At 43.1% G+C, this 72,089-nt stretch overlaps 1 protein-coding gene across 1 annotated transcript; it reads right to left on the bottom strand.

Moving 5' to 3' along the window:
• Positions 1 to 15,278: 15,278 nt before the first annotated feature.
• Positions 15,279 to 52,236, bottom strand: LOC134601646 (protein kinase C delta type-like). Its single transcript, XM_063446164.1, has 8 exons — positions 51,806 to 52,236; positions 17,915 to 18,073; positions 17,657 to 17,748; positions 16,996 to 17,058; positions 16,631 to 16,769; positions 15,980 to 16,162; positions 15,639 to 15,767; positions 15,279 to 15,422 (listed from the first exon to the last, which is right to left on the bottom strand). Exons 1-8 carry the CDS (start codon positions 51,932 to 51,934, stop codon positions 15,279 to 15,281), a joined length of 1,038 nt encoding a protein of 345 aa, XP_063302234.1. The 5' UTR covers positions 51,935 to 52,236.
• Positions 52,237 to 72,089: the final 19,853 nt, after the last annotated feature.

The raw sequence follows: 72,089 nt of genomic DNA, 5'->3' as shown, positions 1-72,089 counted from the left end.
TTCTCCAGTTTCTGGCTGTTAATGACAATGTACAATGTAATAGAGCAGCAGAAAATGCTAGCAGAATGCTTGGTTGCATAGGGAGAGGTATTAGCAGTAGGAAGAGGGAAATGCTCATGCCATTGTACAGAACAATGGTGAGACCTCACTTGGAGTACTGGATACAGTACTGGAGACCATATCTTCAGAAGGACATGGATACCTTAAAGAGAGTTCAAAGAAGGGCTACTAAACTGGTTCATGGATTGCAGGATAAAATTCACCAGGAAAGGTTAAAGGATCTTAACAGGTATAGAGACAGGGGAAATATGATAAAAGCATCTTAAATACATAAAGGGAAACAACACAGTAAAAGTGGAGACTATATTTAAAAGAAGGAAAACTACCATAACAAGAGGACATAGTCTCAAAAATAGAGGGACAAGGGTTTAAAAATAATATCAGGAAGCATTACATTACTGAGAGGGTAGTGGATGCATGGAATAGCCTTCCAACTGGAGTGGTAGAGGTTAACTCAGTAGAAGTGTTTAAGCATGCGTGGGATAGGCATAATGCTAAGCACTTGCTGCTAGTAACAGATCTAGAATTAATACACTATAATGCCCAAAGTCTCAATTCCTATGCATATGCAATAATAAAATATCTGGGCTTACAACAAAAATTATGTTAGTCAGTCTTTAAACTTGGCTTATTCATTTGTTAATAGTTATGCTTATAATGTTAACTGGTTCCTTTTCAATTAGATCAAAACATTTTGAAACCAATCCTTAATTGTATTACCATTTGTTCAAGAAATCTTTGTTTATTAGAAATTTATTTTAGTAAATGTTCTTTAAGATAACCCCTCTTCCAGCATGTTATCAATTTTGTATACAAAGTTAAAACACACTTGTTACTTATACGTGAATCGATAGACATATATATATTCTATCTACATATTAACCATTACTTGTCACAGACACTTTCCTGGTATAGGGAAACTAATAGTAGGATTATTTTAGTAATTGTAACTTTTTTGTTCATAATATATGGGAATTAAGGAAGACAGCATGTCTTAGGATAGGATGAGCGTGGTAGAAGTAGATCTCGTCAGCCTTGGATGGCCAGAATTGACACGATATATGGGCGGATATGACTTCACTAAGGGCAGAGTGAGGGCAGGAGGAGGTGTGGGTACTAAGGACAACCTTCTTTTGTTCTAGGGGCCATTTTATTTTAGGGCATTCAGCAGTAGCTTTGCACTAAATTATAGCTTAATAAAATAAATCAGAGAAGCAACATTCTGTTCAGCAAAATGAAATACCAAACTATGGATAGACTTGACGGATTAAATAAGACAGTTTAAAACATTATACATTTAACAGCCCGTGAAGCTTTGAAATAACATGGTGCAAGAAAAAAAAAACTCACGGGATGCAACTAACCTCCCCCATCATTCACCAGCTATTAATCACTTAACATGTCCAAATATATATAACGCTACGGAAGAAACTAATCTGAATCTGCAAGCACGCAACCCCCCCTCACGTCTCACAGAAAGCAAGAGAGAGAGAAAGGCGGGGGAAGTGGGAGAGAGAGAGACTGCCAGCAGAATCTCTTTAACCATGTCAATGCTGTACAGTAACAAGACAGAAGGATAGCCACGTTACAGTTATTGCAAAAGCAAAGAGACACAAAAACACAACATTTAGTAATACTCTCAGTGAAACTCAATACAAAACCCCCACCCTCTACCAGGGTAATGGCTAACACAAAATACAAAAACAATTATTATGATATACATATATTCTTAACCCTTTGTGATCTAGTTCTTCCTCAACCCAACCTTCCTGCTGAATAGCATTGCTACTCTGTACCAGTAAGCTTGCTTTCTTCTCTGTCAGCAATCTACGCCAGCTTTCTGGCTGCAATCTACCACATGAAGGCACAGCAATTTTACACACTTTAGCAATCTCTATCTTCAACTAGATCACACGCGCTAGCCAGCCCTTTATTGGGCTTTTCTAATCCCTGTTCCATTCCCCCCCCCCTATACAGGCGTCCCAGATATAGGGGAAAAAGGTTTTAAACAGAGTGTCTACAATGGTGGACTGCCACTCGAGAGGGGTGGGTCCCCCCAAGTGCGTCTTCCCAAAACGTAGACTAGTCACTAATTGGAGCGAGGTGAGAAGTGTGTGACCAATCACTTCTCTCACAATAGAAATAGGAGAGGATAGTGTATATAACTCAGGAAGTATAGAAAAGGTAAAAAAGTAAAGTGGAATTTTAGAGACAGACACAGGAGTTTGAATGACTCCCAATTAGACAAACAATACAACAATACAATTGAAATACAGTGCATGCATCACAGTTCAAATAAAATCAACAGTAATCCCTTTCCTTTACTCGTGTGACCAAAGTCACCTCCCTCAACCTCGTAGTGTCCCCGCTCGGAGAATGACTTCCTCAAGTCTCACTACCAGCGGCCAAGGATAACGACTGACACCGGCCCGAAATCCATATGCCTCCCTCGTTACAGCAGTCCACTAAAAGTGGCCACCTCTATCCTCACCCTCGTAGCGCCCCTATGAACCCACTCATAAGTCCCACTACCCCGTGGTGATGAAGACAGCAATGCCTGCCCGAATTCACGCACCACAAATAAAAATTGGAATGACTCCAGCTCAGCGCTCAAAGCTGGAGGGTACCACCTCTCTGCAAGCAGAGCTATGTGCACAATGAGGCTAGCTAGGCTATCAAAGTGACACCAGAAAGATCCCCAGGAAACTATGAGTCTACACAATCTCCACAGATCCAACACCCCTCTTTTTCCATACAGCCACAGCCACGAGGCTCCTAAAAGAGGTAAACAGGCAAAGAAGACCCCCAGGAAAACTTCCACAGGTCCACCCCCCTTTTTCCCTACAGCCACAGCCACGTGGCTCCTAAAAGGAGTAAACAGGCAACACAGGACTCCAGGCAAATCCCCCGGGTCCACCCCCCCCCCCCTTTATCCCAAAAGGGGTAACAGACAAACAGGCAAACAGAGGACCCCAGGCAAAACCCCCGCAGGTCCACCCCCCTTTATCCCAAAAGGGGTAAACAGACAAACACTCAAACAGAAGACCCAGGCAAATCCCCTCAGGTCCACCCCCCTTTATCCCAAAAGGGGTAAAAAGACAAACACTCAAACAGAAGACCCAGGCAAATCCCCTCAGGTCCACCCCCCGTTATCCCAAAAGGGGTAAAAAGACAAACACTCTACCCGGGCACTTAAGCTAAAATAGGCCAATACAAACACACCCAGGCAACAGATAGACTAAATGCAGGTAAAAAGTATTAACAGATAAGGTATAGGCTCTCTGGGCAAGATATTACCTGTCTTTGATGTCCTCTTGGCAGCAGTCACAGACACTTGAATAGATAAATCTCAAAGGGGAAAGAAACATACCGGGCTGCTGCAGTCAGTCTCCACCGTGTATTTAGAGGTGATTAATCTCCATCTTTCCCCTGGGATTCACCTACCCAGGTCTTCTTGGACGGCTGCCAGATAGGTCATAACCCAGGCCTCACGTTGGATGCGTCAAATTGATGTAGATTAATTTAGAAATAAACAAATATGTTTAAATGTCTATCTGTTCCTGTCCAAATCTGAGATGATTAAATTGCGTATACGCAGAAGTAAGTTCACACTTATATCAGATAATAACAAATAAACATCATTAATTGGATTAAATGTTAAGTGGCTATATCAGTGTCCACCCATCAATATTATTAATTGGCTCAGGGATTTGAGTGACTAGCTAGGTGTCCTCCCACCGGGAGGTGGTATTGTTCTGGACACGGGTGTGGACAGAAGGCTCAAGCGCCATCTTTCCCAGCATGAGGTTTACTCGGTGGAAAGGGGGGCTTGAGCGTCATTTTACACAGTCAGTGATGTCAAGTCTTGTGGTCAGGTGCAAGGTTCTCTTATGAATAGAACATTTCATTAGTACAGTGTTCTCATGGCCTTCAGATTATACTATGTTGCAAACTACAGGAGATTCAGCAATTCCTGGGTTAGTCATGTCTTTATAGAAAATACAGTCTCTGTTCATTGTAGTAAATGTTGCTGGGAAATTCTGTCATGTAATGTAGTTTAAAATGGATTAAAATGGAGGATCTGTCAGGTAATGAGGACAAAATGGAGGGTTTGTCACAGTGTGAGGTTAAAATGGAGTTAGTACAATAATTCAGTACAAGTTCAATAAAGATTTTTTTAATAATTCTACATCATCCCCCCCTGCTCCCTCTGAAGCCCCTACCCCCCCTGCTCCCTCTGAAGCCCCTACCCCCCCTGCTCCCTCTGAAGCCCCTACCCCCCCTGCTCCCTCTGAAGCCCCTACCCCCCCCCTGCTCCCTCTGAAGCCCCTACCCCCCCTGCTCCCTCTGAAGCCCCTACCCCCCCTGCTCCCTCTGAAGCCCCTACCCCCCCTGCTCCCTCTGAAGCCCCTACCCCCCCTGCTCCCTCTGAAGCCCCTACCCCCCCTGCTCCCTCTGAAGCCCCTACCCCCCCCCCCTGCTCCCTCTGAAGCCCCTACCCCCCCTGCTCCCTCTGAAGCCCCTACCCCCCTGCTCCCTCTGAAGCCCCTACCCCCCCTGCTCCCTCTGAAGCCCCTACCTCCGCTCCCTCTGAAGCCCCTACCCCCGCTCCCTCTGACGCCCCTACCCCCCGCTCCCTCTGAAGCCCCTACCCCCCCTGCTCCCTCTGAAGTCCCTATTCCCACTGCTCCCTCTGAAGCCCCTATTCCCACTGCTCCCTCTGCAGCCCCTATTCCCACTGCTCCCTCTGCAGCCCCTATTCCCACTTCTCCCTCTGCAGCCCCTACCCCCACTGTAACTACTTTCTTCCTAAACTTACAACTCCTATCATCCATACCCCCAGCTCCCTCTGCACACCCTACTCCCCTGTCCTCTCTGCAGCCCCTACCCCACTGCACCTTTTGCTGCCCCTAACCCATGTTCCCTTTGCAGCCCCTACCCCCCTGATCCCTCTGTAACTCCTTCCTTTACACTTACAACTCCTATCATGCCAAGGCACTTTACACTTACAACTCCTATCATCCCAACTCCCTCTGCAGCCCCTACCCCACTACACCTTCTGCATCCCCTAACCCATGCTCCCTCTGCAGCTCCAACACCCCACTCCCTCTGTAGTCCTTACCCCCCCCCCCCCACTCCCTCTGTAGCCCCTACCCACTGCAGAGATGCTACCCCTGCACCCTCTGCTGCCTCTCACCCTCTGCACCCTCTACTGCCCCTCACCCTCTGCACTCACTTTAGCCCCTACCCCCAGGCACCCACTACAACTCCTATATCCTATGCACCCACTACAGCCTCTATACCCTACCGTGTTTCTCCGAAAATAAGACCGGGTCTTATATTAATTTTAGTCACACAAAACACACTAGGGCTTATTTTCAGGGTAGGGCTTATTTATTTACGGTACCGGTATGTACATTGAACCCCCCCTTTAATTAATCCACCCCCCTTTAATTAATCCACCCCCTTTAATTAATCCACCCCCTCTAATGAATCCACCCCCCTTTAATAAATCCACCCCCTCTAATTAATCCACCCCCTCCTTTAATTAATCCACCCCCCCTCTTTAATAAATCCACCCCCTCTAATTAATCCACACCCCCTCTAATTAATACACCCCTCTAATTAATCCACACACCCCTCTAATTAATCCACCCTCCCTTTAATTAATTCACCCTCCCTTTAATTAATTCACCCTCCCTTTAATTAATCCACCCCCTCTAATTAATCCACCCCCCTTTAATAAATCCACCCCCTCCTTTAATTAAGCCACCCCCTCTAATTAATCCACACCCCCTCTAATTAATCCACCCCTCTAATTAATCCACCCCCCCCTCTAATTAATCCACCCCTCTAATTAGTCCACCCCCTCTAATTAATCCACCCCTCTAATTAATCCACCCCCCCTCTAATTAATCCACACCCCCTATAATTAATCCACCCCCCTAATTAATTCACCCTCCCTTTAATTAATTCACCCCCCCCTTTAATTAATTAAGTCCCAGACATAAAATACCGGTATCTACTCACAGTTCAAAGACCACTGGGTGCTTCACCGCCCAGAATGGATCCTTCCGCTGAAGATCCGTGAAGGCAGACTGACGGCGCTGCGCACGTCGTCATCACGCTGCGCACGTCGTCATCACGCTGCGCGATGCCGCGGCCCGCAGCGCTCCTCCCCCTCCTCATAGAAGAAGGAAGTCCCACCGGGCCGCAAAGGTAAAATGCCTAGGTCTTATTTTCGGGGTAGGGCTTATATTGCAGCCCACCCCGAAAATTCGGCTAGGGCTTATTTTCGGGGTAGGTCCTATTTTCGGGGAAACACGGTATGCACCAACTGCAGCCCCTACACTCCCTGCACTTACTACAGCTTATATTTCCCTTTGCAATCACAACAGCACCTATTATCCTACCCCCTGCTCCCTCTGCAGCTCCTACCCCCCTGCTCCCTCTGCAGCTCCTACCCCCCTGCTCCCTCTGGAGCCCCTATCCCCCTGCTCCCTCTGGGGCCCCTATCCCCCTGCTCCCTCTGGGGCCCCTATCCCCCTGCTCCCTCTGGGGCCCCTATCCCCCTGCTCCCTCTGGGGCCCCTATCCCCCTGCTCCCTCTGGGGCCCCTATCCCCCTGCTCCCTCTGGAGCCCCTATCCCCCTGCTCCCTCTGGAGCCCCTATCCCCCTGCTCCCTCTGGAGCCCCTATCCCCCTGCTCCCTCTGGAGTCCCTATCCCCCTGCTCCCTCTGGAGTCCCTATCCCCCTGCTCCCTCTGGAGCACCTACCCCCCTGCAGAGATCCTACCCTCTGCTACCCCTGCACCCTCTGCTGCCCCTCACCACCTGCACCCTCTGCTGCCCCTCACCCCCTGCATTCACTTTAGCCCCTACCCCCAGGCACCCACTACAGCCTCTATACCCTATGAACCAACTGCAGCCCCTACACTCCCTGCACTTACTACAGCTTATATTTCCCTTTACAATCACAACAGCACCTATTACCCTCTGCACCCACTATAGCCTCTCTTCCCCCCCTGTGCCCTCTGCAGTCCCTTCCCCCTGTACCCTCTGCAGCCTCTTCCCCCCGCATCCTCTACAGCCCCTTCCTACCAGCACCCTCTGCAGTCCCTACCCCATTGCACGCACAACCATAAAGGAACGCTATAGTTACCAGAACAACTACAGCTTAATGTAGTTATTCTGGTGAGTATAGTCTGCCCCTGCAGGGTTTTTGCTGTAAAGGCTGCCTTTTCAGAGAAAAAGCAATGTTATCTTGCTGCCTAGGAACATCTAGGTGCTTCCTGTGTCGGTGTTGCAAAATGTGCAGCACTGACATTCCGCATCTCCATGCTCCGTATGGAGACGCTGAACACTTGTCATAGAGAAGCACTGATTCAATGCATCACTATGAGGAGATGTTGATTGGCACAGCGTAGTGTTTTGCCGCACATGCACAATAGCCTCACAGTGCTTTCCCAGGGTAGAGCATTGGGCTGGCTGAGATCATCTGAAATTGTTGAACTGTGCCAAGGAGTTTGGTTGGTGATGGAAAAAAAGTGAGTAAATCCCGTTTTTAAGGGGGGCCAGAAACCTATAGCGTCAAGAATACACTTTTGTATTCCTGACACTATAGTGTTCCGTTAAAGGGACACTATAGTCACCCAGACCACTTCAGCTCAATGAAGTGGTCTGGGTGCCAGATCCCCCAGGTTTTAACCCTTCAGATGTAAACATAGCAGTTTCAGAGAAACTGCTATGATTACTTTGCAGGGTTAATCCAGCCTCTAGTGGCTTTCTTTGTGGCTTTCCTGACAGCCACTAGAGGCGTTTCTGCGGCGCTGCATGCGAAAATCGCATTCATCATGCAGAACGTCCATACGAAAGCTTTGAGAAATTATTTTCTATGGACTGTTTGAATGCATGCACGTTTCTTGCTGCGCATGCGCATTCCGCTCCACTTGGAAGCTGACGTCGGCGGGGGAGGGGAGGTCACCAGCACCGAGGGAGCCCAGCGCTGGATAGAGGTAAGTGGCTGAAGGAGTTAACCCCTTCAGCCCAGCGGGAAGGGGACCCTGAGGATGGAGGGTGGGGTGGACCTAAGGGTTATATAGTGTTAGGAAAACGAGTTTGTTTTCCTGACATTATAGTTATCCTTTAAGGTAGGCTGTAACATTTAACACTTGATGCATTGTAATTTAAGACCTCATACAAACTCATTGCCAAAATTCAGAAATACCCCTTTATACAAACTGCCATGCTACACAAACACATTAAAAAAATACTACCCTATTTATAAAACCCAAAAAATGAATTCACATATCCTGACACTACACACAAAGACATACATATATTCACTCACACTAGCGCTTACAGTTAATATACACATAGAAACATACATTCACTTTACGCGTACATATAATCAAATACACGGTACACCTACACCAGCATATATATCGGTCTGCTTGGGGCCCAGTTGCTAATTTTGCCCGGGGGCCCAGGCCACTGTCAGTCCGTCCCTGCAGATACTCCCTCCAGACACACTGTGTTACTGCAGATACTCCCTCCAGACACACTGTGTTACTGCAGATACTCCCTCCAGACCCCCTTTGTTACTGCAGATACTCCCCTCAGACACCCTGTGTTACTGCAGATAGTCTCCCCAGACACTCTGTGTTACAGCAGATACTCCCCCCAAACACAATGTGTTACAGCAGATACTCCCTCCAAACACTCTGTGTTACTGCAGATACCCCCTCCAAACACTCTGTGTTACTGCAGATACTCCCTCCAGACACCCTGTGTTACTGCAGATACTCCCTCCAGACACCCTGTGTTACTGCAGATACTCCCTCCAGACACTCTGTGTTACTGCAGATACTCCCTCCAGACACTCTGTGTTACTGCAGATACTCCCCCCAGACACTCTGTGTTACTGCAGATACTCCCCCCAGACACTCTGTGTTACTGCAGATACTCCCCCCAGACACTCTGTGTTACTGCAGATACTCCCCCCAGGCACTCTGTGTTACTGCAGATACTCCCTCCAGACACCCTGTGTTACTGCAGATACTCACTCCAGACACCCTGTGATACTGCAGATACTCCCCCCAGACACCCTGTGATACTGCAGATTCTCCCCCAGACACCCTGTGATACTGCAGATACTCCCCCCAGACACTCTGTGTTACTGCATATACTCCCTCCAGACACCCTGTGTTACTGCAGATACTCCCTCCAGACACCCTGTGTTACTGCAGATACTTCCTCCAGACACCCTGTGTTACTGCAGATACTCCCTCCAGACACCCTGTGTTACTGCAGATACTCCCTCCAGACACTCTGTGTTACTGCAGATACTCCCCCCAGACACTCTGTGTTACTGCAGATACTCCCTCCAGACACTCTGTGTTACTGCAGATACTCCCTCCAGACACTCTGTGTTACTGCAGATACTCCCCCCAGACACTCTGTGTTACTGCAGATACTAGTGTCGGGTCCTCAGTCAGTGACATAGTTTGCCCTAAGGCAGGCCTTAGGCTGCTTAATTAGAGAGCCGGACGTTTTTACAAAATGATTTAGGCGTGGACTGGGGGGCAATTGCCTCTCTACCCGCCTACCCCCAGTCTCAGCCCGCCCCTGATTGCAGCACTCCTGTTCTGGAAAAACGCAAACTCCCCTTGCTGCTAGAAGGCAATCTCTAGTTTGTTAGTTCAAAGTCTGAGATAACTTAGGTAAACATAGAAACATAAAATGTTACGGCAGATAAGAACCATTCGGCCCATCTAGTCTGCCAAATTTTCTTAATACTCTCATTAGTCCCTGGCCTTATCTTATAGCTAGGATATCCCCCGTATGCTTAAACTCCTTCACTGTGTTAACCTCTACCACTTCAGCTGGAAGGCTATTCCATGCTTCCACTACCCTTTCAGTAAAGTAATACTTCCGGATATTCTTTTTAAACCTTTGCCCCTCTAATTTAACACTATGTCATCTTATTGTGGTAGTTTTTCTTCTTTTAAATATAGCCTCCTCCTTTACGGTGTTCATTCTCATTATGTATTTAAATGTTTCTATCATATCCCCCCTGTCTCGTCTTTCCTCCAAGCTATACATGTTAAGATCCTTTGACCTTTCCTTGTAAGTTTTATCCTACAATCTATGAAACACTGTAGTAGCCCTTCTCTGAACTCTTTTAAACATCCAGTCAGGGCCGTCTTTAACACGGGGCAAACGGGGCAGCTGCCCTGGGCCCAATTACTCCTGGGGGCCCAAATCAGCTGCCCCATAGCCCCCCTGCCTGCAACCAGGACCTGATAGCCCACTGGCATCCTGAGAAATGTTCCAGTGGGCTGCAGCAGGTGAAGTGATCAGGGGCCCCTGGCCCTTTAAGTGTGTTCCACACCGGGCCCTGTCTTTCTGCCTGGTGGGAGGAAGTGATGTCAGATTACTTCCTCAAAAGTAACAGAGTGCCGCTGGGGAGGAGGAGGCACGAGGAGGAGGAGGAAGCACACACGCTGTGGAGGAGGATGAAGAGGAGGAGGCACACACCAAGGAGGAGGAGAGACTGACTGAGATAGATGGTTCCTCAGACTACCATCAACCTCAGCCATCCAGCTCCAACTGGACCCCAGGGAAGCCACCCTTCTGTAAAGGTAAGGAGACAGAAGGGTGGCTAAAGGTGGTGTAAAGGTGGTGGTGTTGGATTTCTCCTCTCCCCTCACTGCTCTTTTAAACCTCTTCCCACCCCCCCCCTTCCTTCTCTTTCCCGTCATTTGAAATACACTCAATTCGCCTTTTCAAACCCTTCTCTGCTAACATTGCTGTTATTTACCGTTCCCCTGGTTCCCCTCTTCTCTTCCTTGACCACTTTGCTGCCTGGCTACCCTATTTCCTCTCTTCTAACATTCCATCCCTAATTCTCGGAGACTTCAATATTCCTATAAACCCACCTTTGACCTCTGCAGCCACTAAACTACTTTCAATTACTTCCTCCCTCGGGCTATCGCAGTGGGCAAATTCTCCCACCCATGTAGCTGGCAATACCCTTGACCTAATCTTCACTTATGCATGTACAGTATCTAATATCTGCAACACTCCATATCCACTCTCTGATCACCACCTCTTATCATTTGCTCTCACGTACCCCCTCACCCAACAACCTCAGCCTAACCCCCCTCAACTCAGGAGGGACCTTAATTCTCTTGATCTCCAACAGTTGTCAGCTGACATTGATTCACAACTGCTGTCCATCCCTTCCCTGAGTCAGTGTGTGTATTTGACTGTGTGTGTGTCTGGCTGTGTTTTTGTCAGTGTGTGTATCTGTCTGTGTGTGTGTGTGTGTATCTGGCTGTGTGTGTGTGTGTGTGTGTCAGTATATGTATCTGACTGTATGTGTGTATCTGACTGTGTGTGTGTGTCAGGCTGTGTTTGTGTCAGTGTGAATCTGACTGTGTGTGTATCTGACTGTGTTTGTGTCAGTGCATGTGTACCTCTGTGTCAGTGTGTATGTGTGCATGTATACCTGGGTCTGTATATGTGTACTTGTGTGTCAGTTTGTACGTGTACCTGCATGTCCGTGTATGTGTACCTGTGTGTGTAAGTGTGTATCTATGCATGTGGCAATGCATACATCCCATCATTCCAGTGCCAACACTGCACACAAAAACATTACTACATTCCAACACTAACATTGCACTCAAATACACCACTGCATGTATATCTGTGATCCTGTGTGTATCTCAGAGTTTGTGTAAATGTGCATCTGTGGGTGTGGCAATGCATACAAACCAGCATTCCTATGCCAACACTGCACATAAATACATCCCTGCATGTGTACCTCTGTGTATGTGTACCTGTGTATCTGAGTGTGTACATATCTGTGTAAGTGTGTATCTCTGTATGTGAATGTGCCAGTGTTTTATATCTGTGTGTGTGTGTGTGTGTGTATATGTATGTGTCTGTGTGTATCAGAGTGTATGTGCTAGTGTGTGTGTGTGTGTGTGTGTGTATACGCCAGTGTGTTTGTGTCAGTGTGTGCATGTGTATCTGCGTGCTAATGTGTATGTATATCTGTGAATGTATAGAACATATGTGCATACATCCCAGCGATTAAACACAACATGCATACACAAACATTACATGCAAACATACCCCTGAATTCAAACTCAAAAAGTATATATATAAATACACCCCTTCAATCAAACACCAATACTACACCCTACATGCACACACATACTCTATACAAAACATGCTTACATTCAAATGCACAAAAACTGCTCTCAAATACAGCCCTGCTAGAATGTCCAAATTGTAGATCCCCAGCTGGCATAGCATTGTGGGAGTTGTACGACAGATGATGATCTCTTCTCTTGTGCTAGAGAGGAGGCCCAAAAACTTTCTTACACCAGAGCCCTCTCTACATTCGTTCTGCCACTGTGTTGGGGTAGAGGGCATGATTGCATGCCAGGGGGTGCAAGTATGGGGGGGAGGCAGGATCCAGGAGGCCCAAGCAAATGCTTGCCCAGGGTCCATTTCATGTTAAAGACGGCCCTGCATCCAGTTGCTGTTTAAACTTCTGTACAGACTCTGGTAAAACCACTTCTTCCGGCGGAGAATTCCACATCTTTATTGTTCTTACTGTAAAAAAAACCTTTCCACTGCCTTAGACTAAATCTCCTTTGCTCCAATCTTAATGCGTGACCTCATGTCCCATATATAGCCCTGTTTGTAAACAGATTTCCAGGCAATGGTTTGTATTGGCCCTGAATATATTTGTATAATGCTATCATATCCCCTCTGATGAAACATTTTTTTCAAATTAAACAGATTTAAATTTGTGTTAACCTTTTTCATGTGATGATCTCTTCTCTTTTAAATGTATGTTAAAACTGCTAAAAAAACATATGAAACACATACACACTGTGGAGGCTGACGCAATTCCCCTAGTGCCCAACAATGCAATCTGACTAAGTTTATAGTAAGTTTATAAATGTTTATTATTTATGTACTTTTCAAAGTTTAATTTTTTTTTTTTTTTTGCTTTATTTTGGTTTGTATATTTGTTTAAAACTGTTTAATAACTGTCATATTAACCAATTCTGTAAACTAAAGGAATTGGCACAAATTTGGTTAATGTGTTCTCTGACACCGTTTTTTCTGCTGCTCAAAAAGTATATTGTTGTATATCTGAGATCTCTCTTAAAGGGATAGTACAGGCAGCAAAACAACTTTCCTTTAATATATGTTTTGGGTATATAGATCATGCCCCTGCAGTCTAAGCTCAACAACAAGGAACATAGGCGACACTCCGAGGTCTGTGATGGTTTTCTTTATTGGAGGGTAATTCTCCTCGAAATAAAATGTGACGTTTCGGCTATGTAGCAATAAATAATTCATAGAGGTACACTACAATGGTTTTATCTGATTAAACAGCACCAAAGAACTGGTGTAAATTTGGCCTGGGAGAGAATTTTTTTTTATATTCAGTTATTTTGCCCATAAATAGGAAATGTACTGTTACTTAACTTTGCATACATGACATTTCACACGTTAGTGAATAACCTGGACGAGGGTGGCAGTTTCACATGGAGAAGAAGGTTTTGGAACTGGCTGGATTGTTTGTGACAATGTACCTGTTAGGATATGTTGGCTGGATCGTAACCCAGTAAAACGCTGTCGTTCTAATGCACTTTTTTTTTTCTAAATGGCTTTTAATTACAGAGAAAAATTGCTTATTTTAAAATAGATCTCCGCAGAGTAAGCAGAATATAGAGAAATTAGAACTACATATTTAACATTTCTCTCTTCTGTGAGAGAAATTGTCTTTGTATATATAAGAATATCACATATAAACAATTTAATTGCAATGGGATTTGATGATCTTTCAGATATACAGAAAGCATTTGTAACCATAAAGAAAAGAAAAAGTCAAGTATATATAATTTGTTATTCAGGGGAACCAATACGACGGTATATCAGTAAATGTATCCAGGACTTGTATAGGTCTGCCAGGGTTTCCTGGTTTATGAATTTTTGGTCAAATCTAAAAGATCTCCATGCACTTTTTTGGACACTACTGTGACTTTCTCCAATGGTACCTTCAACACATCTGTTTTATATGAGTACTTTGCTCCTTCACATCAAGCTAGTATATACTGTTTACACTACTATCACAATGTCTGTGTATTTATACCATTGTTTCTGGCAGTTACCTATCTCCCCACTCCTTAACTTGCTATCTCTTCATTTAGCTCTTGTTTTCTTTTCCCAATTCCCCCATCCCAATGCAGATTTAGGGCACCTTGGAATATATATATATATATTATTTTTTATTTCTTTTTTTGTTGCTTTAACCCTTTGCATTACAGCTATCTTAGTTTGCTTTTTTACTGTAGTTGCAAATGTTTTAGACTTGATAAAGGGAGAAACTCCAAAAAGCTTGTCATTACAAACTGCGATACGTCATTATTTTGTGTCTATATAACTGGACCAATACTGCATGTCAGATATTTTTTTTGTTGTTTTATGTATTCGGGCTGATGTGTACAATAGTCATTGCTGCTGACCAGGAGTAGTGGGAGTTTAAGTGCAGGGCTTAATTTTGTATGTTTGTATTTGCTTTTTTATTACACAGCCATGTTACAATACAGCCGTCCACCCCATGTATTCCCTATTAATGAGTGAGTGGGGGTTTAGAAAAATTCCCCTCTCTGTCTCATTAGAGATTTTGCCTTTAGCTCAAGGAAGAAAGGTGACTTCTTAGTGTAGAAGGTTTGCAATAATGTGGCAGGTGAGCTTACACTTTAATGACCATTGCAGTGATACTAAAAACCTCCAGTTTTTAAAATGTGCAGGTAACTTTTTTTTTTTCTAGGTATTGGGACTGATGCGTACTATGGTCCTTGCTGCTCCACAGGAGTAGTGGGAGTTTGAGCACAAAGCTTCATTTTATATATTAATGTATATATGAAAGAGTAAAACTGAAAACTGGTTTTCAATGTAAGAAGAGTTTATTAAAAAATGGACAGACTTCCATTAAATAGCTGGATTTGTAACAATGATTGCATTCTACAATTCTACAATTGATTGTATAGAAATATCGAATCTCCATCTTCATGTAGAAACGGAACGTATCGATAGCGATTAATTAAGATTGTGCTTACTATATATTCCGGGAGTACGTGTTCTGACTCCGACCCTCCTTCCCTACCCTGGTATTAAATATGGAGCCTAGCAATAGTCTCTCAATTTGGAGCTTGTGAAAGACAAGTTCGGTATAAACCAGCTATCTCCTGAAAAGGTGTGATACTTCATGGGCTCCATAAAAGAGAAATGCTTCTTCCGGACATTCCAAAGGGGGTTCTCAGCTGGCCCCTGTAAGCACAGAAACTTTATATTATTAACACATCAACGCATCTACCGTAGAGAGAAGAACTGAGGCAACCGATACCAACCAGCATTCCAAAAGATTTGCATATCAAATTAGAGCCAGTGAAAGGACATGATCAAACCTCTGAGCAATCAGTCAACTTATAGTGCTTCTGTCCCACGTGACTTTGATTAAACTGTAGTTGTCCTAAGTGTGCTTACCCTCTGTGGCTTGTATGGGGGTGGAATGGCCTTGGCTTCCAAATGCCTCCAATTTATAGCTCCAAAAAATGGGTGAAGCCTGATGTTGCTTCGTACTCCAAGCCTCAGTCTGGGGCTTTCCTCTAGAAGCTGCATTGTGATAAAGATAAAGGCAACAATTCTCACTGCTATGTGGACAACTTTCCAGCATCCTAAGTATGCATTTTAATGTTATCAAGAGTTTTCTGAAAAAGATGACCTGGCAGTGCTATAAGAACCCTAATACATAACTGCATTAGTTTGCCGCATATACCCAATACAACAGCTGTTGCAATCTGCTCAGACAGTTTTAAAAGACTCACTTTAGACATGACATCTTTGCTTTCTTTACTCAGGTGGGGAGAGAAGCGCAGCTGCTTGGAGCATGAGCACCTGTGCCCAGGTAATTTTATGTAAATGGGGAGATGTCCGGTCAACATTTGATGTAAGGTAACTCCCAGTGACCACCAGTCGGCTGACGCACCATATCTCCTCTCTGCAGCCACCTTTAAAAAAAATTAAATATATTAATGAAATATAAAATAGCTTCTCTTATTGTCTAATCAGTGCGATACATATGGGGTTTAATCACTGTATAAGGAATTGTGATAAACTACAAATAGAATGTGCAACTGTTAATATGATACGATGTATCTCGATACCATCTGGGCAACTTTCCAGCACTTCTGAAGGCTAGTTTTTCTTAGAACAGTAAGAATTGACTCTACTTACTAAATAGGACTTTTCCAATCGTTTCAATGGATGAATTGATCTGCAGTAAGCAGAGGAATTTCTTACTGTGCTATGAGAATCCAGCTGTAACGGCTGCTTCTTTTTTTTTTTTAACAAAACTCCACTGAAGAACTTCAGAATTAGTTTTATCTTTAAAAAATATAGTATAATTTTGAAAAAAAACAAAACAGCTTTCTACATCCTATAAAAATATGAGAAGTAAATACAGAAAAGATCCTAACCTCTGGTGCCATGTGGGTTGTAGTCCCAGTGCTACCCTGGGCCAGGACTCCTCCTGTGATGTTTTCTGCCACCAGTCCAAAATCACATATTCTGGCATGGCCCTCTTCATCAAGCATGATGTTATCCGGCTTAATATCCCTAAGGAAAAGGGCCCATCACTGTTTAATGTGTTGCTCATGTCAAATGTTTATAAAGTACAAAAACAAAGGGAGTAGATCATATGAAGACATACAGAAGATGCAGCCTGGGGGTTGAAGCAGTATAGCTCATTAAGAGAGAAAATATGCAACATTGGCATAAAATGTTGTTCAGATAGAACAAAGCAGACTAAAATAGAGAGAAGAAGAAAATCTAATGGACTAACCGGTGAACGATTCCTCGCTTATGTAAGAATTGAAGGCCGCATGTTATTTCTGCAGCATAAAACCTAATTTAAAAAAGTAGAAAGAGATGAACAGAGAATTGAACAGACTTATAAGAACACTGTTCTCTGTTTTGATTACTAATATAGATTAAACGTTTCTATAGTTTCAGTCATTTCCTAAGGATGTCACGCACATCTCATGATATATATCTCACCAATTATCTAAGTGTATGCTGATGGAGATTAAACATGTACTTGAACTTTGTACCAATCTGAAATGCGATGTATGTCATGATAAAACTTTAATAAAAATGAGACATGAAAAAAAAGAAAAACATGAGTTTGCTGTTTTTCACAAAACCATAAATTGTGGAGACGTGACATGAGAACTGCACATTTTAGGCCATATTAGCAGAGATGAAAAAATACCTAAGCAAGATTCAATACACGCTTTTGAGAATTTCTACATTTGGCATAAAACTCGGCAAATGCCAATTGGACGTAATTCTCAGTGTACTCAATAAGGCCCTGAGTGCTATAATTTGCTAAGGAATAAGGTGTCAATGAATGAATCTCTTAAAAAGAAAGAGGACTCGGTAACCCACATTGTACTTCCTTCAATAAATATCTCAAGACCAATATCCATCATTCCCTCACTCACATTGCCTCGTAGGTCGGGAGGGATCGCTTTATCGTAAGATACCAATCCAGGCTGCCACCAAACATGTAGGGCATGACAAAGAAGGTGTGCATCTGATACAGGAAACATAAAGTATTAAAGGCACATGTAGACTAACACCATAAAGTAGACAGATATGTGGTATGAACAAAATAGATTACAGCAGAGTTTCAAGGCAAACCTTTCAGCTGGTTAGAAGATTGGACAAAGTTGTGAATCTATTGACAAGAAATTCTTTACCTTAGTCTGAAAGGCGGCTAAACCCTCGCACAGGAAGGGGCAGTTTCTGGCAATCTCAAGGACACGTCGCTCCCGGAGTATGATGTCTGCCCTGATTGCATCTTTCCTCATTATCTTGACTGCCACAGGTTTTCTGCTCCTCCATGACGCCATCATTACCTACAGATAGAGAAGATATGATTCCAGTGTCAGACTAACTTAATCATCATTATCTGTCAAAAATTGCCATTGTATTGAAACAGATCAGCTTTCAGACACCATCATGCTACATAACACATAATGTGCTAAAGATAAACTCCAAAATGTACACATCTCTCATTGCCCATTTGCCTGAAAAAAATGTTGTGTTGCTTCTGCTCTTTCCACAACAATGCTGGTCCTACCATTGTTGTCTGTAGGAGCCAGGGGAGGGCTGGCAGCCTTAGGCCTAGGGGGGAAATCCAGTCAAGTGGCCCATTGCACCAATATGAGAGTAAAAACACCTTTCCCATGTGATTGAAAGGGGGGGAAGCAGTCACCTAAACACACACACACAGACACACTGTTACAGGCATACTGACACACACACAGACATACTGACACACACACACACACACAAACTTTACACTTTTAAAGCCAGTTTCCTACCTTTGCTGGTACCTTTCCTGGGGTCCAGTGTGCTGGCTAGGGTGCTTGGGAGCTGGGGTATGGCTCTGCTTGCTCTCGCTCTGCCTCTCTCCACGTGGCTAATTGTTTCTGTGGGAGAAAGTGACTCACGGTCTACATTTTCTTCCATGCTGCCGTAAAGGAGCCTGGTCGCGCTGTTAAAGATCCACAGCGCCCGAATGGGCCCCTGCTGAAACATGCTCACTTGGTGGCCCTAAGTGTATGGGCCACCCGGTGTGCCCTCTTAGTGTGTGGGCCCCGGCACAACCGCAATACCTGTACCGTGGGCCCATGGCAGGGAGCCAGGGGCATAACTAGGGACCTCTGGGCCCCTGTGCAAGTATTAAGGTACCATGTGCATATTCTCGCTCCTCGTCACTCCCCACTAATCAATACACAAGGTTGACATGTGTGTGTGTGGTTTCTTTGTGTGATTGTACTGTTGCTGAGTGAGTGTTGAATGTATGTGTGTAGTTGGATGAGTGTGATTGTGTGATTGTATTTGTGGCTGTTTGAGAGGGAGACAAAGAAAGAGAGAGGAAGTGCCAGAGAAGACAGACACACAGAGAGAAGGAGAGACAAAGCCAATAAGAGACAGAGCTACACATGTAAATAAATAGAGAGACAAAAAGGGGGGAGAGACAGAGTGACACAAGCAAAGGAGAGACTGAGACAGCTAAAAAACTAGAGAGACAGAGAGTGACACGAGGAGAGGAGAGACTGAGACAGCTAAAAAAAACTATACAGAGACAGAGAGTGACGCAAGGAAAGGAGAGCCAGAGACAGCTAGAAAACTAGAGAAAGACAGAGAGTGACACAAGGAAAGGAGAGACTGAGACAGCTAGAGAGAGACAGAGAATGACACAAGGAAACAAGAGATTGAGACAGCTAGAGAGAGACAGAGAGTAACACAAGGAAAGGAGAGCCAGAGACAGCTAGAAAACTAGAGAGACACAGAAAGGAGGTGAGACACACAGAAAGAAATAGAGTCAGGAAGAGACAGCCTCAGATGTGTGCAGGGAGATGTCAGGTAGAGTATTTCACTTACTGATCCTGTGTGCCACTGCTGCAAGCTGGGACAGAGATTTCTTGGGGGCCTTAGCTCTACTGGGTTTGCTCTGAGCCCCCCTGTGCAGTCTGGGTGCTGTGGGCATCCGGGGAACTGAGGGAGGGGCCGTGCAGGCTGGGTAGGAGGCAGCTCTGCCAGAACTCCGCCCAGGAAGAGGTGAGGGGAAGGCATTGAGTTCCGGCATGTGAGCTAGCTGTGCCTCCACGGCACACACAAACAAGGAAGATAGCTGTACCATCCACCTGCACCCCACTCTGCCCCTTACTGAGGTTACTGGTCGATCAGCCAATCAGTGAGGTAGGATAATTGCTATTTAGTATATTGCCGAATTAGCAGTATACTAAATAGCAGTTTTGCAAGGGGAGCCAGTCCTGCCAGCAGGGGTCTACAGAGCAGCTGGGCCGGTAGTTCAGCCATTGGGGGAACATTTCTTTTTTTTTTGGATGTGGGCGGCCCGGGATTTATGGCGGCCTGGGGGGCAATTGCCTCCCTGCCCCCCGGCCCAGCCCGCCCCTGGTAGGAGCAGTGGGCTATATCATGTATTAACTTTATATTGAAATCTGAGTGGCTTAACATGGCTGTAAATAATAAAACTGATATCTTTATAATTTAATCATACTTTATGTTTCCCATGTCTGTGTCCAGCAAGTGATTGTGAGAGTTTTTCTTACTTTTGGGGATATTCACCGAATTTTGTATATGACAGAATTCCGACAGCAATGGCAATTCTCATATTTACTAAAGTCAAATATAGTCAGAATTTGGACAACACGAGCAAATCTGCAGCAATCACCTGGATGCAGTCGATGTCCAGATTAAAATCAATGCTTTTGAATCTGGATCTTATACAAAATATTATGGGAATATGTTGGAGTTTTGGGGTGTTTCTGGACTTTGGGTAAAAATGTGTTTCTGCCTGCGGGTAATTGAGTTAGTCCATTGTCTTTGTTAATTGTATCAAAGGCAGAAGGGAGGGTTTGTGTACAGTAACTGGGAGTGTTCAAATGTAAAACTCTGTTTTTATTGGATTGTGCATTTCATGTCCTGTGCCCCACAAGGTCCACATGGGCGGTAACCTTGTGGGGAAAAACTGTATAAAAGAAGCAGCTGTACCATTAAAACTTCAGTTCTACTTGACCCTCAACTCGCAGCCTCGTCTCATGTTTGGGGGAGACAGCTATAATCACTACAGGGATTGCTATTGTCATGTCCTAACTGCCGGCATTACCGCTACCTTGACACTTCCGGGTAGACGGAGCTCGGCCACACCCCCTTCTCTGACGCGGTCTCCCCACGCTACATAGGGAGACTGTGCCAGATTCAAAACGCTGGATTATTGAACAGCTTTACCGCGAAACTCAAAACCGGCTATCAAGAATCTTCTACCCCTTATGAGTACCGAACCCGGACTGGAACCCGTTGACCCACTCTCTCCTCACCTCGACCACAGATTGTAAAAAGGACCTTCTCTGCTAAATCCTCTCTCCTCCTCGGAGAAGAACTTAGGCAACCCTGGACTTCCCCCATTGTAAAGCTAAGTAGTAATATCATCCGTAATTGGATTCTGCCTGCTTGCAAGTCTGTTTACTTCCTATAACTCCAAACTAACTATTACCTGCTGCAACTTACCACTCTTATTTTGCTCTGACTCCATGGACTAGCAATTTCCTTTCTGCTATACTGCATGCAAATCTGAAGCTGCTTATTCCAGTTAACAAACCTCCACTTAATTAAAGGTACAGTACCTGTACTATTCTCTAGTATCCTAGTCATTAAACTAAATCCTCAGTTATCTGCAGTTGTGTTCCATATAAATCTCAAGTAAGCATTACAGCTATGCTTTTCATACTCCCTTGAATAAGCACTAAACTCTTGTAAGAGCTTGTTCCTGCTTCACTCTCTGGGGAAAGAGAGGTTCACCCACTGGAACCTGGAGCCTTGTTGTAGGTCCAGGGTGGGTAGGAGACAGCGAGACCCCAACCAAGCTGCGGCGGTTCATGGGGTCAGCGGTGGTTATGGTGTCTGGTGCGGTGCTGATGGTCCTTGGAAAGCACTAGGAGCATCCATCTATGGTCCAACCCTCAGCCAGCCTGGGGCAACCGTGACATCACTTACAGAGAGACTGCCAGACAAGAGCTGTGGGGCGGAGCTCTGGAGGATCTACAGCATTGGCGAGGTGAGAATCTCCCCAGCAGGGAACAGCAACTACAGACAAGAGCGGCACTGCGGATGCCTCTCATGGAGTGGCTACATTTCCTTCACCACTATATCCAATAACACACAATCCACTCTTACCAATAGACACACCTCGACGGATGCCACAAGCAACCGAGACACCTTCATACCTCTCGCTAAGAGATATCACTCAAGAGGGTAAGATCAAGAATTTGAAGGATCTATTCCCAGAATCCCCCCATACTGGCACCCACCACCTGTTCTACAACCAAATATGCCACTTTGTCAGACATCTCTCTTTACTCCCCAGAGGAGCGAGAAATCTCACACCATATGAAAAATTATGTACAACTCACCCCCTAAAGAAAAAAACCCTATCAACAATGTATAAACTGCCCCAGTCACATCAAACTAATACAATCCCCACCTACATAGACAAATGGTCTGAAGAACTGCCAATCTCACTTTCCTCAGCACAATGGCAACAAATCATTAATAGGATACACTCTACATCTCCAAACCTAGCTACACAAGAAAGCAATTATAAAAGACTGTCCAGATGGCACTATACTCCAACTAAACTTAGCCATATACACAAGGATCTCGAAGACAATTGCTGGCGCTGTAAGACCCCCAAAGCTCACTCATCACATATGTGGTGGTCGTGCCCCATCATTTCTAAATTTTGGAAGCGCATCCACTCACTCACACAAACCATAACGGACGTACACTATCCATTTGCCCCAGAATACATGTTATTCCTTCTCCCCCTTCCAAACGACAAAAGGAACCAAAATCTTGCTTTACTCACACGCTTATTGATAGCAGCAAATCTCATAATCCCTATCCACTGGAAACAAGCTGAGACCCCAACCATCAGAGAGTGGATTCAAAAAGTAGAAAGTACTAGACAGATGGAGGAGATTTCCTCTGCTTACACCAAAAACATGGCAACACACACACAAATTTGGGAAAAATGGAAAATATTCTCAGCCGAAGGATTCCTTCACTGTTAGGGACATACCAAGAAAAACCTAACGATCACACCCTTTTGACAGGCACGATTTTCACAATCACCACGTTCCAACCTCAACTCGACATATACGAATTATCTTTCTATATTTTAAATATCAAATATCTATTCGCATACCAGATATAGCTTTTAAAATTTGGTAAAACAATAACCATATCTTAACAATATAACTCAACCTTGTAAATATTCTCTTCACGGTACACACAACCTGACAGTGTCAAATCCGAGTTTTCATATTAAATTTTATGTTTGTATGTAAGCATTTGTTGATACGATTTGTCAAACGCATATTCACATGTGGTTACAACTTGTAAAACAATTTCACATCTCTGACCTGTACTACCAAATGTATCTTTATGTCTTTATCTTTTTATCTATATTGTATTGCATACAAAACTTAATAAAATTATTTTAAAACCAAAAAAAAAAAAAGAAAAAAAAAAAAAAAAGAAATGTATCAGAAATTATCAGATATATAAGCAATGGAATCAAGTTCAATGGGAGATCAAATACCCCCTGTAATATATAAGCAGGGATAAAGAGTAAGCACACAAACATTTGCAGTGGCATGGCAAGGATGTGGAATTTGTACATTGTAATTGCTACCTGTGAAAATCTCTTCCTATGACATTATTTTGCAATATTCTCTGTGCTTTTCTAACATTTCCACCACATCACACCACGTGTGACTCACCTTCCCAAAAGCACCGCTTCCTAGTTCATAGAGGAACGTGAAGTCTAATGGGGTCAGTGAGCTCTGCTGACTCCATCTTGTTGACTTCTGAACCGTACTTTGCTCCCATCTTGCTCTCTTTCTCACTCCTTCTTTATATTCATTTTCCTCTTTCCGTTTTGCACATATATAAGCTTTCTCTTGCCTATTCTTTAATTGTTTTATTGATGATACATGTTTTGGTCTTTTTTCCTGCTCCTCACAGTCACTGCTAAATTGAATGCTCTGGTACACTGTTTCATAACCTCTTTTCATCCTCCTCTTTTTCTCCTGAGAAATAGGTGGATCACTTTCTCCTTCTTCATACTCCTTTTTCTTAGGTGAGAATATTTTACCCAAATATGACATAAGTATCACAAATGTTATAATCATGGTTTTTTTTTAAGTTAAATACACACAGTCTATAAAATACGACTCGCACGTAGCTAGGACTATAAAGATCTCAACTGCTTTGGAATGTTTCCATACACCAACTGCCTGGCTAACGCTAGCAACATATTGTGATGTCATGAATATACTTAACCAGGAGAGAAGAGTGAGATGCTAATAAACCTTCTAACTTAATATTAAACATAGTAAACTTCACCAAGTTCAAGCTTCTGTACATCACTGTTTATGTTATTCAACAAAAAAGTGGAAAACCCAATGCTAATCAATTGTACTGCAAAACTGGAAACACCATTTTTGATTCTAAATTTTGATCAAAGCTGTCTTTAGGCCTTCCTATACATAAAAGCACTATTTACTGGCATTTTCAGCCATTGAACATTGCCCTCTATGTATTATTTTCAATTATTCATATGTTATTCCAATTTAATGATATACTTATCTGAAACCATTCTCGTTTATCCCCTTAAGGACCAAACTTCATGTCACACATGTCATGTTTCCTTAAGGGGTTACATTTATTGTTCAGATTTATTATTACACATTGTACAGTGTTGCAGAATATGTTATTATTTTATCATTATTAATAACTATAACAGATATTGCCTCATATTGACCACATATTTTCAACCTCTCTAACAAGCCCTATTCAAAGGAACACTCTAGGTAGCAAAAATCACTACATCTTACTTTAGTAGTTTTGGTGCATATAACCTTTCACTGCAGTCTCACAAACGTAAACATTGTCATTTAAGTGAAATGGTAATATTTGAATTTGGCAGCCAGAGACTGAGATGATGCTGGATGAAATGTGGATCTACCTGCATTTTTATCTTTTACAGGGGGCCCAATAATCCTAAAAAAATAGGAACACTTTACCATTATAAATAAATATAGCCATAACATTACAGTGTTTCTTTAATGGAGGAATAATGACTATATGCATTGCTCAGCATTTGGATGGGGCAAATAAAACAGTCTCTAACAGCTTTAGTTGTTGTTATATAGGTGGGTATGTTATTTCTCACCATTTCAGACAAGACACATCAAACATACCAAAGGCAACTATTTTTACAACATCCAAATCTATACCCAACACAGTAGGTCCTGGATTTAGATTCTGGATCTGCTTGGACGGTTTTGATTTGCAACCTGATCCAGCACACCAGAGTAAAATAACAAAATATGCAGTTATATACTGTAAGGAAACCAAGTGTATTTAAACCTCAATCGGTAGTTTCCTCCCGGACCACCAGAGCCTAGTGAACATAGCCCTCCGTTCGGTAGTAATGGTAGACGAATCCCTGTGTAATTTAAATAGTGTCCCTGTATAATTCCCTCAGTAAGACACATGAACTCCCAAACAGCATACGTAGACAGAAGAAGGGTACAAAGATGAACTAAAGATTTATTGACAAGTTGAAAGGAAAACCAGGGAGTCAACTGACAATATTTGAAAAATCAGGCTCAAGGAGTCAACTGCCAACATGAAACAAGGGAATACAAACTGTCACCCCAACGCCAAACAGGGGAATTCCTTCACATATTCATTTATGTAAACAAAACAACTGTAATTGGGTTGTGTATTTGTGCCATAAACGTCACTTGTCTTGTGGAATATAGAGAATACATTTTCAACTTTTTTTTTTTTTTTATTTCTAACCACTGTTTATTTCAGTTTTAACAAAATTGTTAATTGAGTATCATTAACTCTGAGCTTACCAGATACAAAATTACATCCATATAATATACATACCTAGCATAAAACCTTGGTACAAGCTTATAAAATTAAATCAGCAAAAAAGAACAACACTTTCACTAACATTTAGGATTAAACCCACGGCTCTAATAGCCAACTTGAGACATACCAAGAGTAGTAAATAGCCAATAGCAGTAAGGTTCTAGATTTTTTTTTCAGTGTATAGAAGCTTTAAAAATAATATTAAGATCAAAGGTGTGTTAATGCCATTTCTCTTGCCCACCCCACAGAAGTAGAATTTACCTAAGATCTAAGAAAACCAACAAAGAAAAGCATCTACTTTTAGTTAACCTTTGGCAAGAAAATAAAACACAATAGGTTTTCTGTTTAAATTTTCACTTATATACATGTGCTTGAAAGGACAGTAGAAAAAAAAAAAAATATATATATATATGACTTTTTTTATACATTACATTTCAGATACAGCAGGGGTCAAGTCCTGGGTAAAAAAGTGCAGGAACTCACCCAAGACCCACTCCCCGCCCCCTTCCCCCCGCCCCCCCCCCCCCCCCCCCATTCACACCACAAAAAAATGATACGCTTGTATGCAGGGGCTGAGTAAGGGCACGGGGCTGAGGAGGGGGACAGGAGCTGAGGCAGAGGGACAGGAGCTTAGGAGGGGTGGGGGGCATGGGCTGAGGAAGGGGACATGGGCTGAGGTAAGGGACAGGACCTGAGGGGCTGAGGAAAGGGACAGGAACTGAGGGGCTGAGGAAAGGGACAGGAACTGAGGGGCTGAGGAAAGGGACAGGAACTGAGGGGCTGAGGAGGGGGACAGGGGCTGATGAAGGGGGCAGGGGCTGAGGAGGGGGGCAGGGGCTGAGAAGAGGGAAAGGGGCTGAGGAAGGGGGACAGGGGCTGAGGAAGGGGGACAGGGGCGGAGGAAGGGGGACAGGGGCTGAGGAAGGGGGACAGGGGCTGAGGAAAAGGGACAGGGGCTGAGGAAAAGGGACAGGGGCTGAGGAAAAGGGACAGGGGCTGAGGAAGAGGGACAGGGGCTGAGGAGGGGGGACAGGGGCTGAGGAAGAGGGACTGGGGCTGAGGAGGGGGGCAGGGGCTGAGGAGGGGGACAGGGGCTGAGGAGGGGGACAGGGGCTGATGCTCGTATGCAGGGGCTGAGTAAGAGCACTGGGCTGAGTAAGGTGGACAGGGGCTGAGTAAGGTGGACAGGGGCTGAGTAAGGTGGACAGGGGCTGAGTAAGGTGGACAGGGGCTGAGTAAGGTGGACAGGGGCTGAGGAGGGGGACAGGGGCTAAGGAGGGGGACAGGGGCTAAGTAAGGTGACAGTGCTGTGGAAAACGGACAGGAGCTTAGGAGGAGGGGGGGGCATGGGTTGAGGAAGGGGCCATGGGCTGAGTAAGGTGGCAGGGCTGAGGAAGAGGGACAGGAGCTTAGGAGGAGGGGGCATGGGCTGAGGAAGGGGCCATGGGCTGAGGAGGGGGACAGAGGCTGAGGACAGAGGCTGAGGAGGGGGACAGAGGCTGAGGAGGGGCGCAGGGGCTGATGAAGGGAGCAGGGGCTGAGTAAGAAGACAGGGACTGAGGAGGGAGACAGGGACTGAGTAAGGGGACAGGGCTTGAGGAGGGGGACAGAGACTGAGGAAAGGGACAGGGACTGAGGAGGGGGGCAAGGACTGAGGAGGGAGACAGGGCTTGAGGAGGGGGGCAGGGACTGAGGAGGGAGACAGGGACTGAGTAAGGGGACAGGGCTTGAGGGGGGGGGCAGGGACTGAGGAGGGGGGCAGGGACTGGGTAGGGGGGGCAGGGACTGAGGAAAGGGATTAAAAAAAAAAAACCTAAAGTGCCTTCCCCCCTCCCTGAGGCTTACCTTGGGCCAGGAGGGGTGGGACAGGATCTGGAACTTGCAGCCTGCAGCCTGTGGAGTAAGCCGGCCTCTCCTGATGATGTCAGGAGTAGGGGGCGTGACTTCCTCTGCTCCCCAGCGGTCCTGTGAGAAGAGCAGAGGAAGCCACGCCCCCTCCTACTGACATCATTACGAGAGGCCGGACGACTCCACTGACTGCAGGGGGAGAGGTGAGTTTAAAAATCCGAGTCCCCAGTCAGAGGCAGGGGATTCGGATTTGTGCTCCCCCTGCTCTGGCAGCCGCTTGTGTCAGCCCTGGGTCCTGCAGGATTAGTAATGGGAACGGCGTTCCTGCTGTGGAAAAAGTGCAGGAACGCCGTTCCAACGCGTTCCTGCAGGACTCGAGCCCTGAGATACAGAGAGTCTTGTGCATTAAATAGAGCATCAGAAAAGGGCAAATGATGATTTGCTCTATGATACAGGTTCACTCCAGGTGGATCTCGACTTGTCAAGAAAGAGAAGAGTAGGATAAGTGAATAATGACATTATAACAAATCAAAGTTGGAAAGAAATAAAAGTCCGGAGGCCATTTTGAACTAAAGAAGAGAATTTGTAATAAACATTATATTAACACTTTAATTAATTCCTCTTGTTAGTATGTATATTGCTTGGGCTGTAATGTCCAGTGTGTTTCTAGACATAATTTTCAACTTTTTAATACCCAATTCACAAACACAGACGAAAATATATTTACACAGAATGTGCACATGGTTTCACTCAGAAAACCAAACAAATTCATACATTTACACCACAATCAAACATACTGGAACACACAATATACAAACATAGTCTGGTATATATTGTATAGACACTGTCTGAACATATATTGAGATGGTCCTCTCTATATGTCTATAAAGTACAGAGAGATGGCTTCACACAGGCCTTGTAAGTCTAGTTTTCCAATCTCCTTAATTCTATATGTTATTATATGGGGTGGTTAGTTTATGAAAGATAACGCCCACATCAAACAATAGTTAGTACATCCTGTTAACAAGTAAGTTGCACTGTAATTTAATGTGTTTGTTTTAGAACAGCTGCATTTTCTGTTTCTGAGATTGAGAGTCATACAACATAGAAAAAGCAGACTAATTTCCCACTAATCTTTTTATTGGTCTAAATATACACACAGAATAGGATTTTATAAATGGTCTATGTTCATATTACAGACACACATAAGTAAGGGTTTTGCAAATGCTGCTTGTCCACTTTATATATATGGGCAAAATCGAAATGGTCTGGAGTTCAGTACGGTTGAAATCCAGACCAAATTCAAGTCCATTTAGAAACATAGAATATGACGGCAGATAAGAACCATTCGGCCCATCTAGTCTGCACATTTTTATAAATACTCTCATTAGTCCCTGGCCTTATCTTATATCTAGAATAGCCTTCTGCCTATTCCATGCATGCTTAAACTCCTTCACTGTGTTAACCTCTACCACTTCAGCTGGAAGGCTATTCCATGCATCAACTACCCTATCAGTAAAGAAATACTTCCTGGTGTTATTTTTAAACCTTTGCCCGTCTAATTTAAGACCTCTTGTTGTAGTAGTTTTTCTTCTTTTAAATATAGTCTCCTCCTTTACTGTGTTGATTCCCTTTATGTATTTAAATGTTTCTATCATATCCCCCCTGTCTCGTCTTTCCTCCAAGCTATACATGTTAAGATCCTTTAACCCCTTAAGGACTTAGGACGGTTCAGGACCATCATCGGCATTTTTGCGTTGCCGACCGATGACGGTCCTGAACCGTCCTAACTTTAAGATGTACTTACCCGATCGCCGTCGTTCCCCCGGCGGCAATCGGCGGTGCTCCCGTTGTGGGGAGACTGCCTGCAGCCCAGACAGTCTCCCCATGGCGAATTAGGACCCCTTGGGCCATGTGATCGCTCAATAGGGCGACCACATGGTCACAATAGGTGTCCATGTTTCTGCCTGCAGGGGGACTGTCTGTGCTGACAGGCAGTCTCCCGGCAACTGTAAAATCATAAAAATAAAATTAATAATAATTATATATCTGTATATATATGATATATAGACATATGTTATATCTATATAATATATGTCTATATATCATATATATAATGTCATGCTAAGTGTATTTTTATATTAATATGTATATTTATTAATATAAAAATACACTTATAATTAAATTACACACATATATATATTATATATATAATAACTATATATATTGTATATATATATTATTATAAAATACAAATAATAAGTAAATTAAATTAATTTTTTTGAAAATAATACAAAAATAAAAAAAATTATATATCTATATGAAATTTTATTATAACTGTATTTTGATATTAAAAAATATACATTTATATCAAAATACACTTAGAATAAAATTGTATATATCTATGTATATATAAATAAATAAAAATAATACGAAATATACATTTGTTTAAATACAAAATTACATAAATAATTATATAAATATACACGTAGACTTCAAATATATAAATGTGCATATATATATTTAAATTCTACGTGCGTATTTATGTAATATTTTTACATAATTAAATAATTTTATTAATTACAATTTGAGGGACCTGCCTGCCAACCCAGGCCGAAATTGCAGAGAATTTAATTTGCTAGCACTGTATTTTACCCTGTAACTTTCTATGACACCCTAAAAGCTGTACATGGGGGTCACCGAATCAAGTATGACGCCAAGACAGCGCGCTTGCAAGGATGGACTGATGTGGGTACCACTAATTTGAAGGGAGAGTGAAAGAGGAGGATCAGTATTAGGAGGAGGAAAGACAAGGAGCTCAGTTTGAGAGATTGAGTTTCAGAAAGTGGGAGGACATCCAGGCAGAGATGGAAGAAAGGCAAGAAGTGCATATTTCTACTTGTAATGTATTGTGTTTGAATCTGTACATATAGTGAGTGTATGCTGCTGTTAATACATGCAGGGTTTAACATAATGTTAGAAATGGTTAGGGCTTTGATATCAGAGTTGGATTATAAAGAGTGTTTAGAATTATTGGATTTAGATTTTGTATTAGGGAACATAATGTGTTTAATTTTTAAGAAAAGTTAAACGTAGGCTCAGGTTAAAGGGGCACTATTGTGTCAGGAACACAAATGTTGCTGACACTATAGTACTAAAACCACCGTTTAGATGGTCGCCCCCCTTACTTTGGGTTAGAAAGGTATTTACTCACCTTTTTCAAGTGCCACGCGGGGTTTCTCCTCTAACTCACCTCCTTGATTAACATTATCAGAATTGCTAATCTCAGCCAATCACAGTGCTTTCCATAGGAAAGTTCAGTGTCTCCATGCAGTGTGTGGAGATGTTGAATGTCAGTGCTGCACACCGTGCATCACTGACCCAGGAAACCCCACTAGTCATCGTCTGAGGAGGGGCCACTAGAGGCTCTGAAAAGGTAGACTTTATTTAAAAAGCCTGCATGGACTGACTATACACACTAGAGCCACTACATCTAGCTGTATTGTTCTGCTGACTATAGTGTCCCATAAAGAGTTTTTTTTTTTCTGTTTTAGGCTTTGAGTACTTACCTTTTGGACCAAGGAAAGAACTTGTTTAGGTTTTGTGAGGGGTAAATCTAGGGTTAGAGGAAAAGGGCACAAGCATGTGGAGTTAGAAATGTTATTTGCAAAGTACTCACCCTCCTATGATTGATAGAAGAACTATAGTAGCTGGTAGTACAGTGTGAATCATTCAGGACTATCTCTACAGCTACTGCAAAGCTGTGTGAGAGGCTGTTAATGGGCAGATGGGAAGTGATCCTTTACACCTCCTGTCCATCCTCACACACATACACTGGAGAGAGTGAGACAGCACTGAGCTTTACACAACATATACCTGTTCCTGCAGTTTTGTTATTAAGCATAGGAGGCTGGCTACACTAGAGAGGACACTGGCCAAGGCTCCTGGTTCTTATCTCTCCCCACGGCCCACCTAAGCTCCAAAAGGCACATTCTAAGGGCTGTTAATAGATGCCCCCTACAGAACAGACGCCTTTAGAAAGGTACCTACTCTACCAAATGGGAAATGCATTCCTGTCAACACCATTCTGCATAGGCTTATTTTAGAATGCCAACTGTCTGTCTATCTCATTCCTCTATATCACTATCTCATACTCATACCTGATCAATGGGAGGGATGGTAACTTTTGGACTTAAGGGCAAGTACAAATGAATGGCCTTTCTGTGAACAAAACGTACTTATCTCAGTATAGATGGTGCTGTGGATTTGATAAATGAAAGATTCTGGTGTGACATGATATCCCTGCAACCTCCATAAGTATGATCTCTGTTTCCCACAACTCCATTGTTATATATGACATCTGGAGTGTATTATGAATCTAATGTGGACTGTCTCATTTCAGACTACAGCCATTTGTAAGCACATTATAAACTAAAAGCCTGGTCAACTCTGGCTATTGCAGGTCTCTGTGAAAATCCCACTGGGCCAGTTCAGGCACGGAGAACATTGTGACTGCTGGCCATAAGCCTATGCACAAACCTACACCAGTTGACTAGCAAACGCACAGCACAATGCTTGACTGCTGCCTACCTCCTGCAATACTCTGTCAACAGACACCCTAGCCTTCTGATATTTTCAACTGGTGTGCAAGGTGGCAGCCTACATCCCATTGCAAGCCCTCCAATGCTAGTGGCCCAGAGGGCAATTAACCGCCTGCCTCCCTTGTCAGCCCTCCCATGGTCCCAGCTCCAACAAGACTGTCCTGATTTAGGGCTCCTATCCTATTTGACCAGCTATTTGATAAGCAATATATTAATAGGTATGAACTAAGAGCACAGGTATCTAAACATTTTATTTACAATACAAAACGCACAACAACTTTTTATGAAGTTCAGCTGTATTTAATATCAGATTCTGCACTCCTGCACAAATAATGTGAAAGTTAATAAAAGGTTTGGTTTCAATTCCAGGAGATTATCGGATTTGCAATAAATATGTAAGTAAAGATTACAGAACCATTACTGGTAACTTATCTGCATTTCTACAGGTTAAAATTAAATAGAGATTTAAAGTGTAGCCTTTAATCTCCAGTGATGCAGGTTATTTAAAAAGCCACATAATGGAAGGGGCGGGGCCGGGCCGCCGAGCTGGTCGGTCGCAGGCCAGCAGAGCTCCTGCTACACTACTCAAATAATCGATTAAAAATAAGCCTATACACCGAAAAGCTGACCGACGGCTACGAAGCCTGAAGCAGAGGGACCGCTGGATCCAGGGAGAGGCTGGCTCCCCGAGCTACAGTCCCCTGGAGGAGAAATCCTCATGGACTCCCCTGAGGCCTACTCCGGTGGTGAGTGGGGCGGACGGCCGCTGCCCCACTGGCCTGCCACACAGCACCCAACCTGAAACACAACGCTGGGCGGACTCGGCCCCGTTCCCCCCCCCTATGGACCGGGGGGGTGATCCCGGTCCTCACCCCAAGGCCTTGATCGAGAAGCCACGGCCGAAGCTGGGAGGTCTAACCGCCAGGCCCAAGATGGCGGGCGCCATGTGCGCAAGCAACGAAGCACGGCCTAACACCGAACACTGGCGCCCAAGACTGACAAGGTGGCCCCAGCTCTCAGATAGGGCTGAGCCGAGGAGCGAGTTCACTTACCGGCAATGGCGGCACAGGGGAGTAGGAGGTACCCGCACACAGACTACCGCCGCCTGAACAGACGGAAAGTGCCACCGACACGGAGACAAGCCGACCTCGCGCCCCACTCCAAGCCTGTAACAGACTCACCCAGGAACCGAAAACCAGGCTCCCCTCCACGGCAGACGCCGACAATCTGATTATCGGGAGAGACGAGCACACTCCCGCACAGCTGCAGCCCTATGGGAACCAGCGAACACTCCACTATGCAGCATGGGGGGACTGTGTCCTGATACCTGCCATGATGGACACTCACTTCTCGGCATGATCGTAAGGCAGAGCGGATTCCTACAGTTCATGGGACTCTCGCTGAGTGTGGGGTCTCCGGACCGCCAGGAAAACGGCCACCCGCAGAGGCAACAATGGTGGTCCCGGTCGGCTGGGGTGATACAAGCATTGAAGCGACTCACTTTCTCATGCTTATAATTTACTTACAAAGCTTTGATTGTTCAGCACGATGTATATTCTGTACCAGCATGTCTTAGTGCATTTAAAGCTAAGTCACTGTTCCTATAGTACAGTTACGCTAATATAATTAACTTGTCAGGCACCTATCATTAACTGAAGTCTTTTGTTTAAAACTGTGGCTTTTGCCTTGGTATACTCTCATCAGAGTCAGCTTGACATTGTAGCACTGTATGTTTCGAGTTTAAGCCTGACGACCATAACGTGAACCATTATATTAGAAATAATTAAGCAGCTTGTATTTTGCTTGTCACACAAACTTAAAAATTGTGCGTTTTTCTGAATGCCATGCAACTGATAACTAATATCTGTTTCCTAACTGCCTGTGAATGCTGTTGTGGCATTGCACGCATATGTATGTTATTTCATGCACAGAAAAAATAAAGAATTAAAAAAAAAAAAAAAAGCCACATAATGTAGCTAAGAAAATAATATTTAGTGTGTGTAACGGATCCCCTATACTCCGGCTGAGTATATCTGCGGTAGTTCTCCCAAATCCTCAATGAAGCAGTGATTATAGCTCCCAATTCCCCAAACATCACCCTAGACTTGATGAAGGGTAGAAACAAATGTTTTTATTCTGGCTAACTGGCCCACTTATATACAAAATCAGGAGGCTGGAGAACACGCCCAGAACACTCCTACGATTTACAGTGTCAGCATGATTAAACATAAATTACATAAAATAAAAATACATAATCATATAGGAACCCCCAAATGTTAAATCCCTGGATAGCTTGGATCTGAGCGCCCAAGTTGTCCAAATAGCGCTCAGATCCATGCAGTGTAGGGGAAACGCCACAGTGTCAAAGTTCTGACTGGCCGCACACATAGTCTTATGCCCAAGACAGTTCCGGGGCACTTGGTGCTTTTGCCAGTCAACTTTCTGGAGCTCCTGTGGCCACAATACAGGGTGCTCCGCCTGGCTCTTAGGTAGCTTTTGTTCCCTTTAGTACCCAGGGAAAGCTGGTAATGGAGGCTGGGGAGGTTAAACTCCCGAACAGGGTCTTTGTATGTGGCTCATAGTCCTTGGGCAGGAGGCTAACTGGCAGGCTCCTCCAGGAGATCATGACAAATGTCCAGGTTAAGGAGTGTTTGTCACAGTGAGCAAAACAAAATGAACATCGAGGTGTAATATGTTCTATGTCAATACTGTAGTTTTATTAAACACCAATTTAACACTCCCATAGTCTCACAGTAATACTTCTTATAATTTACAAGGTTATTTAATAATATCTGAATAGCCCCATACTGAATGGGATGAAACCATTTGGTTTCTGTATAGAGCCTTTTGGTCCAGACATTCTTCATAGTGTTTATCTTTAACATTGTTTAGATTTAGCAATGATGTCTCTGTGTGAGTCAGAAATGTGTTTGAATTTCAGCCTGACCAAACGTTCCCAGAAGGGATGCTTATTTTAAACGGCCGAACAATTTTAGAGACAGAAGACAAATACAAAAAATAGATTACTGCATCTAGAACATAATAAAGCCCATAAGTGAAGTCACATATAAATCATATATACGTACTGTTTATGTCTATGTTTTCGAACTATTCTAAAACCATCTGGAGCGCAAGGGATAACCGTGTAGCTCAGCCAATGAGAAATCAGTGTTGACTACACCCCACAACCAATCAATCTCCTCTTATTATCTGTATAGTATCTCAATGTTGAGCCAAGAGGAAATGGTACAAACCGTAAGCGGACAATGATTGGCTGTGAGGTAGAGTGATGTCAGTTATGTTATATTGGTGCCGAAAGTATGATGTTTAACACACAAAGTATTGCAGAGAAGATTGATATTGGTTACCTACTACGTTTCCTTTGCTGGCCTTTAGTTACCTCATTTGTAGGTAGGACTCAAGCTGGATGTACATGGTCTTCAGGTCTCCCTTAGCACCAGATTCAGTGATCATGATATCCTCATTCACTGAAAAAAATATAGTTAAAAATAAAGTTATGAGAGTGGTGAGGGGATAGGTCATATGTATGCTTAAAGGGACACTATAGTCACCCAGACCACTTCAGCTCAATGAAGTGGTCTGGGTGCCAGGTCCCTCAGGCTTTAACCCTTCAGATGCAAACATAGCTTTAACCCCTTCAGCACCACGGGAGGTGGACCCTGAGGGTGGGGACACCCTCAGGGCACTATAGTGTCAGGAAAACCGCTTTGTTTTCCTGACACTATAGTGATCCTTTAAATATCTGCAGCTTTTGAAACTCTGAAACCTGATGCCACTGCAGTTTTATAACTTCCCTAACTAGACAGTGTATTTAATATAGATTTTTATCTTGTGTACTTTTAATTGCCCGCTAGAGTCTACAACAGCCAGCATGTGATAAAATGTTAATTAACAGAGCAGACAGTACTGTAAATATGAAATATTTTTTTCAGTGAGGCTATGTAAGTCACAGCCAGGGGAGGAGTGGCTACGCCTGTGTAAACAAAGTGATTAAACTTCTAAATGGTAGGGGATTGAGTAGTGGGAATGCAGGGGCATGCACTATATGCCAAAACTGCTTCATTAAGCTAAAGTTGTTTTGGTGCTTAGGGTGTCCCTTTAAATGTTGGTATCTTCTGTTCTGAAAACAGATAACCATACAGTGAACATTTTCTTGGAAGCTCAGATAAGTGTGTAGTGTTAGACCCACATAACTATTTTTAGCTTAACTGTTTTGTGATAATTATACATTATTGTGAAACTAAAATTCCCATGAAGCAACATCCTCACTAGAAATGTTTTTTCTAGTGAATATGATTTTCACTTTGCATATGTTTTTTCCACCCGCTTATCATATTTTAATTTAAAGAGCTTTTTGTGGGAAAGCCTCAACTTTTGAGAATGGCTAACACACAGATGGGCCTGGGGGTGAGAAAGATGCAAAGAGGGGCCTGAGGGGAGAAAGACACACAGAGGGTCTGTGGATGAAAGACACACAGAGGGGCTGGGGGTAAAAGACACAGAGGGGCTGGATGTGAAAGACACACAGATGAATTGGAGAAGGGGAAAAAGAGACACACAGAGGGGCTGGGAGGAGGGGAGACAGATGGGCTGGGGGTGAAAAAGAAGCACAAAGGAGCTAGGAAGAGTAGCTTGGGGGAGTAAGCCCCAATGGGGCTTGGGGGAGTAAGATACACAAAGTGGGGTTGTAAAAGATACACAAGGGAGGTGTAAGACACACAATTGGGAAAAATAGGAATAAAGAAAAAAGGGAGTCATGCGCAGTTAGTATAAGTGTGCACACCCATGTCAGACGCGTGCGTGGGGAAAAATAGGGGATAAGATACACTAAAGGGGGTAATACATTTAAAAGAGGGCATAAAAAAGGAGGTGTTAAGAGGTACACAGGTGAAGATGCTTTTTTGGGGGGTGCGCCAAACTGCATCTACATCTGTGCGCTGACTACAATCAATATGGTCTTCACATATCAAATTTCCCCACTTGCACACACCTCCCACATTACCATACCACCAACATCTCACATTTAAATTCATAGTCAACCTCTCCTATCCTATATTTTCATACACCTACAATGGTATCTAGCCTGTAGCTATACAAGAAGGGGATATTCTCCAGTGTTATTCAAATTCAGAATAATTGAAAAAAAATGTTGAGTAATATGACTGAAACATGCTCAGATCTTGAAAAAAAATAAAGCTACAAATATAAAACAAGTTTAGGGCACTTTTACCCAAACAACTCTCCAAACACCCTCCACTTTGATTGTCAGCTCTCTCCCCCCACCCCACCATGATATATATCCCATGATATTGAAAAGGCATTTGAACAGGTGGAGGGGGGTCATAAAACATCAAGCCCAGTTCCAGACGCAGCGTGTAAGCTTCAACTTATAATCACTGACATATTTGTCATTAATTTATTTCTTTTACAGATTGTGTCATGACGAGAATTAATCATATGAATAATGCTGATGATGGTAGTAGATTCTATGAACTAGTTAGATAAAAAAAATGTGCTTCTAATCTAATCATTGTTCTGAAATAATCTCTGTTATAGGAAGATTCTCGATTTGAAAGAAAAGATCCTTATCCTTATTTGAGTTACGAACTGTGCTTTACTCAAATATTTGGTGCCATCTAGTGTCTCAATAAAGTGACTATCTTCTCAATCATTTCATTATGCTATCTTATGTTATGGTGTTTTTTTTTTTACCATTAGAAAGTGTTTTAATAGGAACCGTAAGGGACATATTCAATAAATAGTTGTTGTTATGGTTACAAAATGGCTTTCAGTGAGAGAGGTCAGAGTAGAATGGACAGACTGACACGAGCTGACAGAAAGGTGACAATAACTAAAATAACCACGCATTACATCGATGCTATGGAAAGAGCCCCTCTGAACACGCAATGTGTCAAACTTTCATCGCTACACATCATGATCGACTACACATTTAGATTTTAAAGTATGAAGCTGTGCTTGAATAAATTATATAAAAAATGTAAATGCTTGCGTAATGTGGACTGAAAACCATATTTGATCAGGATAATGTGAAAGTACGGTACATCCTTTTCCTGTCTTATGTTCAGTATGTATAAAGTTTATTTCTATAAACATTTATTATAGAAAAAAACTTTATCAACCATAGAAAAACACAACACAACACACATTGCGTGCTGTGTTGTTCTATGTGTTGATAAAGGCCTTTTTTTTGGACACAGCACATTGCCATCTTGAACTGGTACAAAATATATAACAAGGAGGTCAGTGTACCCCAATGGTCAAACCATAGAACATACATTAGTTCACAAAAATAATTATATTATACAGCAGCTCCCAGATGCGTGTAACAGGGCTAAAGTGTGCGGCAGCTCACACAGATGATTCAGCGGTAAAGCGCACTCGCTGGCAGAGCCAAACTGGAAAGAAGCCCTGGAAAAAAATGTATACCATTCCTAAAGGTCAATATATATATATATATATAGTACAGTGAGCACACAAGCTCACTGACATGCGCAAATAGGCTCACTGACAGACAAAAAACTCTCTGACTCGCACACAGGCTTACTACAGACAAACTCACTTGTATAAACACAAGGCTCACTACAAAGATGTTCAGGGACACACACATGCTCAATAAATAGAAGCTCACTGACACACACAAGCAGTACCATCTTAACAGTGTTAAGGGTCCCCGGGCAAAGCAGTGCACTGGGCCCTTCCTACACAACAACTCACAGGAATAAAAATTGTAATTATTGATAGACATACACACAGTACACAAATACGAACACCGAGAACATACACACAGTACACAAATACGAACACCGAGAAACTTCTGAATACACACACACAGACATTGCTGAATGCACACAGACGTTGCTGAATGCACACAGGCTGATTTTTACACTTACACACAGACTGCTGAATCCAACACACACACAGCTGAGTCCATACACACACACACAGACATACACACTGCTGAGTCCATACACACACACACTGCTGAGTCCATACACACACACACACAGACTGCTGAGTCCACCCCCACACACACACACAGACTGCTGAGGTCATACACACACAGACTGCTGAGTCCATACACACACACACACACACACACAGACTGCTGAGTCCATATATACACACACAAACACACAGACTGCTGAGTCCATACACACACACACACATAAACACACAGACTGCTGAGTCCATACACACACACACACATAAACACACAGACTGCTGAGTCCATACACACACAGTGGGCTGAGTACATATATACACACACACACACAAACACAGACTGCTGAATCCATACACACACACACACACTGCTGAGTCCATACACACACACACACACACACTGCTGAGTCCATACACATAGACACACACACAGACTGCTGAGTCCATACACACACACATACTGCTGAGTCCATACACACACACATACTGCTGAGTCCATACACACACAGACACAAAGACATACACACAGACTGCTGAGTCCATACACACACAGACTGCTGAGTCCATACACACACAGACTGCTGAGTCCATACACACACAGACTGCTGAGTCCATACACACACAGACACAGACTGCTGAGTCCATACACACACAGACACAGACTGCTGAGTCCATACACACACAGACTGCTGAGCAGAGGCGGCTCTAGACTTTGAGGCCTTAGGCGAACTCAAACATGAGGCCCCATTAACAAAAAAGTGTCACATATACACATTGATGCACAGTACCTGTGTATGTGCCTGAGAGTGTGTCTGACAGAGAGTATCCTTGTGTGTGAGAATGTATGTCTCTGTGAGCATGTTTGCGTTTTTGTCTGAGACTGAAGTGTGTTGTGTGTATGGCGGGTGATGGTGTGAGGGGGTGATGGTGAGAGGGAGAGCGGGGTGATGGTGAGAAGGAAGGGGGGTGATGTGAGAAGGAAGGGGGGTGATGTGAGAAGGAAGGGGGGTGATGTGAGAAGGAGGGGGGATGATGTGAGAAGGAGGGGGGATGATGTGAGAAGGAGGGGGGTGATGTGAGAAGGAGGGGGGTGATGTGAGAGTGGAGGGGGGGGTGACGTGAGAGTGGAGGGGGGGTGACGTGAGAGTGGAGGAGGGGTGACGTGAGAGTGGAGGGGGGGTGACGTGAGAGTGGAGGGGGGGTGACGTGAGAGTGGAGGGGGGGTGACGTGAGAGTGAGGGGGGTTGACGTGAGAGTGAGGGGGGGTTGATGTTAGAGTGAGGGGGGTGATGTGATGTGAGAGTGAGGGGGTGATGTGATGTGAGAAGGAGGGGGTTGATGGTGAGGGGGTTGATGGTGAGGGGGGTGAGGCTGAGGGGGGTGAGGCTGAGGGGGTGAGGGGTGAGGCTGAGGGGGGTGGGGGGTGATGGTGAGGGGGTGATGCGGGTGGTTGGGGTGAGGGGGTGATGTGGTTGGGGGGGTGATGCTGAGGATGGTGAGGTGGTGATGCTGAGGGTGGTGGGGTGGTGAGGCTGAGGGTGCTGAGGCTGAGGGTGCTGAGGCTGGTGGGGGGTGCTGAGGCTGGTGGGGTCGTGAGGCTGAGGGTGGTGAGGGGGTGAGGCTGAGGGTGGTGGGGAGGGTGGTGGGGCTGAGGGTGGTGGGGGGTTCTGAGGCTGAGGGTGGTGGGGAGGGTGGTGGGGCTGAGGGTACTGGGGAGGGTGGGGAGGCTGAGGTTATTGGGGAGGGTGGGGAGGCTGAGGGTGGTGGGGGTGCTGAGGCTAAGGGTGGTGTGGGGTGCTGAGGCTGGTGGGGGTGGTGGTGGGGGTGCTGAGGCTGAGGGTGGTGTGGGGTGCTGAGGCTGAGGGTGGTAGGGAGGCTGAGTCCATACATACAGACACACAAACTTCCTCACTAACACACACACACACACAAGCACATTAAGCCTACCTGTCCCTGGAGCCTGTTGCTGGGGGTCAGCCATCTTCTATCCTTTCCAGCAGCAGCATGGGCTGCTGCTTAACGGCGGGGGCGGGGCTTGTGTGCGGGAGGCGGGGCTTCGTTTGGGGGCGGGGCCTGTGCCAGGGAGCCTGTCAGTGCTCCCTCCGGCCCCAGACAGCCCCCTGCACAGTTCCAGCTGCTCTGCCCTGCATTCCCTCGGGCTGTCGCAGGCTGTTACAGCCCGAGGGAATATAATTTTAACACATGGCCAGCAGGTTGCTGGCATTTGGGGGGGCACAAGGGGGGGCACAGCATAATGTGGGGGGGGGGGCATGGCCCCTCTGCCCCCCCCCCCCCCCCCCCCCAGCGACGCCACTGCTGACTGTCCTGGCATATTATACAGAGACCTGTACAATACAGGGAGCACTGACTGTCCTGGCATATTATACAGAGACCTGTACAATACAGAGAGCAGCACTATACAGGGAGTACTGACTGTCCTGGGATATTGTACACACAGACCTGCTTTATACAAAGAGCAGCACTATACACTATACAGGGAGCACTGGCTGTCCTGGGATATTATACACAGACCTGTATTATAAAGAGAGCTGACTGTCCCAGGATATTATACATACAGACTTGTACTATACAAAGAGCAGCACTATGCAGGAAGCACTATACAGGGATCAGCAGGAGAGAAGGATCAGCAGGATATTACACACCCAGACCTGTGTTATACAGGGAGCACCAACTGTCCCAGACTATTATACACAGACCTGTATTATACAGAGAGAAGCACTATACAGGGGGCACTGACTGTTCCAAGATTTTAATTATACACACAGACCTGTATTATACAGGGAGCACTGACTGTCCTGGGATATTGAACACACAGACCTGTATTATACAGAGAGCAGCACTATACACTATACAGGGATCGCTGACTGTCCCAGGATATTAATTATACAAAAATACATGTATGATACAGGGAGCACTGACTGTCCTGAGATATTGTACACACAGATCTGTATTATACAAATAGCAGCACTATACATTATACAGGGTTCACTGACTGTCCCAGGATATTATACACACAGACCTGTATTATACAGGGAGCACTGACTGCCCCGGGATATTATACACAGACCTGTATTATACAGAGAGCTGACTGTCCCAGGATATTACACACACAGACTTGTACTATACAGAGAGCAGCACTATACAGGGAGCACTGGCAGTCCCAGGAGATTACACACACAAACCTGTGTTATACAGGGAGCACCGACTGTCCCAGACTGTTATACACAGACATGTATTATACAGAGAGCAGCACTATACAGGGAGCACTGACTGTCCTGGAATATTATACACACAGATCTGTATTATACAGAGAGCAGCACTATACACTATACAGGGAGCACTGACTGCCCCAGGGTATTAATTATACACACAGACCTGTATTATACAGGGAGCACTGACTGTCCCTGGATATTATACACACAGACCTGTATTATACAGGGAGCAGTGGCGTACTAAGGGGGGGGCGGGGGGTGCGGTCCGCCCCGGGTGCCACCAGTTAGGGGGGTGCCACCAGGTAAGGGGTGCCTCCAGGGCTTGTGACTCTGTGAGCTGTGTGGCTGCACAGGGCGCCGGGAGCCACACAGCTCACACACGCGGGGGCTGGGAATTCAGCAGTACACTGTACTGCACGGAGAAATGGGGGCGGAGCCAAACCGGATGCGGGGGCGGAGCTACAGCCAGCCTCCATTTGCTGCCTTTCACTGCAGCACACTGAGGGGAAGCAGGAAGGAGGCCCTGCTTCCCCAACTCCAACACACCAGGGACTCACTGACTGGACTCCTCCACCAGTAAGTAAAAGAGAGAGAGAGAGAGAGAGAGAGAGAGAGAGAGTGTGTGTGTGTGAAACTGCTTGTGACTGTGTGTGTGAATCCCTGCCTTTGACTGTCTGTGACTGTGTGTGAATGTCTGCCTTTGACTGTCTGTGACTGTGTGTGAATGTCTGCCTGTGACCAGTGGCGAATCTGATCCGTGTCCCCCCCCCTACCCTGACCCTCTCCCCCCTGACTGTGGGTCCTTCCCCCCCGACACATACATACAGACACAAACACATTCACACACCCCCGACAGACACATACATACACACATGCAGACACATACATACAGAGACACATACACACACACACATACAGAGACAAAGACACAGACAAACATACACAGAGACACACACATACATACAAACACAGTCACAGACTGTACAGACATACGGATACACACACACACAGAGACAGACACACATACAGAGACACAGACACACACACACACACACACACACACACAGACATACATACATACATACGGATACACACACACACAGAGACATACACACATACAGAGACACAGACACACATACATACACACATACAGAGACACAAAATGTTTCCTACCATGTGTGACTTCCCTGGGGTCCAGTGGTGGCTCAGCCTGATGGGAGTCAGAGTTCTCCTTTCTGTTTCCTCCCGCGCGGGCTCTCAGTATGCTGGGAGGAGTGACTATATGTGACTGTGTGTGTGAATGTCTGCCTGTGACTATCTGTGACTGTGTGTGAATCCCTGCCTTTGACTGTCTGTGACTGTGTGTGAATGTCTGCCTGTGACTGTCTGTGACTGTGTGTGACTGTCTGCCCGTGTCTGTGACTGTGTGTGAATGTCTGCCTGTGTCTGTGAATGTGTGTGAATGTCTGCCTGCAACTGTGTCTGTAAATGTCTGCCTGTGACTATCTGTGACTGTGTGTGTGAATGTCTGCCTGTGACTATCTGTGACTGTGTGTGAATGCCTGCCTATGACTATCTGCGACTGTGTGTGAATGTCTGCCTGTGGCTATCTGTGACTGTGTGTGAATGTCTGCCTGTGGCTATCTGTGACTGTGTGTGAATGTCTGCCTGTGGCTATCTGTGACTGTGTGTGAATGTCTGCCTGTGGCTATCTGTGACTGTGTGTGAATGTCTGCCTGTGGCTATCTGTGACTGTGTGTGAATGTCTGCCTGTGGCTGTCTACCTGTGACTGCGTCTGTGACTGCCTGCCTGTGACTGTGCATGAGACTGACTTTTGGTGACTGTGTGTGTGACTGTCTGCCTGTGCCTGTATGTATGAATGTCTGCCTGTGATTGTCTACCTGGGACTGTCTGCATGTCACTGAGTGTGTGTGACTGTGTGCTGCCTGTAACTATGTTACAGTCTGCCTGTAATTGTGTGTGTGTGAGACTGTGTGTGTGTGACTGTCGGTCTGTAACTGTGTGTGTTACTGTCTGCCTGCAGCTGTGCGTTTGACAGTGTGCAAGTGACTATGTGTTTGGTACGGTGTGCATGTGGCTGTATTTGACAGTATATGCGTATAACTGTGTACATCTGACTGTATCTGACTGTCTTCGCCCTGCAGTGAGTCGTCACATAACATCATCCAAGCATCGGCGTCATATTACAGGATGTGCAAGGAACGTGTGCATGAAGAGCACAGAGATCCCAGCAGCAACCACTGACTACCAGGGACTGAGGATCCACTCTAGCCCTCCCAGAGCAAGGTAGGGAGGCTGGTGGACCTCTTAATTATTAAATGTGTGCATGTATGTGATGTTTGCGTGTGTATATCTAATTATGTGTGTTTGTAATTGTATGTGTGTGGGTCTGTGATTGTGTATGTATGTGTTTATGTGTGTGGTTGTGTGTGTATCTCTGTAGTTAAGTGTGTGTGTGTGTGTGTATATATATATATACACATATATATATATACACACACAACACACTTAACTACAGAGATACACACGCAACCACACACATCAACACAGACATACACAATCACAGACCCACACACATACAATTACAAACACACATAATTAGATATACACACGCAAACATCACATACATACACACGTGTATATATATACATACACACACACACACACACACACACACAATCACAGATATACACACAGACATACACCTATTGTGTTATTGTGTGTGTGTATATAAATGTGTATGTGTTTGGTACATAGCTCCCTTATTTGGTGTCCTTAAATATTGCAATCCCACATAAGGATAACAAATAAGGGTGTTATCTACTAAACAACTGAAATTAGGAAAAGGTTTTTTTTTTAATTCATCTTTTAGCTGTTTAGTTGATAATTCTCTAAATTGGTGTCCTTATGTGAGATTTCCATATTTAAAGATACCAAATTAGGGTTATGTTTAGCAGATAGCTCCCTTATCCTTATTTGGTGTCCCTAAATATGGCAATCCCACATAAGCAGAGCAAATAAGGGAGTTATCTGATAAACAAAGATCGACGTTAAGAGGTGTCAGCTAGCCCACGAACAAGAAATCTGGGTGGCTAATGTGAATTATATGCAAATTTGTTGACTGATGCCAACGTGCACTGCATCCTGCCAATGGCAGCACATTACCCCATCCCTTAGTGAAAAGTTTTAGTGCCCCCCCCCCCAGTTTGGATTGTGGTATCTTACCCCCTATATATTGTTCCTATGTGTCTATGTATCTGCATGTGTGTCAGTGTGTATTTAGGTGTGTGTATGTGTATATGTGCATACATCTCAGAATCTCGCCAACACTACACACAAATACAACCCTGCATTTCAACGTCACCATTATATATAACCACACCACTGCCTTCAAAAACCACACTACATAAAAATGCATGCCTGCATTCAAACGCCAACACCACATACAGACACACATCCTACATTCACTCAAACATACTCCATACAAAAACATGCTTACATTTAAAAGCATAAACACTGCTTAGTGCTAAATACATAAAAAAAAAAAAAAAAAAATTGTGGTTGCTTTTTACATTTTAAAGTTGGGGGGTGGAGGGGGTGCCAAAAATAGGACCCGCCCCGGGTGCCAAATGCTCTAGGTACGCTCCTGACAGGGAGCACTGACTGTCCCGGGATATTATACACAAACTTGTGTTATACAGAGAGCAGCACTATACAGGGAGTGCTGACTGTCCCAGGATATTATACACAGACCTGTATTATAGAGAGAATAGCATAATAGTATTTTACAGATAGCGGAGCATATACCCATGTCCCAATCTCTAGACTACTAGTACCTGTAAACAGCAGCACCCAGATGCGTGTAACAGGACTGGGATATGCAGGCTTAATTGTGTGACAGCTCACACAGGTGATTCGCGGTAAAGCGAATTTGCTGGCATGCACACATGCTGCTGAATACACACACACACAAAGACTGCTGAATACATACACACACACAGACTGCTATAAACTATAGACTGCTATATAGACTTATAGGGTTGGCATACCATTTTTTCCAGGGCTGCTTTGTATTCTTTTATGGTTTATGGCAGGGGTAGGCAACCTTTTAGCAGCACTGTGCCGATATAGGATTGTGGTGTCCCGTAGCGTGCCGATCCTATTTTTTTAAATTGAGGTATGTATGCTGCTTGTGTTATTTTTACTGTAATTGCCTAGTAGCGTTGTATTTGTGAGCGTTGTATTATATTGTATATGTTCATTAGTAGTTTATGGTATCGTGTATGATACATATGAATGTGGGCTGTGTATGAGGGCTGCTTGTGGAATTGTGTGTGGATGGATATGTCACATTGTGTGTTTGGTAGTGTGTGGGGGCTGTTTGGTGTATTGCATGTGAGAGGCTGCATGCGGGGTTGTGTGCATGTATGTGGATTGTTAGTGGTGTTGCGTTTGTGGGGATTGTGTGTATGTTTGTGTGTGGGCTGTTCGTATTATTTGTATGAGGGGAGGGTTTTTCTGCATTTCTGTGTATATCTAGCAGTGTGGGTGCCTTCTCTAGGTTCCAGTGGGGACCAGGCCGGCCAGGTATAGCTCAAGTATAGGAGCTGCAACAGCAGCTGCAGGCTGCTCAGCTACAGTGTTGATTCCCATTCACAAGTGCTGGGAGGAAGTGATCTGAGATCACTTACTCTATGTGCTGCAATGCATAAATTGAGGATTGTCCTTCACCACCTTTTCGTATTAGCAGATATCTGAAGTTTAACTGGGACTCCTGATAGGACAGAGCCTGTTTGGCTCTAGCAGCCTTGAGTGCCGTGCGAAGACACCTCGAGTGCCGTGCATGGCACTAGTGCCGTAGGTTGCCTACCCCTGGTTTATGGTATACCTGTATTAAGCGGTGTATCCTGGTTTTGTGCTGCCCTAGGCAGGAAAAAACTCAGGCACGCCCTCTCTGAGTACACACACACACAGAGACTGCTGAATACACACAAACTGCTGAACACACACAAAGACTGCTGAATACACACACAGACTTCTTTCTACACACAAAGACTGCTGAATACACACAGACCGACATCTGAGTACACAAAATCCAACTGTTAAGTTCAGCCTTCCTCACATATGTTTTTGCTGTTGATCCAAAAGAAGGCAAAAAACCTAGTCTGTAGCGCTTCCAATTTTGCAACAAAATAGGAAAAAATTCCTTCTTGACCCCAAAATAGCAGTCAGATGTCTCCTTGGATCAAGCAGCTATTACCCCACTAATTAATATCCCCTCTGAGGCACAGTTTTTCCAAACTAAAGAGATTTACATTTTTTTAACCTTTCTTCATAACTAAAATGCTCCATTCCTTTTATCAATTTTGTAGCTCGTCTCTGCACTTTTTCTAGTGCCATGTTATCCTTCTTTAAAACAGGTGCCCAAAATTGCACCGAATATGCAAGGTGTGGTCTTACCAGCGATTTATAAAGAGGCAAAATTAGCCAATCACAGGTAGCAGACTGTGAATGGACCACTATATGATGAAGATGCCTCGGAGGCACAAGATTCTCCATAGATTTAATAAGATGTTACTCACTGCAGGTTGCAGAAAACATTTCAATAACATTATACCCGAATTGTAAATATATTACTACGCCCATTCCCCAAGAAAAATGTTAAAGGATCTAAATGATGTTGTTATCGTACCCCTACAGTTCCTTTAATGTCAATCCATACTTTTCTGTGCAATGTTTTTTTTATTACTCAAGTTATTTAAAGTGAGTCTAGAAAGCAAAAACTACATGTGGTCTAGTATGTGTGACAACATTGCGTTATAGATCAGAAAAGCTAGATGTCAGTTTGTTCAATACATGAACTCGTTTAATTCATTCATTCAGTGAGAACGCTCAGATGACGCTCTCAGGCAATGAATGAACCTACACCTACATTGGTATCTGGATTCTCCAGCTCAAGTAGATTGGAAGCCAAGTGGGCTCAGGTATTTGTCAAACCATGCTAAGACAGTTTGACAAATTACACTGAGATAGTGCCAGGGCACTCATCGCACCATAACCACTACAGCAGGCTTCAGCGCACAACTGAAGTAGGTATCTTACAGAAATTAAAAGCAATCTTCAGGTAAGTATATGTTTTAATCTTTACATTTCTGTATAGAAAGGTAGGCACGGCCGAAGCGAACGGTCGCACACACGGGGAGCTCCGAGCGGTAAACTGAGAAAAAGTGCAGAAACACCCCAAATATCCCCCCCGCGGGACCCCAATAACCGGGCACAACCTCCTGGACAGTATGGGGAAAAAGGGGAACAAAAAAACCCCGAACAAGCCCGCCACGGGACTCACGATAGGGCAGATGTGGAGGCAGGCACAGGGAGCAACAGAATCAAGCATGGCGGCCCTGCATGGCGGATACTCGGATTTCTCCGAGGAACTGTCGGAGGAGGAGGAAGAGGGATGCACACAACCTGCTACCACTCAGCCCTCTCATCCACCACCACAAAAGGCAAAACAACGTGGCAAACAAATAGACTCAGAACCGGTCACCACAGCGGTCTTGAAGGCACTGCTGCTGGACCTGAAAAGCAGTATCCACGAGGATATTACAACACTCCGTGCAGACCTGAAAGGCCTGACAGGCCGCATCTCCAACCTAGAGGGCTCCATACACTCTCAGGCCCAGGAAGTCACTGCACTGCAACATACTGTACAAGAATTAAAAAGGCAGAACCAGCAATATGAACACCGCCTCGCGGCGCTTGAGGATGCCAGGCGTGGCTCCAACATCAAGATCAGGGGAATCCAGGAGGACATCCCAGAAGCCGACCTACCTAAACTTCTGGGGCGCCTGATCCCAGCTATTCTGCCTCCCAGACAGGCCACAACGATCACCCCAGTAGAGGTGTTCCGTATCCCTAAACCAGCAAGCGCACCAATCAAGGCCACAAAGGATGTCATCATGACGCTCCGCAACAGAAAGGATAAGGCGACAATCCTGTCCACCCTCCGTGGCAGGACCCCCTTCAGTTTCGAGAATATGGAACTTTCGTTTTACACGGACCTGTCCAACGGTACCCTGGCCTGGCATAAGTCGCTCAAGCCACTCACCACAACGCTACGGGCCCACAAGATAGACTACCACTGGCGGTCCCCTAGGACACTGGCGGTCCACCGAGGTGCAACTGTGCACACCATCCAAGATATGCACGACGCCCCGGCCTTCTTGCAGACCCTTAATCTACCTCAGGACTCCCTGCCCCTGGTGGGGCTGGCCGGCAACAACAGCAGCTCCCCAAATCGCACCCACATCTGGGACCCAGACTTGACCGTCCCTTTCACCCCCCAAATTTCCACGCCAATTTAATTTAATTTTACAGTTTCATTTTACAGTTGAAGAATGGATCATCAAGCTAATGCTGTCTATGTAATTTTGGTTCCTGTCAAAATAAGGTTAAAAGACAGTGCTTTAGATTAATCCTCAAACTTTTTCGCCTCCAGCGACCACATTAAATATGTTTAACGACAAATTCCACATTTACACTTTGCGACATTTACATGACGAAATATAAAATAGACATGGCGATGAAACGTTGAACACTTTAACAAGAAAAAAAATATGTATTCAAGACGCTGCTTAAACCACTAACTGGTTTCTGTCTTCAAATGTTTCTGTTATTTTTCTAGATACTCTCCGGCTCACTCATTGTATCTTGATGTCCATTTTGGAAATATCTTGGGAACCTGGGAACTACTAGATAATGATGTAAAAACACTTAGATTAGCAAAAACAACGATGGCCAGAATGTTGCATAGGCTACTCTTTCGGATCCCTTGCTGATTTCAGCACATCACACAAAAACTGCTTCACAAATCCACTGCACAGAATAAGATTGTAAAAAAACATACAACAGTGCCAAGTTAAAATGATGTCTGCTTGCCTGTTATGATTGTGGAGTCTGAAAGAACATGATTATAAATAATTAAAAACAGGCTGATGACTATGGGCTTTATCTATTAAACCGTGTATTTTGGTGCACTATGAAGCATCCAAAATTTAGATAAACCCAGCTAAGTTCCAAATTTTTTTATAAATGCCGGTTGGAAATTGTATTCTAACAGGCAGGTTATGCCTACACTTTAAGTGTTAGTTCTTACTCAACAAATCTATTTTAAATGAAAATACCAGCTTTTATACTTCCCCAAAATTATATTAAATACGAATTTTGAATGAATAATCAAGCATGTGTGGCAATATCCCAAAAAATGTACAAAACCTGCTGACAACAATTCTAAAACCAGCTATCTCAGGAATGCAGCAATGCACTGTAATTAAAGATTTGGTAGCATGTTGGTACTATGTTGCTATGGTGATGGTTTGATTTGGAGAAGTCAGCTAAAGGCGCAAGATGGCTGCTTCCGCAGTAGTACTGGTAGCATCCCTACTTAGGATTTGAGAAATGTAACACAAATACTACCTGTCAGGTTTTCAACTAAAGGAAATGTTTCTAAAAATGTAATCTAAAAACACGGTTGTCAAATTGAAAAGAGAACTTTCATTATTGTGATAATGCCATCTAGGTTTATATACAATTTGATTCATGCCAGCAATCAATCATCCCGCCCCGTCCTTCTTTAATTATGTTTCTGCTTAATACATTCAGTATATAATAAATCCTATTGCTGTCACTATTATTACAATTTAATATTACGAAGCAGCTTCAGAAGTAACAACCTCTATCAATAGTATATCTAAACAAATCAAGCATGCATATGCTATTTTGATATCAAATTCTGCAATAGAACAGCTGTTATAGAGATCACAAATACTGTCCTGCTATGCACTTTAATTTATAAACTACAAATGTTTTTTTACATTCTTTTTTTATAAGTCTTCCCCGGAAAAGCAATCACATATACAAAAGAAAAAAAAAAAGAAAATTAAATAAAAATGGAAAGCTTAACAAATCTCCCATATCAACTCTTTAAGGATAAAAGATAAAAAAAAAACTGCATAGAGCATTCAGTGTCAAAGTATATACACACTATAAAGTGGGTTATTCAGCACTCAGGCATAAGGGACTTGTCTAAGAAGGACTATGCACACACAAGAATTAAAGTAGACGTAATGACTGAAAATGGAATTGTTTTTCCAGAATGACAATGAAGGTTCTCTAAGTACCGTTAGAACCCTGGGACTTAATGACACAATGTTGTAGAATCTAGAATCATTAGTTCACTGAGATGCCCCCTAACACATGTCCCAGCAGAAAGACTATTTCACATCTAAGCTTTTTTTTTTTTTTGGCAGAAATGGCTGTCATCTGACAGCTCAGCTAGCTGTGATCTTTTGGGAAGTCAGGCTTCCTCCCGTCCCACTCTTTTTTTTTTAAATATATTTTCACACACACCCACATACCCACCCTTTGATGATCTGTACCTTCTGTGTGGCAGCTAGAGGAGAGGATGGTGTTTGGAGGTCTGAAGATGTAAGGCAGGTAACGGGAAAAGCATTTCATCTTCAAATGAAGGATCATGCAGAGCCTTCTCATTCCATAAGGATCCTGCTGTCAGGGCTTGCTAGATTGTAGATGCGTCCTCTGATGGCTCCAGGGCTCTGCATGGAAGGGAAACCCAAGTATTTTCTGGAGCCAGACCCCATTGTATTTAGCTATCGGCAGCAAGGAAGACCTGCCTCACATTACTGCATGCATACTGCTCCAACTCTGAATCTCCCAAGCAGGCTGGGGAAGCTTCTCATTGGCCAAGCTCGCTAGAGCAGTATTTGCTGACTAAGTCAGTCTTGCTTGTAAACACACACACTGAACAAGCTTGCTTCCTGCATTCGCCTCTCCATAAGTCCAGTGGGAAAAAAAAAAAACAAATGAAGGGGGAATCACTCCCCACTTTGACAGCAGAGCATGCTCAAAATCTAGCAAAAGCAATATGTGGGTGATGCTATTGGTCAGTGAAAGAAAAAAATAATAACAGTTTTTGTCTGGTTTCAGTATAGTCTGTCCCCATCCTCCCCTGTATTGTTGTAACAGTGATCTGTGTTAACCATTTGCACCCCTCATAGCTTTGCAGTACAGAGTTTAATAAAGGTTGGAATATTCAGTTTTGGTCTTTCAACTGTTAAAGCCCCAGAAGCAATAAGTGATGTACTTCACCTATAAGGAAACTATAATACAAATTAAAGGGATACTCTAAGCACCAAAACAACTTTAGCTTAATGAAGCAGTTTTGGTGTATAGACAATGCCTATGAAGTCTCACTGCTCAATTCTGTGCCATTAAAGAGTTCAATCACTTTTTTTCTGTTTATACAGCGCTAGTCACGCCTCCCCTACTGTAACTGACACAGCCTGCGTGAGAAACATAGTTTTGTTTTCAAACAAGTCTCACAGCACAGTTTTTTTTTACTTTAGAAGCTATAAACCAGAGCTGGGAATAAGAAATTCTAAATGAAACATACTTTATAAAAATCTCTCTTTACATGACTTGTGTAAGAATTAAATGTAACTCACAGGCAGGGGGGATAAGGCTGGGGCTGCAAAAGCAAAGTAATTTAACCCCTAAACTAAAAAGAATTGAGCAGTGAAACTGCAGCAATACACCAAAACCACATCATTTTTTTTGGTGCTTAGAGTGTCACTTAATGTTTTACAGAAAATTCACAAATAACCATACAAAAGAGAAGTAAATAGAATATTTAAGATTTACAGGATCTGATTTTGCAGTATAAAATCCTGAATTTGGTAAACATTGCAAGGCTAACTATAAAAAAATATTGCCAAAGTTATCAGTTTGATAATTCCTGCTTTTTAAATATTTTCCAGTTTATTAAATAAGTTGAACTGATATCTGTAAATCTTAAGGAATTCCAATTTTAGTAAATAAACATATACACTGATCAGCAACAACATTAAAACCAACTGCCTAATATTGTGTAGGACCCCCTCGTGCTGCCAAAACAGCTCTGATGCATCGCGGCATGGACTCCACAAGACTTTTGAATGTGTTCTGAACAATGTGTGGCAGGGTACATTGTCCTGCTGAAAGAGGCCACTGCCATCCGGAAATACCATTGCCATGAAGGTCTGCAACAATCTCTAAGTAGATGGTACTTGTCAAGTTACATCCACATGAATTTTATGACCCAAGGTCTTCCAGCAGGACATAAGCCACAGCATAACAATGCATCAGCTGGCCTAGCTTCTTCCAATAGTGTATCCTGCTGCCATCTGTTCCCCAGGTAAATGATGGAAACGCACCCGTCCATCCACCTGGTCTAAAAGAAAATGTGATTCCTTAGACCAGGCAACCTTCTTCCATTGCTCCATGGTCCTTTGGTGGACATTGGCACTCTTACTGTTCTGCAGTTAAGCAGCCCCATATGCAGCAAACTGTGATGCATTGTGTTGTTCTAAATGAGAAAAGAGGGTTGCCCTCAATGATAAAAATCACAGAGTGCTAACTGAGTATGGGTCAGCATACCCCATAGAACATGTATATACAAAGACATACAAACTGACACACAGACATATACTGACTGACACATACATACTGACACACACACAGACATACATACATACAGACATAGATACTGACACACACAGACATACTGACACACACAAAGACATACATACTGACACACACAAAGACATACACACTGACACACACACATACATACATACATACATACAGACATACATACTGACACACACAGACATACTGACACACACAAAGACATACATACTGACACACACAGACATACACACTGACACACACACAGACATACATACATACTGACACACACACAGACATACTGACACACACAAAGACATACATACTGACACACACAGACATACACACTGACACACACACAGACATACATACATACTGACACACACACAGACATACTGACACACACAAAGACATACATACTGACACACACAAAGACATACATACATACTGACACACACACAGACATACTGACACACACAAAGACATACATACTGACACACACACAGACATACATACATACTGACACACACACAGACATACTGACACACACACAAAGACATACATACTGACACACACACAGACATACTGACACACACAAAGACATACATACTGACACACACAAAGACATACATACTGACACACACACAGACATACAAACTCACACACAGACATACATACTGACACACATACATACTGACACACAGACAGACATACATACTGACACACAGACAGACATACTGACACACACACATACATACTGACACACACACATACATACTGACACACAGACATACATACTGACACACAGACAGACATACTGACACACACACATACATACTGACACACACAGACATACTGACACACCCACACACAGACATACTGACACACACACACACACACAGCCATACTGACACACACAGACATACATACTGACACACAGACAAACATACTGACACACACACACAGACATACTGACACACACAGACATACTGACACACAGGCAAACATACTGACACACACACACACACAGACAGACACTCTTCAGTTTCCTACCTTTGAAAGAGGCTTCCTTCCCTGTGGTACAGTGTGCTGGCTGGGGTAGTTGGGAGTCTGGCTCTGCTTGCTCCTCCTCCTCACTGGATCCTGGCTAAGCAGCCTCCCGCGTGGCCCGATGTCTGTGAGGTGGGAGGAAGTGATTCGCGGAAGTCACTTCCTCCCATGCAGCCGTTAAGCAAGGGCCCGGTCGCGCTGTTAAAGGGCCACAGCGCCGACCGGACCCCTGCTGGAACATGCTAACTGGGTGGCCCTAAGGGTATGGGCCACCGGTGGGCCCCCTTTGTGTGCGGGCCCCGGTGCAGCCGCAATACTAGTACCGCGGGCCCATTAGGTAGGGAAATATATATATATTTTTTTTAAATGTTATTGCAGGCAGCAGGGCCCACGGGGCAGCTGCTTTGGGCCCCCCATGAATAACTGGGCCCAGGGCAGCTGCCCCGTTTGCCCCTCCTTAAAGACGGCCCTGCCTTTGACATCAGTGTTGAAAAAATTGCAAACTGGGCAAATAATTCTGCAAACAGATTGTGCCATAACTGGTCACATCTGTACTTCAGAGCTCCAATCCATGTAATCAAAAACAAAGTATAAAAAGTGTTATAAAGTTAAAAACATCATAAAATGGAGACATCACTCTCTATAGAACATTCATTTACCACATTGACTTTCACCGTTTAGGCCTAGGGACATGTGAGGGTCCCATTTCTGCATTATACATATTATAGGAGTGGATGGCTTTTATTATAAATGAAATATACTGAATTGTGACTAATAATTGACAGACATCTTTGTTTACATGATTTGCAGTGGAAGATGAAATTTAGGGTCACATTTAGGTCCAATTCTAATATCAGAACACCACAAGCCTGTTATTGATATAATTCAATAACAAGTGTATGAAAAAAAATGTCATTGTGAAAACACATTAGATTTATAAAGTTATTCACTGAAGTGAGGATTGATTGGAATTCAAGGTTAATTTCAAATTTGAGACTGAAGTAGATAAACTGATAACAAAGCTGACTTGGAAAATATTTGAAATTCACTTTGCATTCCCTACAATTCTCACTTTAGGGGATAACCCTGTAGATTGAATGTGAAAAGTAATATATAAAAGCAACATTGTTTTCTGTGGGGGTCTTTGCATATTTTGTCAAGACCCCTAATTGTGATATCCCCACTTACGGTGCGGTGGCCCTGGGTGCAGGTGAAAGGTAGGTATATTTTCCTGAAGCTCTCCCTCACGGGTGCCACCATATTCTTTCTTCGGCTGATGGAGCATCGGTCAGTGCTGTGGGAATCACAAAAGGTGAGGGCAGGGTTCCTGTATTTTATCAAGTTTTTTCAACCCAAGGATTTGCCATCATAGCACCTACTGTATCTTACACCTTTTACCATCAATGACATTATAGCACAATCAATGTACATATTTCATAAAAATGATTATAATGTAGGGAATGATGACAGACCTACTTGAACTTGCTCTGCTGGCTGCAAACCTTACTGTGCTTTACGGCAAAGCGTGCCTTGAGCTACAGTGATGTAAAATCTAAAGCAGAAGGTACAACCAAGGATCACTTCCAGGCCTGGTGTTTACATGCAGGGGTTATATTCAATGATAACAACAACAAAAAATGAAAAAACAGGGGGCGTGTCCTGACCACGCATGTGAGCGGACGTGCAAAACCGGAGCTCTCCCGGCCCGCGGCACTAAATTGACTATAACAGCAACACAAACCGCGCAAACTGTGCAGAAAGCACATCCCTGCACAACATGGCTACGAAAAAATTAAAGCAAAAAACGCTAAACTCTCACTTAGAGAGATCTCAAAACTCGGAGCCGAAAATCCAAGATGGCGCCGACGGACGGCAATCTCCCGCCCATAACTCTGAGGCAGGAGACAGCCACCTTGAGCAAAACAGCCCTGCCACAAATTCATCCATCAGGCTAATTATGCAAGAACTGCAAGCCTCATTTAAAGCTGACCTCTTGCAAATGACTGCAGACATCAAGGCAGACATCCACAGCATGGGAGAGCGTACTACCCGTCTGGAACAGCGGCCGGGTTATTCTCTATACACTGTATTTTGTCCAGATGGAAACAAATCTGGTGAAAATGGCCAAATTTTGGCCGGTCTGAGCTAATCTGCCACAATGATGTGGATGAATTTTGTGTCCGGATTGAAATCAATGCTTTTTGATTTCGATAGCATGAACAATGACCAGATTATGCAGTCCGAATGGCCCAGTACGGGGCCATTCGGACTTTAGTGAGTAACTCTATAAGTCTTACACCACACTTAGAATATTGGCTGATGTAGTACCGGACACTTTACAGCTCCCACTTGTTACATCGGAGGTAAGTCCCCTTTCACCTTATTCAGCTTTCCACCAGTGATGTGCACTGCTTTTGGGAAGGGTGCCCTGATTACACATGGTCATATGCAAATCTATTTTCTTCTCCTTATGTTGCTCGCTGACCTGCATGCACTTCACATAATTTTCATAGAAAAGCCCAAATTGGACACAGCTCTTACCCTCCCTACTCCTGGGGACTGGTTTCTTTGATATCATAATGGGCACTTGATAGAGAATTACGGTAATTATTTTACCTATGCAATCCTTAGTGAATATTCCCCTAGACATACAGAGCTATATATATATACAGTAACCTAAGGATGTATTGCATACTGAGACATGGATTTAATGACATATATTATTCTGTAGCAACAGATATCTGGGCAAGCTTCCCTTGATGGCTCTTTTGGTGAGAAATGGCGAGGAAATCGAGGTGAAGCAGGGCCGTCTTTAACGCGGGGCAAACGGGGCAGCTGCCCCGGGCCCTGTCCCTGCTGGGGGGCCCAAGACAGCTGCTCCGTTTGCCCTCTGCCCGCAAACTATGGGGGCCCACCGGGTGGCCCATGCACTTAGGGCCACCCGGTGGGCCTGTGTCAGCAGGGGCCCGGTCGGGCGCTGTGGCGCTTTAACAGCGCGACCGGGCCCTTGCTTTTTGGCAGCCGGCTGGGAGGAAGTGACAGCCGCGCGTCACTTTCTCCCACAGAAAAAGGAGCCGCGCGGAGGAAGGAGGATCAGCTGTTCCGGAGGGGGCCAGGCCGGGAGAGAGCGAGATCTTAACTCCCAGCCACCCCAACCAGCCCACTGGACCCCAGGGAAGCCACCCTCCAGGAAAAGGTAAGAAACTGGAGAGTGGTTAGCAAATTTTGCATGAGTGTCTGAGTGTGTCAGTATATATGTATGTGTGTATGTCTGTTAGTGTGCCAGTATGTCTGTGTGTGTGAGTCTGTCAGTGTCTGTGTGTATGTGTGTTTCAGTATATCTGTCTGTGTGTATGTGTGCCAGAATGTCTGTCAGTGTGTCAGTATGTCTGTGTGTATGTGAGTCTGTCAGTGTCTGTGTGTATGTGTGTTTCAGTATATCTGTCTGTCTGTGTGTATGTGTGCCAGAATGTCTGTCAGTGTGTCAGTATGTCTGTGTGTGTGAATCTGTCAGTGTCTGTGTGTATGTGTGTTTCAGTATATCTGTCTGTCTGTGTGTATGTGTGCCAGAATGTCTGTTAGTGTGCCAGTATGTCTGTGTGTGTGAGTCTGTCAGTGTCTGTGTGTATGTGTGTTTCAGTATATCTGTCTGTCTGTGTGTATGTGTGCCAGAATGTCTGTCAGTGTGTCAGTATGTCTGTGTGTGTGAATCTGTCAGTGTCTGTGTGTATGTGTGTTTCAGTATATCTGTCTGTCTGTGTGTATGTGTGCCAGAATGTCTGTTAGTGTGCCAGTATGTCTGTGTGTGTGAGTCTGTCAGTGTCTGTGTGTATGTGTGTTTCAGTATATCTGTCTGTCTGTGTGTATGTGTGCCAGAATGTCTGTCAGTGTGTCAGTATGTCTGTGTGTGTGAGTCTGTCAGTGTATGTGTGTATGTGTGTTTCAGTATATCTGTCTGTCTGTGTGTATGTGTGCCAGAATGTCTGTCAGTGTGTCAGTATGTCTGTGTGTATGTGAGTCTGTCAGTGTCTGTGTGTATGTGTGTTTCAGTATATCTGTCTGTCTGTGTGTATGTGTGCCAGAATGTCTGTCAGTGTGTCAGTATGTCTGTGTGTGTGAGTCTGTCAGTGTCTGTGTGTATGTGTGTTTCAGTATATCTGTCTGTCTGTGTGTATGTGTGCCAGAATGTCTGTCAGTGTGTCAGTATGTCTGTGTGTATGTGAGTCTGTCAGTGTCTGTGTGTATGTGTGTTTCAGTATATCTGTCTGTCTGTGTGTATGTGTGCCAGAATGTCTGTCAGTGTGTCAGTATGTCTGTGTGTGTGAGTCTGTCAGTGTCTGTGTGTATGTGTGTTTCAGTATATCTGTCTGTCTGTGTGTATGTGTGCCAGAATGTCTGTTAGTGTGCCAGTATGTCTGTGTGTGTGAGTCTGTCAGTGTCTGTGTGTATGTGTGTTTCAGTATATCCGTCTGTCTGTGTGTATGTGTGCCAGAATGTCTGTCAGTGTGTCAGTATGTCTGTGTGTATGTGAGTCTGTCAGTGTCTGTGTGTATGTGTGTTTCAGTATATCTGTCTGTCTGTGTGTATGTGTGCCAGAATGTCTGTCAGTGTGTCAGTATGTCTGTGTGTGTGAGTCTGTCAGTGTCTGTGTGTATGTGTGTTTCAGTATATCTGTCTGTCTGTGTGTATGTGTGCCAGAATGTCTGTTAGTGTGCCAGTATGTCTGTGTGTGTGTGTGAGTCTGTCAGTGTCTGTGTGTATGTGTGTTTCAGTATATCTGTCTGTCTGTGTGTATGTGTGCCAGAATGTCTGTCAGTGTGTCAGTATGTCTGTGTGTATGTGAGTCTGTCAGTGTCTGTGTGTATGTGTGTTTCAGTATATCTGTCTGTCTGTGTGTATGTGTGCCAGAATGTCTGTCAGTGTGTCAGTATGTCTGTGTGTATGTGAGTCTGTCAGTGTCTGTGTGTATGTGTGTTTCAGTATATCTGTCTGTCTGTGTGTATGTGTGCCAGAATGTCTGTCAGTGTGTCAGTATGTCTGTGTGTGTTTGTAATGCGTTCATGTTTTCTTGCTTATGACAGGTGCCAATCACAGTATTGCCAAATATATAACAAATATTACAGAGGCATCAGACTCAATTGCATGTTTATGGTTGCTGATGAATTATTAACATAGTCAACAAAATCACAATCGCACACGTCCAAGTGTTTTTTTTTTTTAACACTTTTGCATTTGTAGTTTCACAAAAATTAAAGAAAGATCTTACAGATCCTATATTTTGCGTTACGCAAACAAGCTTAATCTCAATAATTTTGGAAAAGATTTATTGACATATTTCTCTCTAAAATTCAACTGTCAAAAATCAGTTGATAACTCACTGATACTCTTTTCAACAAATTAACTTATATCTGAAAATGAACTAATTTAAAAGTTTTGCAGTACGTGATGATAGATTATCTGATTCGTTGCTGATAACCATTAACCTGTGGACAATGACAATGATAAACATTAAACACAGTTATAAGTTTTGATGATTTTTAATTCTGATGCGTAACTTTGTCAGAATTAATGGTAGAACGCAATATGTTTAGATTTTGAAATAGGCAATATTTTCAGAATTGATTATCCACCCCAAAAAACTGTCAGTGTCTGTGTGGTTCAGTATGTATGTGTGTATGGCTGTCTGTGAGTGTCAAAATGTCTGTATGTGTGTTTGTCTCTCAGTGTCTGTGTGCATGTGTGTTTCAGTATGTCTGTCTGTCTATGTGTATGTGTGCCAGAATGTCTGTCAGTGTGTCAGTATGTCTGTGTGTGCGTGTGTGTGTCTGTCAGTGTCTCTGTGGTTCAATATGTATGTGTGTTTCAGTATGGCTGCCTGTGAGTGTCAAAATGTCTGTATGTGTGTATGTCTGTCAGTGTCTGTGTGTATGTGTGTTCCAGTATGTGTGTATGTGTGACAGAATGTCTATGTGTGAGTCTGTCAGTGTCCGTGTGGTTCTGTATGTCTGTGTTTGTCAATATGTCTGTCAGTGTATGTGTCTGTCTGTGTGTATATGTGCCAGTATGTCTGTCAGTGTATCTGTATGTCTGTGTGTGTGAGTCCGTCAGTGTCTGTGTGGTTCAGTATGTCTTTGTGTATGTGTGTTTCAGTATGGCTGTCTGTGTCAGTACGTCTGTCAGAATGTGTCTCTGTATCTGTATATCTGTATGTGTCAGTGTTTGTATCTGTATATCTGCATGTGTCAGGTTGTGTATCTGTGTGTCTGTATGTGTGTCAGTGTGTGTGTCGGTGTATCTATATGTAGTCAGTGTGTGTACCTTTGTATCTGCATGTATGTCAGTCTTTGTATCTGTTTGTGTGTGTGTGTCTGTGTGTATCTATATGCGGTCAGTGTGTAAATGCATGTGTGTCAGGTAGTGTATTTGTGTGTCTGTATGTGTGTCAGTGTGTGTGTCAGTGTATCTATATGTAGTCAGTGTGTGTACCTTTGTATCTGCGTGTATGTCAGTGTTTGTATCTGTGTGTGTGTGTGTCTGTGTGTATCTGTATGTTCTTGTGTGTATCTATATGCGGTCAGTGTGTATCTGCATGTGTGTCAAGTAGTGTATTTGTGTGTATCTATATGTAGTCAGGGGGGCCCAAGTAAATGCTTGCCCAGGGTCTAATCAAATTTAAAGACGGCCCTGAGGTGAAGAATTAATAAAAAGGCCCACAGGTGTAATTAGTACATCTGGAGATACCTTGCCTAACTCGCACCTGCAGTACCAGAGAAAAGGGTAATTGTCATAGATACAGGTAAATTAAGGGTTAAAATGCCTTTGCCGTAATTATGTCTTTCCACGTCTGCAGGGGTCAAAAGCAAGAATTCTATCCCGTTTCTGCTATCTTGCAAGCACACATACTCCCATTTTTCTCTCACAAGATAACCCTGCATAGTTTCGAGAAGACGTGCTAGACATGCGCAGTAGAATAACTGTAATACGTAATGTTAAATGAGAAATTATGCTTTTTTTACTGAATGTCTATGATTGGTTGATTTTGTCTTCTGATACACCCCTATGAAAACTGTGTTTGTTTCATATATACGCTGTACCCGCATTAAAAAATGAACAATTTTTCTGGAACTCCATAAAAACTGGTGTACATGTATGTTCTCTGCAGTGGACATAAAAAGATTAAGGCAAGCAGGATGTGTTACCAGCATAAGTCCATGGCAGCGTAAGGGTTACAGATCCTGTAAAATTCTTAGAGCCTAACACCCCTTTTGACTAAATATTACCCAGGCCTTGTCATGATTGACAATTTTGTAAATTTTTATTTATGATCTATTGTTAAACTCAAAACTGTGAATGTTCCTGTTTGTTTGCTCTAATGACATAGATGTTGAGTCATACCTGCCTTTCTGCCATTGATATAATGCACAGCAATTTTCGTATATTGCATTCCCAATAAAAAATGAAAAAATAAAAAAATAAATAGAAAATAGTTTACTGTATTTTTGGATAAAGGAAAAACATTGCAGATTTTAAGTAAACATGAAATGAACTGGTATATATAACAATGTTATAGCCTAGAATCCATGCTGTTGTTTTTTTGCACACAATGCCTAAAGATCCATAACTGGCCATCCCGTTGCCCAATAAACAAACAAAAACCTGTATAGTGGGTAAGGGCAAGGGCAACGGCCACAAATGTATTAACATTTTCAAGCCAGCATTAACTTCCACCTGTCAACTGATGGGGGTGAATATTTCACCAGACAGATTTAGCCTTCTTTGCCACAGTCCGAAGCAGCCCGTCTTCCACTTTCAGCCAAAGCAGGCAGCGACTCCCCAATACGAATTGGCACTTGCCTTCAACTACACTGGCCAGGAACCCCGAACGCTGTTATAAAACAAAACAGAAACCAGCCACATCTGCATTAGTCACAAAGCAACCAGGGAGGGTGGGAGGGAAAGAGATAGGATCCTACACTACTTCCTTTTTACTGGTAGGTACCCTCCCCCTTTTTACCTGTCCCTGAAATTTCAACATTGCTTCCCCTTTTATTCCAGCCCCTTACTCTGGGCAAAAGTCATGTTCTCCTTCCTTACAGTCCAGGATATCCCACTAAGGGAGGCTGATCATATCAGGTATTGGATCAATTTCTGAACCGATATCAGAGTATACAGACTCTTTTCTAAAGCCTCTTGTTTAAAAGAATCCCTCATATTTAATGAACCCAGAGATGCTGCAAGTACTGCAGGAGATAGAGTGGAGGGAGGGGGACATCTTGGTTACCAGTGATGTGTACTCTCACTACTATATTATCAAGCATGCCAAGGGCATAGAAGCAGTGGCCTTATTTCTGGATAATTAAGATATTTCATTGTGTTTTTATTTTTTTGATGGAATATTCTTTATTTTGCACGAACACCAAATGACAAGAAATAACATTTCAAAGTTTGTTGTCTCTTTTTAAAAAGCGTGATAATAAATATTTTTGTGGCAGTTTTATAAATCATATCTTGTAAAAAATACATTGAGGTTTAATAACTAAATTCCCAATGGCAGAGAAAATCCAAATGCAAAACTGAGGCTACAATAGCTTGTATCGAAAAATCCTCTAATATAGCTTTATGTTGTAACTTGGCTATTTTAGTCTAAATTTTGTAATCAGATTTGTATTTAATACCATTCAGAGTTTAGTGAATAATGCTAATTATAACTTAGCATCCTTTATTTGAAGATGTTTTTGCTGCATATACTGGATTTTGTCTTTAATTTAAACTCGTGCTTTACTCGAATCATTTCTGTTTTCAGAAAAGTGTGTCCGTTTAAAGAAATGCGTGTCATTAATCACTGTCTTGCATTAGATTTCATTCTTACTAAGTAGTTAATTTACCTTAATGCTCCACAAGAGAGAAGATGTAAAACAATGTTGATGCTAGTTTTAAAAATTGCAAAGACGTCAGCGGAACGTAGCCAAGATTGCTGTACGGCTAATTGTTAGGAAATGGATTTTAGTCTCATACTTTCTATTTGCAATAGAAGCTTAAATGTCTGGCATGATTCGAATTTTCGGGTCATATAGAAAAGGTAATGGCCTCTGGGCCATATAATCTCAATTTTAACAGCACTTTTAAAACATTATTGTAGGTATGAAGTCGGAACCAATGAAATGAGATGCTCTTTATATGCAACCCATACATAAGGTCTTCCAATTTATTACTGTCTCTGTTTTAGAATCCATGTTCTAAAGAACACTCCAAGCACCAAAACTACTACAGAGTTACAATATAATTTATGTTATTAAACATAGAAACATTTGTCTAAGGTCCATAGGTCATATTCAAGAATTGACGTGTTTGGCAAAAACTATTAGTAATATTTACAATATCCAAATAAAAGACAACACATTGTCAGATCTAGTTTTATTATAATAGAAATTGGCAAATGGCAATGGGTATATCTACCTGGAGGTTAGATGATACAATAATCAAAAATGAAAAAAATAAAGAGAAATTAATAAAGTTATCAAAAAATATTTATGAGGAAAATAATTCACCAGATTTAATGGACTCCATATTATGGTGTACATATAATGCGTTCATGAGAGGTTATCTAATTAAAAAAAATAATAATAATAATAATAAAGATAAAGACCTGGTGGATTTATATATACACATTTTCAATTTATCAAGCTCAAATAAACAAAACCCTACAAATCAAAATAAAATAATGCTGAGCGAACTTCAAAATAAGATTAACTTAAAAAGAGAAGAAAAAATTAACATTACGTTAAATAAACTAAAAATAAGTAATTACTACATGGGGAACAGAGCAAATAAAAATTTGACAAAACAATTACAAAAAAGAAATTCCAAAAATAGAATAGATAAAATCATAGTTGGTAAGGAAATATTTTCAACTCCTGAGAAAATTGGCAAAAAAATGTATGAATTTTACAATAAACTATACAATCGTGGTTTACCTATGGATGAAGATAAAATGAGAAAATATTTAAATAATTTAAACATTTCCAAGATTACAAATTCTGATCTACAATTAGTAAATGCTCAGTTCACCACCAAGGAAGTGGAGAGGGAAATAAAAAGGTTAGATGTATATAAAACACCAGGCCCAGACAGATACAGCAATCTTTTTTATAAAATTTTCAAACAAGAACGTATTCACCCTTTGACCAACTTATACAATGAAATAGCTAACAATTCAAATACACCTTATTACGGATATTAAAATCAAATAAAAATTCAACAGATATGCAAAACTATTGACCCATATCACTTATAAAAATCAATATAAAAATGTACGCTTCTATATTAGCAACATGATTGAAGCTGATAATAGAAAAAAATCATAAACTTGGATCAAATAGGATTCACTCTGGGTAGGTTTGCCAGTAATTGCACTAGAAGAATTATAGATATAATTGATCAAGCTAGTAGAAGTGGACGACCCCTTCTGGCCTTGTCATTAGATGCTGAGAAGGCTTTTGACAGCGTCAGTTAGGGCTAGCTCGATAATGTGTTAAGATCCTTCGGCTTGGAGGGATGGATTCATGGTGCTATAATGGCATTATATTTGAATCCCTCTGCTAGAACCATAGGAGCGAATATATGCGCAGGATGGTTTGACCAAGGAAATGGAACAAGGCAGGGTTGCACCCTGTCTCCATTACTTTATATTTTAACAGTTGAACCTTTGGCTATTAAGATTCGACAAAATAAAGAGATAAAAGGTTTCCACACTAAAGATCAGGATATACAAATATCCTTATATGCAGATAACATCTTGCTCTCACTAACATCACCTACTACCTCTCTTATAGGCTTAAAGGATCACTATAGGGTCAGGAACACAAACATGTATTCCTGACCCTATAGTGTTAACACCACCATCTAGCCCCCCGGGGCCCCTCATGCCTCCATAAATATAGCAAAATCTTACTATATTCAAGCCAGAAGCTGTAACTCTGCCTGCTGTTTGACTTCTGCTGACATCATCAGAAGTGGTGGCCTGATCCAATCACAGTGCTTCCCCATAGGATTGGCTGAGACTGACAAGGAGCCAGATCAGGGGCACAGCCAGCATGATTCAAACACAGCCCTGGCCAATCAGCATCTCCTCATAGAGATGAATTGAATCAATTAATCTCTATGAGGAAAGTTCAGTGTCTGCATGCAGAGGGAGGAGACACTGAATGTTTGGATGCATTATAGGCAGCCATGATCCAGGAAGGATCTCTAGCAGCCATCTGCGGAGTGGCCAGGGAAGTTATCACAAGGCTGTAATGTAAACACTGCATTTTCTCTGAAAAGACAGTGTTTACAGCAAAAAGCTCAAAGGTAATGCGCTGTAATTGTTCTGGTGACTATAGTGTCCCTTTAATGCAAGAAATTCATACCTATAGTGCCATTTCTAAGTATAAACTAAACATGTCAAAATCAACGGCACTGCCTATTAACATCGATAGAGCAATTATTAAGGATCTAAAATGAAAATTTTATTTTATTTGGACCAAGAAAGAACTAAATTACTTAGGAATAATCTTAACTGTGAACGTAGAAAGAACTATGGAAACCAATGTCTTAAAACTATTGCAATATACTAACAAGATGCTGAAAGAATGACGATCCTTAGACATTTCTTGGTTAGGTAGAATCAATACTATTAACTCATATATATTGCCAAAATGGTCCTTTCTATTCCTTACCACTTAAAATACCTAAGAGTTGGTTGGACATGATCCAACATAGTTTCGTAAGATATATCTGGAAGGGGAAAAGACCTAGAATAAATTCAATGCTTTTAGCAAAAAAACACCCCAAAGAGGCTGAAATATTCCCATCATTAAGCATACTTACTATGCAAATTTCATTGATCATATCCATAAACTACAAGTAGATAAAATGGAATGGTGTATCAAGATTAGAATTTTTTATTTAGTGTAATAGTGGTAAAATATATACATACCAAATAATGAGTAAATCGTACATAATAGCACAAACTATACAGGTATGAGACGAGATAAAGAAAAATATACGACTAGGATATAAAATTATAAAAACATGCCGTCTAACATTTCTAGAAGATAACATGACAGATTTATCCCTAAAACAATGGCCCCATATTAACTATTGAGGAGATTACTCATTCAGATCAAATGTTATCTTTTCCAGACATTATAACAAAATTTCATATACCTAACAAAGAGGTGTTTAAGTTTTTACGTATCAAAACATTTTAAAACACCAGTCTGTTAAAAACCTGATCAAATATTTAGAGACATATGGAACAAATGTTCTGCTATAAGAAGACAAGCAAAATTATTTCTTTTTTTTTTTTAATTCTTTATTTTTCTCGTGCATAAAAATAACAAGCATAGACAATGTGCCACAATAGCACGCATTCAGGTAACATCAGCGGATCGTATTGGGCATTGAGTGTGCTGCACTTTTTTTTTTATACAGAAAAGTGAAAACAGAAAACGTCTGTCAAACTGACATTCTACCCAGTCTGCAATATGGTGTTAGCTGGTATTATAAACTCTTTATGTTTTTGTGCGGAGAGAGGAAGCATTGGCAAACAGTGTCATTGGTAGATCTCTCATTGCGGGTGTATCGACAAATCAGTGTGACCTGTAGCTTTACAGCACAGTTTAGGTGATTGTGGTGTACTCATGGGTCACAATTGGCTTGCATCCAGTGGGGGTTTAAAAAGACCAGAGATCGTCATGCATGTGGTGGAGTGCCCCTCTGGGTGGGGGTGGGGGGGCGGGTAGGGGGTTATCTTTGTTCAGTCTATGTTTAGTTGGGGCTCTGGGTGTGTGCTGTGAGTCTATGGAGGTAGCCTGTGGGTAAGAGTATGTGCTTTGCCTATGAAAGTGAAAGTAGGGCTACTTCAGAGGTTCTCGTCAGGGCCCGCAGCCGTGGGGGTTAAACGGTATCGGTCGTTATAAAGTGTGGTTGGCCTTTAGAGGGTGATGTCTCGTCCCTATTCTGCTCCCGAGGGGAGCATGGCACCTCCAGGCCCGACCTGGAACAGAGCGTTGTGCCTAAGTTGCCAGAGTTGCGTGACCAGTGTCTATGTATGGGGAGGTCATGAGTCTACCTGTAGGTATACGGGGAAGAGCGGTGTGGTCATCGGTCTCAGTCCCTCGTTCCTTTTTGCTCTCTAAGTAAATGTTACTTCTAGGCCTTTCCGATGGGAGAGACCTTGCATAGAATTCAACTTAACATCAGAGTAGAGAGGTGAAAATAAAGAAAAACAAAAACTGAGTGGAAAACATAAAGTAACATATGAAAGGATAATTAGAGTGTTTAAACGTTAGTTGTTGGAGTGGTCACTAGTTCTAGTGGGTTGGTATCAGCTGGTCTCTGCCGGGTGTCCGTGGCCATTCAAGTGGTTACCGCCACATAGGCATCTGGCCTTGTCTCCCGAGGCACAAAAGGGAGTACTGTGTCCGGATTCCATGTGTGGGTCGCCGGGACCGTGGTGAGCGGTTTAGCAGGTTTCAAAGCGTCCTTAGACAGTCCCAAGGTTGGCAACAGGTCTCTCGCTTCCTGTAGGTTCCGGATAGGGTGTGTTGCGGTGCCATGTTGGACCTCTAAAGTGTGTTGTAATCTCCACTGATACAAGATGCCTTTGGCACGGAGCAGGGTTTTGAAAGCCTGTAACGATCTTCTCCAAGCCATGGTGTATCCTGATAAGTCTGTGTAGAACGAGAGCTGCATTCCTTCGAAGGCGTAGGGTGAGTGATTCCGGACAGCTCCCATAACCGCTGATCTATCTTTGCTGCTCTAAGATTTCACCAGTAGGTCTCTTGGTGCTGAGCTCGGCGCTTTCGCCGATTTTTGCAGGCGGAACATCCCCTCCAGGCCCACCTGTTTTGCCTGCCTAGGTGGCAGTAGTGCTGCGAGGAGGCGCTTCAGCAGGTGTGGTGTCTAATCTTCCGGAGTCTCCTCCAATACCTCTTATCTTGAGGTTTAGGCTGCGCCTCTGGTCCTCTGCCACCGCCATCTTCTGATCTGTTTTGGCTTGTTGTGCCTGCAGGTCCAGTACCGCCCTCTGGAGTTGGGTTGTTTGTTGGGTATTTTTGTGGGCATCGCTTTCTAGGACTTCCATGCGTTTCGTTAGGCCTCGAACCTCTTGTCGGATTTGGGCCATATCGGCCTGGAGGTTCCGTCTGAGTTCCGCAAGGAGCCCTCTCATGATAGTCGTCGTTACCGGGGTAGAGTCCGGTGGAGAGGTGGAGGGTATGGTGGTTTGCGGCTCCACTGTATTCCCCTCTGGCAGTCCCATGCAGTAATCCTCTGATATTTCTGTGTCTGCGTCTGAGCAGTCGGCCATCTTGGGCCCTGCTCCACTCCGGGCTGGCGCCACAGTTCGCCGATATTCATGCCCATATGTGGTTTGTCGGATTTTTGTTTTTTGTTTTTCTTACCCATGGCTTGTGGGTCAGGGCTTGGGGGGATTTGCCAGCAGTTTGGGGCTTTTCAGACCCGATTTTGCGGCTATAAAGGCGTTCGTCGGCTCAGAGCTTCAGTAGCATGCGGCCGCTCGGTTCAGTGGCTTGGCTCCGCCCCCCGCAAAATTATTTCTAAAGCTAATAAGATGATGAAGAAGTAAATGATAAACCTATTAAAAAAATTCAATCTTAGAACAATGAACTAGGAACGAGGATTTCTGAAAAGGAGGGGTGTGCGGCCTTAAATCAAATGCATAAAGATGTTCACTGCTTAAACCTAATTGAATGTCAATTCAAGATCATGAATAAGTGGTATCTCGTTCCATCAAGGTTATCCAAAATGTACTCTAATCATATTCCAAATTGTTGGAGATGTGGAAACCCGGTAGGTACCTACCTACATATTTGGTGGGAATGTCCGTTCGTTAAACTATATGGAAATGGGCTTTTGATACTTTTAAGGTTTTATCAAATGCAGACATAAATTGGGGCCCACTTTCCGCATGATTGCATATGAACATAGAAGTACTCTCTAAAGAAAACCGTTGCCTGGTAATTCATAGCCTTATTGCTACTAAAATTCTGATTGCTAGGAACTGGAAATTAAGCATACCTTCCCAAAAACATCTATATATCCAACAATTAAAATTCCAGCTCTGCATGGAAAAAGAACAGTTTAATTTATATATCTCACAACGATAAAAAAAGATACATTTGATCTAAAAAAAAAAACAAATCACAAAAAAAATCAAAAAAAAATCAAGGAACTGAGCAAATATTCCTTGTAAATATAAGGAGTATAAGAATGCTGGTCTGAAATGGTTACTTTGTTTTAGTATGTTTGGTTTATTTACTTGTCTTTAGGCTTTGTCCTTCTACTGTTTTATTAGTAATGTACATACTGTACTACTATGTCTCTTTGAATATAACAGTCTGAAGTATAAGCCTAAATAGTTTCGTAGGTTTTTTAATGTTTTCGTTATATATTTGGAACTGTGAATAAAGATATACTTTAAATAAAAAAAAAAAAAACATAGAAACATAGAATGCGACAACAGATAAGAACCATTTGGCCGATTTATTGTACCCAATTTTCTAAATACTTTCATTAGTCCCTGGCCTTATCTTAATGTAAGATAGCCTTACGCCTGCTTAAGCTCCCTCACTCTGTTAACCTCTACCACCTCAGCTGGATCGTTATTCCATGCATCCACTACCCCCTCAGTATAGTAATACTTCTATATTTTGTTTTTAAACACCCTCTAATTTAAGACTTTGTCCTCTTGTTATTCTCTTCACCATGTAGTGGCTGATCAGTGTATATACCACAGGATGTATATGTGAAAGGTAAATGTGCCTTTCCTTTTTATACTCTTTATTACAATTATTGAATTTTAGGGAACATGGTTTTAGGGAATGTGAGAACCTTGAACTTGACCTTTGTTCAGACTGTTCCTATTCGTAACCTATACATCTTGGACCTACCTGAGGCCAGTCAAACGCACTTATTGCAAATCTTACAACCTATTAATTAATGGGGATACTCCTACTTGTGTTGTTTTTGTCTTCTGCAAAGGGCAGCCTGACTCACTATAGTGTGAATAAAGGAGGATGCCACAGAGGCAGAGTATGCACTAACGTCGGATGGATTTGTTGTCTCTGTTGGCCTTCTGCTCAGTTTTATTGCCAGTTTAAAACATTGACATTATGTCATGCAAGCTGTCAGTATAATGGAGGATATAGGCATCGTGATAACAACAGAAAAAAAATGAAATCATAAATAAAACCGAATCAAGCAGGAAATCTAATATAGCATCTCACAATGAAACATCGGATGCATTATCATCCTTCAGTTAAATCCTGTTTTTATATACTGTGCACATAAAAGGGAGATATTTCACAATAAGTTTCAGTTCGATTTTTCTCAATTTGTTTTTCGTACATTATGTATAATAAGAAAATTAGCCTAGCACTTATTTAATAAATGCAGTTCATAGATACCATATTAAAGTGGTATAAAACAGCAGTCAATGGATAAACAGACAATGAAAATTATGTACATTTACAACATTTTTCTTTATTATTTGTTCATTCTTTACGGAAATGTTTGGAATTAGGAATATTTTAGGGACTGTATGACATATCTTATATAGCAATATGTCAAACTGGATTTGAAATGTATGCATCGAAGCACAAACACAGTAGACATGACAATAATAGATAAAAGCAAATTCTGTTCATGGTTGTTTGTAAAGAACCAGATCTCCAGAAATGTAATGTTGTGAAAATACCCCTGATGTTAAAGTAATGTCTATTAGGGATGTGCATGGTCAAAAAATTCTGTTCGGTTCAGAAATTCGGGTAAGTAAAAAAATGTGTCTGCTTCGGCAATTCAGACCAATAGCATTCGATTCGGCACTTCGGACCTTGTGATGCTAGTCCTGCAATGGAAGACAGAAGCCCTATAGATGTGTAAGTGGTTGTGGTGACAGTCCGGGCACTGGGAGGTGGGTGTCTTATAAATGTGTAAGTGGCTGTGGTGGCAGTCCTGGCACTGGGAGGCGGGAGCCCTATAGATGTGTAAGTGGTTGTGGTGACAGTCCTGGCACTGAGAGCCCTATAGATGTGTAAGTGGCTGTGGTGGCAGTCCTGGCACTGGG

This window comes from Pelobates fuscus, chromosome 3 (assembly GCF_036172605.1).
Source record: "Pelobates fuscus isolate aPelFus1 chromosome 3, aPelFus1.pri, whole genome shotgun sequence".
Taxonomy (NCBI): domain Eukaryota; kingdom Metazoa; phylum Chordata; class Amphibia; order Anura; family Pelobatidae; genus Pelobates; species Pelobates fuscus.
This window is presented reverse-complemented; position numbering and strand designations above follow the sequence as displayed.

Bases quoted from the DNA above. Each gene is read 5' to 3' on its own strand.
- LOC134601646 (XM_063446164.1), bottom strand. From the start codon at position 51,934: ATGAGAAGGCTCTGCATGATCCTTCATTTGAAGATGAAATGCTTTTCC. The intron at 17,059-17,656 runs GTGAGTGAGGGA...TTTTTAAATTAG, and splicing joins CTCCCGACCTACGAGGCAAT to GTTTTATGCTGCAGAAATAA. The intron at 16,770-16,995 runs GTTAGTCCATTA...CCTTTTCCTTAG, and splicing joins AAGCGAGGAATCGTTCACCG to GGATATTAAGCCGGATAACA.